A 72089-nucleotide genomic window follows, 5' to 3' on the forward strand; every position below is an offset into this window, starting at 1 on the left:
ATGTAACAATAAATGTATGTGTAAAGTATTTTCCCTGGGTTTATCCTATGTTTTCCCATACCATGTTTGGAATGTATGCAATTAAAAATAAATCTCGGGATTTTCTTTCAAATTACACTTTGGGCCTGTTTGGGCGGTGGGATTATAAAGGATTAGGTGGGATGGGATTCAAAAAAACATAATTATTACCCATGGCAGGGATTGTTCCTGTTGCCATGGAATAAGATTAATGCCATGCTTTGTTGATAATATGGTAGTACATTGAATGGATATACCCACCATCATTTGAAATTATTGAGAATAACACATATGTGTTATATCTAAACTGTTCATTTGTTTTGTAACCTCATTTTATGGCATGGACCTAAAAATGAGGTAGATCCAAAACTTATGTGGCCCCAAAGAAGTTTTCAACGGTAAGTATTCAATCCCCGTTGCTTTCTATGGTGGGGTCTCCTTGAGCTTTAGATTTACCTGATTTTTTGGCCCATGCTCTAAAATAATCTCGATAAATGGGTAGACGGTGTGGATATAACCCACACATCATGGTGGGACCTACACAACTTGCTAACATTGAGTGAAATTGGCACAAGACCCAATGCGATTCCATTTAATGTAATTCCAAGCTTTTCCATTTCTTCCCAAACATGGAGTGGAATTGGCACGGAGCCAGGTGAATCCCATCCCACCTAAAATCCCTTCTAATCCCACCGCCCCAAGATTTGAAAATCTCATCTCACACTTTCCAACACAAGGCTCATTTTCTAAAGTTTATAAAATTAATTTTAATCCCATCCCACACACCTTCCAAACATGCCATTCCCAATCCCGATGTGGGATTAGCAATGCAATCTCATTTAATACAACCTAATACCACTTGCTTAAGGGCCCGTTTGGCCGGGTGGATTGGAAGGGATTGAATGGTAGTAGGGTGGATGGTATGGATTTCTAAGTAATGATTGTGTTGTCAGTGGATTGTCTTGAGATCCCTGGGATTGCTATATCCAATTTGTTTGGCACGCCCGGCCAATCCCGGGATTAAACCTTCCCATCCCTTCCAATCCCTCCAACCAAACACAACCCAAAAAATTTGAAAGGGATTAGGGTGGATTGGATGGGATTTAAAGGTAATGATGGTGTTCTCAGTGTATTGTCTTAAGATCCATGGGATTGGGATCAGATCACCGACTCTGTTTGGCACGCCCGGCTAATCCCGGGATTTAACTTCCAATCCCTTCCAATACCATCCAGTCCCTTCCAATCCGACTGGCCAAACGGGCCCTAATGCACTAGCCTCAGTGCATGGAAATAAGGCACAGGTATCGGAGATCAGAGCCACTCATTAGACATTAAAAATATCCCAAGAATTAGGTGGATATGATCATTGTGTGGGCCACACATGTGCTTAGAACTTTGGCTGTTTTTCAATTTCACTCACTGGGGACGGGCTAACGTGCAGCTCCACTCTCCAATACGCCATTTTTAAATTGTGAAAAACCAACTTGATCCAATCCATCCTTCATTTGACCTTATTTTACATAGCCATCCATTTTATAAGCCACGGATAGGATGGTTATGATTGCCTGAAAGAAATGATTCTTTTGAATGGTTCTGATTGCCTGAAAGAAATGATTCTTTTGAATCATAACCAATCCATGATGGTCCCTAACAAGTAGATGGATCAATATATTGCTTATACCTCATTTTGTGTAAATGATCTTCACTGTCCATATATAAGGCCATTGATCAAATGGTCAATATTCATCAGATAGTGCAACTGGGACTGTCCATTTGATGGGATTTACCTTACATGGCCATGACTAATGGAAAAATGTCAACTATCCCTTCTTTCTGCTTGTCTCCTTAATCATTGTAACGGTCAAATTACCTTTATCCATTTGAAACCTAAAATGAATGTTTAAGAGCAACCATTTTAGTGGCATTTTTAGCCATGGGTCAGCCATAGTAGTTTATTATAACAGAATCATTCTCTCTTTACTATCATTCCAGGGGTGGCTACAGGCCAGGCTGACCCATTTTGAGCTGAGCTCCGTCCTAATACTGACGCCCGTGGAGCTTGGATTTGAAGCCCGATGGATAAACGGTTTGGGCCTGGCTTAGGTTACTCAGGCCCATCCAGACAGTGATCAGGGCCCGATAGATAAACCAAAGGTATGACCACTTAACGAGCAGGGCTAATCTGGATGGTACAGGGCTAACCGTAATTCGGGCCCAAATCGTTTTTTGCTACCAAAAAATCATTTCCCAAGGAGCCTAAGTTGTGTTTGGATGCATCATTCATTTAAGGCAAGCTTATTTATTTGGACATGATTCGTCCAAAAAATTGAATCTAATGCCATCCAAACAGGGATGGTGGGAAGACAAAGTTGTCCAATAAAAAGAAAAGCAAAAGTTCTCTACTCCACATCCTTCGTTGCAACCATACTCTGCCCCGTGGGTCCACCCATCGCGGCAAGATTCGATTTATAAAAAATAAAAATAATAAATAAATAAATAAACCATGTTTATATTTTATGACCAACTTAATAAAAAGATTGGATCTCACACACGTGGGCCATATTGGTCCAGGTTTCAATCTGGACCTATTCAATGTCATGCTTTGGGAAAGGATGTGTTTGATACTCCGGCAGCATATGACGCATCATACACATGCAATGGGAGATTACACATTGCATACATGAGCTCAAAATAAACATGCTAAATTGTAGAACCCGTTAATGCCCAAATTCCATTTGTTGAGCAATCCTAAGCTTTGTTTCGTGGGTGGATTTTTTTATTTTTTATTTTTGTTGAAATTGAACTTAGATAAAATCATTTTTGACCATCCAATAAATGTCCACTAATCATATAGTCATTTAATAAAAAAACGCGTAATTTTTGGTACATGACGCATTTACACCTTAAATTTGGACAGCTTAATTTGATTTATTTATTTGCCATATTTGCATTTTCTAAATAATTTTTAAGTGCCTCTCTACCATCTATCTTACTCTCGTAGAGTATTAAAGATTTTGAGATTATTAAATTTTTTATTTCATAAAACCACTTGTCGGTCATTGCCCCAGATAAACCTACTTTTAAAATATTTAAGGCATTTGAAAATATGGCGGCGCTTATTTTACATTGACCAACGAACGATGACGGTAAAGCATGTGGAAAAGTCGGACGAAGACCTCTCTTTTTCACAATTATATCCCATTTGAAGGGGTGGGCGTGCGGGAGATTTTTGAGAGGCCCACTTCTATGCATGCATGCGATCAATGTTGTCCATTCACTCTGCTAACTCATTTTAGCCATGACAAAAAAATAGGCAGATCTAAATCGCAGGTGTACCGCATCATAGGAGATAAACTCCCGAGAGTCTACCACCCGAGCAAAGGTAAGGATCCATCGTAGGAATAATGGTAATTAAACACGTACCATTGAAAATTTGTTAGGGACTGCATCACAGTGGGCCACAAGAAGTTTTCAATGGCTGGTGTCATCATCCCCCGTTGTTTCCTAGGGTGGCCCCCACCAGCGCTTCAGCCACCAAACGGTGGAGTGGTGCTGGCCCACCTAGGGTGGAGTAGCCCTGCTTTTCCGAAACGGATTGGCTACTCCCCCTGCCACCAGCCAATGGCTGGTGGTCGGTGCTCCGTGGGCCTCACCATGATGTATGTGTTTCATCCATGTTCTTCATTTATATTTACAGGATCATTGTATGGTATGAGACCAAAAATAAGGTACATCTCAATCTCAAGTGGCCTACGTTACAGGAAACAGTGTTGGATGAACGAACGTGGACCATTAAAAACCTTTTGGGGGCTTTAAAAGTTTTGGATCAACATATCTTTTTTTTCCCCTTCATCTGGGCCTGTATGACCTGGTAAATAGATTGGATGTCAAATAAACAGTACAATGGACCTTAGGAGTATTTTAATGGTAGATATCCAAACACTATTGTTTTCTTGCGGTGTGGTCCACATAAGATTTATATACATCTCATTATTTTGGTTAAAGCCTTAAAATGATATTTAAAAATGGATGAACGGAATGGATAAAACAAATATATCATGGTGCGGCCCACAGAGCACTGACATCAGCCACCAGGCTGGTTGCAGGGGGAGTAGCCAATCCGTTTCCGCTTCTCGGAACCCCTCAATTTTTCGGAAGCGGTTTGGCTGGTGTACCACACACCACCGACCTGGCTGGTGTGGGTACGTGTCCGCCAAGACGCGCCAAGACGAGCGCTGACGCTTCTCGAGTTCCATGTTGTGCGAACGTTCCAAAGGAGATTAAAGTTATATGAGTCGCACAATAATGTACTTATCGTATCCAAACCGTTCATTAATTTGGCGAGAGCATTATTGCGCATGAGAAAAAAAACTAGTCATATCAACAACTCAAGTTCATCACACCACAAATAGCAGTGGGACAATAATTCTCACCCCTAAAACATCCATAGGGCCCACTGTAACGGTTTTTTTCATCCAATCTGCTCATAAGGTTATACAGACCTGAATAAAAGAAAAAAACAAATATAATATCGATCCCAAACTTCTGTAATACAAAAGGATTTCAATGGTAAATGTTCAATCCCCCACAACTTTTTTCAGTGTAGTCCACCTTATTTTTCGGCTCAAGCCTTGCGATGATATCATCAAATAAACGTACGGTTGGATATAACACATACTCCGTGATGGATCCACATAACTAGGTGACGTCAAAACCACCATCCAGATCAGTGGTGTAGTACACCAGCCAATCCGCTTCCCAAGTGTTCATGAACGTACGGTTTGGATATAACACATACCTCGTGATGGATCCACATAACTCAGTGACATCAAAACACCATCCAAATCAGTAGTGTGGTACACCAGCCAATCCGCTTCCCAAGTGCTCATGCTTCGCCAGTAAGTGAAGTACACCAGCCAATCCGCTTCCCAAGTGCTCATGCCTCGCCAGTAAGTGAGCCTTTCCAGGAAGTGGATTGCGTACTGAGTAACTCAGTACCCTTAGCGTACTGAGTAAACTGTGTGGGGTCCACTGTTATTTATTTATTTTATCCACTCCGTTAATCTATATTAAAAGATAATTTTAAGACTAGATCCCAAAAATGAAGAAATTAAAATCTCAAGGGGACCACACTACTGGAACTAGTTTGATTGAACCTCTACCATTGAAAATTTTTTGGAGGCCAAATAAGTTTTGGATCAAGCTGATGTTTCTGGTTTCTCTTCATCCATGTATTTGTGATCTTATGAACAGGTTGGATGACAAATAAAAATTAATTTAGACCCTAGGAAGATTTCAGCGGTGGAAATCGTTATTCCACACTGTTTCGTGTGTAATGGTCCACTTGAGCTTTGGATTCACTTCAATTTTTGTATCAGCCCCTAAAAGTATCATTAAAAATGGATGGACAGTGTGGATAAACCACATACATTAACAGTGGGCCCAACTGAGTTTACCCAGTACAATAAAAGCGTACTGAGTAACTCAGTACGCAATCCGATTCCGCCTCTCCAAGGATGAGCTGTCCTCCCAGTGAGCTTTGCTTAGCCCACGTGTACCTCTGGGCCCAGATGCGAGTATCCCTTGTTCGCAATATGAGACACTCGCCGCACAAGTGAGCCACACGTGTTTTCTGATGTGACTGTTGGCTTTATCTTCAAGCCATCCATTGTTTTCATACACGTATCCAGCCTGATGAGCGGGTCCCCATGATTATCTGGGCGAGGATATCGACACGGTCGTGCTGATCCAGTGAGCGGCTTTGATCTTGCACACTGTCTGGTACACCTGGGTGTCGAGGTCCATGTGGTCCACCGCGTTTTTGTTTCTGCCTTTACAACCCATGTTTCAACGATCCAGACCATGGGTATGCTGGGTCCCACCGGGGATGGACGGTTCTCCGAACACACTCTTGATAGGACGATCATAACCTGTAGATATATGGCCTGCAACATAAAGAGTTGAGATGAGAAATTCATCCACGGTCCACATTCAACTGAGAAAAGGTTCATGACCAATTTCCACGATCTTCTCACATAGCGACTTTTGGACATGTTCAATCCATGGCATTCATCAACAGAACAATGGACTCATTACCTAACCATGGCCCTACTTCTCATAACTGAAAACTCAAGTATACCCTCGACCAAGGATGCGATGACTCCTCATTAAAAAAAATGGGATTTTAATCAAAATGACCTACTGATATGGCCAAATGTAGAAATGGCATACCTTCACAGAGATTTATTTATTTGGCCTTCTATCCAATTAGTGGACCAAAAGATTACTGCTTTGGAACCTAGTGCCTGTACAAACCTTTGAATACGGGAGAAATTATGCAGCTTCGATCCATTTATCTTCTTTAGGAAAGCAGTAATCTTATATTGATACGAGGTTTCTGCTGCCCCATAAGACCCGACAAATGATAACAGTGGTCGTTTATTATTAACATTTGTCATGTGGTGTGGTCTACATGGCGGTAGACATTGGTCATTTTTCATACAATGGCATTTCATCAAATTCCAATTTTAATGGACGGAATGGATTTGAGACGTACCCCACAGTGGGCCCTAAAGACGTGGTCCTAGGAGTCTTTAGGTAGGGTCCGAGGCCATTAGATGACCCATTGTTATTTAACTGGCACTCTTTTTCTTCCTTTTTGAATATGTCTTTTATGGACCCACCACATATTCCAACTACATTTGCCATCAACTTTTTTGGTGTATGGGTACTGCCAACAACTTCCACGACTTTAAAATTGAATTTTATTTTTGCTCCAATAACTATGTTTCTTAGAGATGGAAACTACTAATACATGAAGACATTTTGAATGAATTTTTTATTTTATTTTTTAGAGAATAATATTTTCTTATAGATGAAAGCAACTTTTGGTTATAGATAGAGATGGATGATCATGGTTGTTCTCATGGGGAGTTGTGATTGTCGGAAGGGATTTGATGTAGAGAATGATAATCATCATTGTCATGGGAAAGACAATGAAAGAGAGATAATGTAAATTTTTAATGTGTTGCCTTGGTTAAATATTTAATGTCAACCTCGATCCTTAACACATGTCAACCAAGGTCGAGGTTGTCATGGTTGTCCTATGTTAAGGGCTTAGGTCATGGTTGTCATATGTTAAGGTTTGAGGTTGTCATGTGTTAAGGGCCTAGCTCATGGTTGTCCTATGTTAAGGGTTTTGCTTGTCATGTGTTATGGGTTTAGGTCATGGTTGTCATATGTTAAGGGTTGTGGGGCCCACCATGTAATATGTATTGAATGTACTCCATCCATTGGTTATGGGCCCCAAAAGAAGGCAAACTAAAGGCTCAAGTGGACCACACCATAGGAAACCGTGGGCATTGAACTCCTACTGTCGAAAACTTCTTAATGCCCACCATAATATCTATTTGTCATTTAGCTTGTTCTTAAGGTCATGTAGACCTATATGAAGGTAAAACACAAATATTAGTTTGATCCAAAAATTATACCCCTAAGAAGTTTTTAATGGTAGGTTTTGAAATTCACCACTTTATGTAGTATGGTCCCCTTGATCCTTTGATATGCTTCATTTTTGGGCTCATGCCCTAAAACGATATTTTAAAATGGATGGACAACAAGGATAAAATGCATGCCTCGTAGTGGGCCCTAAAGAGCACCTGACAAGACCATTGTTTCTAGCTAGGTTGAGCTACCTAATCTGTGTCACGTTCAATCACATGAATGCGAATTTTGAGTGAAAGCCTTTTGTAAGAAGTTCCTATCACCAGAAGTTATAATAGGCCCACTGTAATGTTTGTGGGAAATCCACTCCTTCCATCTGTTTTGGAAGATCATTTAAGATATGAGACCAAAAATTAGATGGATCTAAAACTCAAGTGGGCCACACACTAGAAATAGTGGGAAGGGGTTCCCTACATTTAAACTTTTCTAGGTACCACCGTGATGTTTATATGCAATCCAAACCATTCATAAAGTGGTTCAAATGCTCATAAGGCCCTTACCACTGAGATGAACTAAAAGAATAAAAATACTAGTTCGATCTAAAGATTCTACGGCCCCACGAATGTTACAACCATGGGCCTGTGATCTCCACTATTCTCTATTGTATGACCCACTCGAGCTTTCGATCTACCTCATTTTTAGACACATGTCATAAAATGATTTGGTAAAACATGTGAACGATGTGAATTTCTCTCAAACACCATAGTAAGCCCTCCAAATTTTACCCAATATGCTTACGTAATATGCAATTTGAATGCCTCCCGCATCATGCCCGGATGGGCGCTAAGCTTAAGGCACCAAGGCATATTTTGTTCCTTAAATCTTTCAATTACCATCAGAGGACAAAAAGTAAAGTTTTGTAAAGGGAGGTAATTTGCTGGATTTAGCCATACCATAAGACCATTTTGATCAAAATTCCTTAAAAATCTGCATAGCACACAAGCTCCCATCTGAGCAGCTATATCATAACCCCTTATTGTTAGGGGCCTTACACAAACCTTAGGATCTAGCCTCCCAAAACAAACCAAAATTATGGGATAATAAAGCAATGAAATAAATCAAAGCATAAACCACACCACACAAGAGATTTTTACATGGAAAACCCTTAAAGAGGTAAAAACCACAAGACCTTGTCCAGATCAACAATCCACTATGAAGTAGAACGTTACAACCTTCTTCACTCACGCAGGAGCGGATAAACAGTAAGAGAATAAAAGAAAAATGAAGAGATCTCATCGATTACGAGGACGTGGAAGCGCTAAGATGTCGAATGCACAGTAGATCACCTCTACGAGCATAACCTCCCTTCCACAAGCTTCCTCTCTCTCTCTCTCTCTCTCATACCTTTGATAGCCTTAAAACCTTTAGCAAACCCTTGCAAAGTTTTAGGAAACCCTCTTGCATTACCTAAGAAAGCCCTAGGCACCGCTATTTATAGTTTAGAAAATTCTCTTCTGCACCCTGTGGCGAAAGGCCTCAGATATCCGCAGTCCGCACAAGATCCGGACTCAAATTTGCGTAAGCTCGACTGGTCAAATCGAGTCCTCGATTGATCGAGCAGCCTACTCGACCGGTCGAGCACCTCTCTTGACTGGTCGAGCACCCCGGAGAAAAATATTGGATGGTCGCTGGACTTTGAGTCGAGCCCCACTCGACCGGTCGAGCGCCACCCATGACAGGTCGAGCAGCCCACTCGACCGGTCGAGCGGCGTGGTGAATAACTCTGATTTTTCAACCCACTGCTCCATCTCTCCTTTGAACTGAGGAGGAAAAACTCCCATCAAATCTCTCCCTTTTCCGACTCAAGAGGGATTCACTTTCTTCAAGTCAGTCAGGTTTCTACAAACCTCAAACTTGCCCTTGAGCAAAGCCTTGGTTATCATGTTTAACCCATTATCGCCCATATGGACCTTCTCAAGCAATAACACCTTCTGTTCTAAAGTATCTCTGATCTAGTGATACCGAATCTCTATGTGCTTTGACTTAGAGTGCTAACTTGGATTCTTGCTTAAGTGTATACCACTTTGACTATCGCAATAGACCACGTGCTGCTTCTGCTTCAGGCTAAGTTCCTGTAAGAACCTCTTCATCCAAAGCATCTCTTTACATGCCTCTGTGACTGCAATGTACTCAACCTCTGTCGTCGACAATGTTACGACCTTCTGTAGCTTGCTCTGCCAAGAGATCTCTCCCCTTGCAAACGTGAACATGAACCCCGATGTAAACTTTTTGGAGTTTATGCCACCTGCCATATCTGCATCTGTGTAGCCCTCTAACACAGGTTTTCCATCACCATAGCATAGGCTCAACCTGGATGAGCCTCTCAGATACCGCAATATCCACTTCACCATATCATAGGTGTGGTTCTTATGCAAAGATCTCATCTCCTCTTGCACAGCTCTCAACCACTCCCTCTTATGCTCGTCGGCTAGCGCCTTAGAATAATCTTCTAGCTCTCCCCCATCAGTCAGCATAATGTACTAATGCGGCGAGTACCTCTTGGACGGCTGTCTGTCCCTAGATGACCTCTTCACCTGTGGCTCAACAGGCGGATCAAGTGGGGGCTACTCCCCTAGTCCATCTTCTAAAGAAACTCCATCGTCCTCTGCACCTTGCTGTACTCCCCTATATCAAACACCTGAACTAGGCTGATTCTTCTCTGGTTTACCACTGTCTTCTATACACTGAGCTTCTTCTCGATCGGATCCCACAATCTGTAACCGAACTTTTCATCACTGTACCTCAAGAACACACACTATCTGATCTTCATATCGAGCTTGGACCTCTCATCCTTTGGTATATGAACGGATGCCCTGCATCCAAACACACTAAGATGACTGTACGAAGGATCTTGTCAAGTCCACACCTTCTCATGTACTTCTCCATTCAACGGGGCTGATGGAGACCTGTTTATCAAATATACTGTTGTGTGCATTGCTTCTCCCCAGAACGTCTTGGGCAACTTCGCATGGGATAACATACATTTGATTCTCTCTACAATGGTGTGATTCATTCGCTCAGCTACACAATATGCTAGGAGGTCTTGAGAACCGTCTGTTCATGCCGTATACCCAAGGACTTACAATACTCATGAAAGTCGCCAATATATTCACCACCATTGTCAGTGCGAATGCACTTCAATGATCTACCTGTCTCTCTCTCTCGATCATAGCATGAAACAATTTAAATGCACTAAAGACCTTGTCCTTGGATTTCAAAGTATAAACCCAAACCCTCCTATATGCATCATCTATAAAAGTAACAAAATATAATTCCCCACCCAAGGTTTTTGTCCTTATAGGACCACAAACATCATAATAAACCAAATCTAATGCATGTGCTTTATTAACTTGAGAAGTAGATTTAATAAATGAAACTCTATATTGTTTCCCTGATAAACAATCAATACACGTTTTGAGAGGTATACCTGTCACATTTGGAAGGAGCCGCTTCCTCGCTAGTACTTGAAGCCCTTTTTCACTCATGTGGCCTAGACGTGTATGACACATGTTAATAGTTGAATCTTCCGCTGCGTTTAACCCACCCTTTCACACACTAACACTTGCCTTATAAAGGGTGCAACACTTCTTTCCTCTGGCTGCGATTAACAAACCCTTAATGAGCTTCCAGCGCCCACCAGCAAACCGGTTTTCATAACCATCATCATCCAACATTCCCATCAACATCAAGTTGAGGCGAAGGTCTGGGATATGCCTCACATCCCTGAGAACCAATGTGCAGCCCACATCGGTCTTCACACAAATATCACCGACCCCTACGATCTTCGATATACCAGAAATTTTCACATTCACGGTCTCATAATCACCCGACGTGTAGCTTGTGAAGAAGTCCTTGCGTGGAGTCGCATGAAAAGAGGCTCCTGAGTCAATCACCCAGTCGGTGTCCTGACTCGTAGCCGTGAGACATACATCGTGATCTACTGAAAGAATAACTACAACGTCGCTATCTGAAGCGACCGCAGTGGAATCTGATTCATCTTCCTTCTCCTTTCCTTTTCCTTTTTTGTCGTTCTTATTCTTACGACATTCATGCTTATAGTAGCCCTTCTTACCACAATTCTAGCATTCAATATCCTTCCTGGTAATTGACTTGCCTCTTGATTTATTTCGGGCCTTCCCACCCTTTCTGTTCTTTCCTCTCTCCCGTTCTTGTGTCACAAGAGCCTCTTATTGAGTAGACCCTTGAGACTTCCTCCTTGTCTCCTTATTGAAGAGACAGCTAGTAAACTATTCCATGGATATCTTTCTGTCTGGCGTGGAGTTACTCAGAGACACCACTAATGTCTCTTAACTGTCAGGCAACCAACTAAGCAATAGCAAAGCCTGCAATTCATCATCCAGGACCATCTTCATAGCGGAGAGCTGGTTGACTATATTGTTGACCTCATTCATGTGCTCAGCCACAGAACCACTATCTTTGAACTTGAGATTCACAAGTCGTCGTATCAAGAAAATCTTATTACCGGCTGTCTTCCTCTCATACAACCCTTCTAATTTCAGCCATAGGCTAGCGGCTGAGGTCTCCGTAGATACATGGTGGAACACGGAATCATTCAACCATTGTCTAATAAACCCCACCGTCTTCCAGTCCAACTTCTTTCAATCATTATCAGACATATCCTTGGATTTTGCTGATATGCTTAAAATTGGAGAATATAAGTCATTGCAATAAAGCAAGTCCTCCATCTTAACCTTCCAAATGGTCCAGTTAGAACCATTGAGGTTGATTATCCTTGATGAGCCACCTTCCATAATTCATAACCATTCCCACTCCGTTCAATGAACTTAGCTCTAATACCAAATTACTCCGATTTTTTAACCCGTTGCTCCATCTCTCCTCTGAACTGAGGAGGAAAAAATCCCATCACCTATATCATTCAAAAACCTCTCTATCTTGGTACCTTTAAAGTAAATATATCTCTTTCTTCTTTTTTTTTTAGTGTAGAACCAAATGCATCACTTGAGTTGATTTATGCAACCAAAAGGAGACCTTTCAATTTAAATATTGACATTTTCATTGTTTCAATGCTGGTTTCAGCCCCTTTGGATGTTAACGCTATGAGAATTGAATGTTAAGCATGTTATGATCCAAATGGTTTAAAGAGCCTAGCCTGACACATTCCATCAATCTGAGTTTTTGGTGTATTGATATCAAAGCAACATCGCATCTTATGAAACACCGAAGGAACGCTATGTGGAAAGGGCAACCTAGACCAAAGTGAAAGTCGTCATGGCTTAAAAAAGGCTACCTGAACAAAGTAAACTATCAAGTAGAAAGGGCTACCTAGATAATCAAAGTGTCGCCCCCATGCCCTGAAAAGGCCACCTAGAAACGAGGTCAAATTGAGTGTCGCCGCACAGTGGGCTACCACGAATATCAGTTGCAGAGCATTGGTGGAATATTACAATCCCAACAGTTTAAAGAGCCTGCTTTATGTGTTCTTGACCTGTTGGATGGGTTCTTAACAATGCAACTATTGAATAGCATTCTTGAGACCTCAATTTCGTCCGCTTAGAGCTCAATTAATGCGATGTTGCAATCGGGACTTCTGCTTTTATTAGAGTTTTTAACCATGGTAAAAACCTTAGTTGTTTTAACTAAAGGATAATTTCTCCTTTTATAAAATATTGAAACTGGTATACGGCTCACGTGCCATATTATTTAACGATGCAAAATTTATATGTCATTTGAATGCTTATAAAAATTTTAAGTTGTAAATACTGTATGCTTAAAAAAGAGTTTCGGATGTAAACTTTACATGCTATTTTGTTTGTCTTTTAAATGGTAATTTATTTACCGGTAAAAAAAAAGTATTTACCTAACTTATAAAATATTTATAATATATAAAGTAGGTATTCATACTACATAGATTTTGGTATGGTAAATCCCACTAAAATCGATAAATCTTATAAAAGGGACTTGATTTTTTTATTTTTTTTTTAATTTTTTTTAAGCCTTAGGAGAGCATCAAAGCATACATGCACTAGATGGATTGAATGTCCCATCTATCATGGTGGACCTCAAATGCAATACGAAACTTTTGAAGATGGCATTCAGCCTTCCCTCTCGTATGGTATATTTCATGATCAATCAAGTTGTTTTCTAAGTTGTATGTGAGTATAAAGGCAAGCCCATGATGGTTAGATTGGATGTAGCACATACATTATGGTGACCCCACACATCATGTGTATATCAACCATTGTGTTCTATTATGTATAATATCTTATTAGTGGTAAAGATTTTTTTTATATATAATTTAAATTATAGGTTTTTGTCAGGTTTTATATTATTGCTAAATTACAATTGTTAAGCCTTTTATAGGCAAATGCAAGTATCCAACAACACCTGCATTTTGATAACCAATAACCTTTACAACTTTAAAAATTTACAAGCATCTAAATAACCCTCGGGTGAGTTATTTAAAAAAATGTAAAAGCATGTATTTTTCAGAAAATGGTCTTAAAGACAAGTGGTTTTATGAAAAAAGATTTCAAAGATTTTCTTAGGGCCTGTTTGGATTTATGAAAAATACAAGGAAGGAAATAATGATTCTTGAGAAACCTTATTTCTAATAAACTGTGAGGAAAAAATAATATTTGTTTTCTAATAAGTTTTTCATAGAATTTTAAAATCTATTTTCAAGTTTGTTGTTTGGCAAAACAAAAACTTTTCTTGAAAAGATTTTAGATAGTCACTAGTATGTGCTAGATTGACGCATGTAGCACATGTGGTGCATGGGAGATGCTTAAAGATGAATAATGACACCAGACATGCATCGACACAGTGGACAAGTAGGCACTCAAGGTAGATGATGACACGTCGGACACATTAGCGCATGTGGTGTGCTTTGTACATGTGTAGCAATAGTAAGATAATTAGTGGTACATGTGGTACAATAGAACATGTGGGGTACAAGAGAAGATGCCGAAGATATGGCACATTAGTACATTAGGGGTTCTTTAGAAGTGTGGGACATAAGAGAAGATGGTTGGTGAAACATGTGGCAGTGGTACCAGTGGGGCATAATTGAAGATAAACAATATCTCTTTTGACACACTGGGGCATAATTGAAGATAAACAATATCTCTTTTGACACATGTGTCACATGTGAGGAGATTAAACATGGATAGCAACATCTTTAGGCTTTAACTCTTGAAAATCAATTTTTCTTCTATTGGAAAATACATTTTGTAGGGATGGAGGTAGGAAAATAAGTTCATTTATTTTCTTACAAAAATAGAAAGTGAAAAATAGTATTTTTCATATTTTTTTGGGAAAATGCATTTTATGAATGGAGTTTATTTTCCTACAAAAACAGGAAATGAGCAATGGTATTTTCCATCAATTTTCACGAAAAAGGATCATCAAACAATAGAAAGTAAGTTTCACAGGAAATACTATTTCATTTCTATTACTTTTCGTGAATCTAAACAGGTAGTCAGGATGTGTGTACGTAATGAAAAGGAGCGATGCACAACCCGGTTCGATCGTCCAAACACAATACATGGACGTCCATGAACAAATCCTGGACATGGCCATATTGTCTCAAGTGACTTGTCCGCGCATCCAAACGAATCCCAACAGGGGTATTTCGGGTATTCCACTCAACGAGTTTAAACCCAAAACCCTGGAGAATTCCCAGCTTCCTCTGCCTTTCTTCCATTACTCCAGAATCTCTTGTAAGCAAAAGCATGGAGATTATCAAGAGAACCCTTCGGGCCCATCATTTCTGCAAAATCCTCAAACTCCAAAACCCTTCGCGATCCCTTTCTCACTCTCATTCTTCTCTTTTCCTGCTCGGACATCTAGATTCTCAGGTTTTCTCCTCTCTTCCTTCCATCTCTCGAACTATCTCATCTTCGGCGGCTTTTTCTCAAGAAGCTGTCGACATCACCGAAGAACGAATCGAAGAAACTGATTTGATCTATTTGGAGAAGAACGGAAGAAAGTCGGATGCAGTTGAATCGGCATCAGAATCTCAAAATGCTGGCAAATCTATCAAGAAACAGAAAAGATCGGAGAAAAAAAAGAAGAATACGAATAGGAAGCCTCTGGATAGTTCAGCATCTCTGGAAATCAGAGAACTGAAGGAGAAGATACGGAATTTGGAGAGAGATGTGGAGATTCTGAAAGCCAATGGAAGTTCGCATCCCAAAACGGAGAAGAAAGATGGGTTCGGAACCGACCGACCTAAATCTAACGGCCTGTATTCTCTCTTTGCGAAACCTTCGATTTCTGAGAAGAAATATGCTCCGCCCAGGGAAAAGAAGTTGAGTGATACTGTAGAATCGAGATCTTTGGAAAAGGTACCAAAAGAACTTTCTCTTGAGATGCTTTCATTCGTGAACCGTTTGCATGAGGAAGGATACCTGAGGAATGCTAATTTCTTGAAAGAGGGGCAGTTGGATCTCGAATGCTTCTCCAGCAGTTATTCCCAAAGCTTCCTAAAGTCTGCCGCAGAAAGGTTTGGGTGTGACCATCAAGATATTGCAAAGTAAGCACTTTCACCTTAGGAAATTACATTGTGAAGCCTTTTATTTTCATTTTCTTTTTGGTGTTTAGGATACTTCTGCTAGAAGGATTGATGATCTAGAGAATTCAATTCCAAGCATTTTAGGTCTAGCTTTGTAAAGATGTTTTGGCTTGTTATAAAGATCAACTTGGAATATAATAATGTTGGACAAATTAAGGATAATCTCATGGACAGCTAGGATTGAAAGAAATCAGGCTAGAAAGTTCGATCCAAGGGACTAGCACACATTTATAGCTTCCAATGGCTATAACTTTGCAACCAGTTATCTGTTTCGTGCGTATGATATGTCATTGGAATGTTATCGACGAGCTCTACATGTTGGTTAATGCCAAAGGCCGTTGGCCCCTGAATTGTTTCCAAAAGACATGTCATTTTAGGGTTACTTTTTAGTTTTAGGTCATTTTTTACTATTTTCAGTGAGTTGGTTTTTTACAAATTTATGATTTCAAGAATCCTATAATAACTTAAGTCCTTAGTCATGAGAAAGAGATTGAGCCAATTTGGAAGTCATTTACCATTTTTAACATATTTTGTGAAAGTTTTGAATTCAGGGTTTAGGACTTATGTAAGTCATATGAGAGGCATTGTAAATAGATTTTCATCAATAATATTACTTTTATTTCTCATTTTTTAGAGATTCCTCTCTCTTAATAGATTCAAGGGCAATTTTTTAGAAGTAGACGACGATGTCTTCTCTTTTATCGATGCACTTGCTATGTTATTTGGTATCAAAGTGAGGTCTTTCTTCAAATTGATTGCTTTCAACAAATAGGGTGGGAACAATTCTTCGAATAGTGTTCCAAAGAATCAACTTGTGACTAAGGCAGAGTTCACGGCCGTGTGGAGAGCCATCTAGGAACCGCAACCAATGGTTGCTTAGTTGTTTGAGACCATGGGGCTCAACCAAAATAAGTGGTAATGAATGGCCCACGACTGGCGAAGGGGATTGCAATTGGCCAGTTCGTGATTCAACAGATCCAACACTTATGGCAAATTGTAGATTGCAAATTTTTGGTGCCAAGTCTAGCAATGAGGAGGTGGGTGATATTATCCTCCATCATAGAGGGTGAGAAGGCGTTGGACAGGATCAGGACTACTGACTTGAGGTAGATCTCCTTTCCTCCGATGGGCATCTTCACATCAAGGATTTCCTCGATTGGCTTACTTGGGCAGAGCTATTCTTTGATTACATGGAGATTCCTGAGGAGAAAAAAGTGAAGTTTATAATGTACAAGTTTAAGGTGTAGCGTCAACATGATAGGAACAACTCCAATTCTCGGGGATGCGATAATCGAAGGCACTAATACAAACCTGGCCGCAGATAAAGAAGTTGATGCAAGCACGATTCTGGCTAGCAAACTACCATCAAGTATTGTTCCAATAGTACCAAAATTGTTGCCAAGGAAGACGTACAGTGATGGATAATATGGAAAAATTCTACTGCTTATCTTCAAGTAACGACTTAATAGAGACTGAATTGCAACAAGTTGCAAGATTTACAAGCAGACTGCAGATGGCTATACAAGATTATGTCATATGATACGATCTGTTTGAACTTTTAATGAAGTTGTTAAGTTGGCGATTAGAGTAGAGACACAACTAAACAGACTTTTCGGGAGGGCCCAAGCAATAGGGAGGACCACTTCTAAGCCCGCACGGGCTACGATTCAGGTTCAAGATAAAGGGCCAGTCAGGGGATGGTCTCGACCTTTTGTTGCCATGAACCAAGATTTGAGGAGTGGACAAACTACAAGCCAGGCAACAAGGAGGAGCACCCAACACTAGGAATGCTTATTAATTTAAAACCCCTATGCTCCACCCTAACCGGCCAACTGTTACAGTTGTGGTCAACCTAGGCATTGATCCAATTAATGCCCTCAGAGACAGGTGGCTAACCTAACTACTAAGAGAAGGCGGATGAGGATCAGTCAAAACCTGACAATGAGGTAGAGGAAGATCTCTGGGATGAGGGTGAAGACGACGAGTGGACTTACAAAGATCAAGGGGCATCAATTGTCATGAGGAAACTACTGTATACTCCAAAGCAGGAACCAAAATCACAGCAACTGACATCTTCAGAATCAAGTGTACAGTCAATGAGAAAGTTTGACTTGATCATCGAATGTATTGGTGACAATAGTGAGAATATTTTGTCCAAGGCCATGGTGGACAAGTTGTAGCTGAAGACAGAAAAACACCCTTCTCCATACACAATTAGCAGCATTGAAATTTTTATTTTTTATTTTTTATTTTAAAAAAAAAAAAGACCAGTGAAACCAAGGTAATGAAGATGCCAAATTTTGTTATCAATTGGTAAATATTATAAAGATGAAGTGCCATGTGATATGGGAGTTTGTCACATATTACTTGGAGGACCATGACAATACGATGTGGACTCTATGCATAGAAGTGAGGACAGTATTTATATCTTCTTCAAAGTTGGGAGGAAAATACCCTTGCCCCGATAAGAGGAGGGAGCCAACCTAAAGCTTCCTTAGTAGAGCGGTAATCCTTCCTGCTTGTAAAAGATTTAGTAAAAGAGTCCAATAGTATAGATAAGATGTATGCCTTGGTAGTGAAGGGTGAAGACATGGAACCTACGAAGATTCTGGAAAAATTAACACCGTTGATAAGGGAATTTGAGGAGGTTACAACAAAAGATCTTCCAAATGGATTGTCTCCTATGGAGGGACATTCAACACCATGTTGACATCGTCCCAAGTGCTGGTTTGCCCAATCTTTCACGTTACAAAATGAGCTAAAGGAGAATGAAATATTATAGGGCAAGATGAAGGAGTGCCTCTTGAAAAAGAAGAAGAAGAAGAAGAGTGGGTACATGCAAATGGAGTTGCTCTCGAGGTAACCATTGTCGACTACTTAATAAATCCATGGATGGATCAATTGTTTCATATGTGCATCAACATATGTGATCACTCCAAGAAGGATCCACCGTTGGATCACTTGATAGATTTACAGACAGATTGACAATTAGTTAGAAAAGTTATGATTGAGTTAAAACCTCGGTTGGCGGATGGATTTATAAAAGGGATCGGTGGATTGATGGATACAAATGACTCAATGGTTAAGGAGATAAATACTTTTATGGTCATTCGGCCAAGCTCTAAGCAGATCATCACCCTTTTACCTTCTCCACAATAATCAAAGTGCATAACTTGAAAGCTAGTAGTGACAACAACAATGTGGCCAGTTGACATTAGTCAAGAGTGACCAATCACAAATCCATTGTTAGAAAAGAGGTGGGAATTGATGTACCCGACATGAACGATTGAAAGAAGTGGAAGGTAATGTTTCATTTTATAAAGTTCCACCATAAGTATAAAATTTCAATCCAGTGTGTAGGCTTTCACCATCACTAGTTGCTAAAGGCAGAAAAGATGGGCTACAAAAGCAGGTAATTGTGATGTGCTACAATCATTCTAAACTCGACGATGAGTCTAATTTTTCAAGGTGTAGGGGTCTGATGTTAGACAAGTCAAGGAAAATTTCATCATCAACAGCTAGGATTGAAAGAAATCAGGCTAGAAAGTTCAATCCAAGAGTCTAGGGCACATTATAGCTTCCGACCATAAATTTGTGACCTCTTATTTGTTTAGAACCTATAGTATGTCATTTGAACGGTATCGACGGGCTCTACATGATGACCAATGCCACAGGCTATTGGCCCCTAAATGATTTTCTAAAAATAGGTCATGTAAGGGGTTTGAGTAAAGTCATTTTTGCTATTTTTATTAACAATTTTTACTATTTTTAGGGTTTTAGGAGCCCTATAATAGCTTAAAGTCCTTGTTTGAGATGTCAAAGAATTTGAATCAGTTTAAAAGTTGTTTACTACTTTTAGACTTCTAGTAAATTTATTACTTTAGGAAACTTTACTATTTCAGGAAAGTTACGAATTTAAGGTTTAGGACTTATATAAGTCATGTAAGAGGGCTTTGTAAACAAACTTTCATCAATAATATCATTTCATTTCTCTCTTTTATTTTTAAAGATTTCTCTCCTTGTGGATTCAAGGGTTATTTTTTAAAAGAAGACAATAATCTCCTCTTTTATCTATGCGCCTGCCAAGCAAGGCCTAAAGAGTTGGATAGAATTGTCTTTGTTGTTGTTGATTTTTGGTCTCTAAGAATTGATTGGTTGAGTTTAGGCTTTCAACATTTCAACACTTTCATGCAGTAGTTTTTCAGTCAAAAGTCTACATCCGTTCTGTGTCTTGCCCCACAGGCACCCTTTGGACTTGCAACTTTACACGCAGCCAAAGTGCTAACATGACAAGTGTTTGGGAAATCTGAGTGCATAAGGTGGCCCTCAAGCAAAGGTTTACAAAAAAATCAGGCTGGTCAACTTTTGTGGTTGGCTAGCCATATATGAAAAGAATGGGAGGTTGGGAACAAACTTACTGATTGTCCACATTCGACAAATATATATGCCTACCTAATGAGTATATCAGCGTGTTTTTTTTTTTGTTTTTTTTGTATAATCATCTTCGCAACAGGGGTCACCTTATGCATTTCGTACACGTCCTAAAAACTTCCATGTTGGCACCTGTGCTTCATGTAAAGGGCTCTCTTGTGTGCGACCTGGGTTTATATAGAAATCGGTAAAGTTCACACACTATGGAGTTACCAAAATACCATGCATGGAATGTACTGACCATATCCAAAATCATCAGTCACTCCCTTGCTCATAAGTCATGATGGTTAATGGATAATAGCAATCATCCCACTATGGTTTAATGTCAGCCATTGATCATCATGATCTTAGCCTTACTGTAAAAATTTGGGTTGTGTTTTTAATACTGGATTTGCAAAAAAAATTAAAATCAGTACCTTTGGGATGCCGTAATAGAAAGATTTGAAAGAAAGTTATTAGTGTGGAAAAGCCGGTATTTATCTCTTGGCGGTCAAATAACCCTCATTAAAGCCACTTTGTCAAATTTGCCTTTATACTTCATGTCATTATTCAGATGCCTGAAGTTAGTGTTGGCTAGGTAGGAAAGACCGAGGCGCAAATTTTTGTGGTAGGGATTGGATGAGAAGAAAATGTTTCATTTGAGTAGTTGGAACGAAGGAATGTGTATTATGGAGGGTGTTATAGCTTATCCATTCTAAATATGGATGCGCTGAAGGAGGGTGGTGGACTAAAGATTCTTCCACATATAGAGCTTCAACAATTTAGATAGCATCTGTAAAGTTGAAATTCTATGAAGCGATTGGCTTTGTCTTTCAAAATGGGGAGAAGATTCGCTTTTGGGAGGCCATATGGATTGGGGAAGAGCCATTGCAATCTATGTTTACAATAATGGCTCAGATTGTTATGGTTTGCAATGTTTTTTTGAAGAGTTGTTTTTCCGTTTGTGGAGACGCCATTGTTTGGTCTCCTCCTTATCGTGATTTTATGAACGAGGATAAAGTGGAGGAGTTATTGAGGCTCCTAGATCACATCCATTTATGCATCTTGGTGATAAGAGAACAAGATAGGATGGTTTTGTGAATGGAAAAATGAGAGCTCTGCTCTGTTCAATCATTCTACCACGCGATTTGGAGCAACAGAGGGGAAGCCGGTTCGCTATAATGACAAAAAGTTGCATTTGAAAAGTTTGGAGTTTGTAGGCCTATAGAAGAGGGGGGAGCAAGCATAAAAAAATTTGGGTTTGATGAGTGGTGCTATGTTGGGTAAATGGTTGTGGCGGTTTGGAATGGAGGAAGGTGCATTATGGAAGGAGCATGTAGCAAGTAAATATGGATGTGCTGGAGGGTGGTGGACTAAAGATTCTTCCATGTATGGAGCTTCAGCAATTTGGAAAGTGATAGAATTCTGTAGTTGAAATTCTATGAAGGGATCAGCTTTGTCCTTCCGAATGGGGAGAAGATTCGCTTTTAGGAGGCCATATGGATTGGGGAAGAGCCATTGCAATCTATGTTTCCGAGAATGGCTCAGCTTGCTACAGTTTGCAATGTTTGTGTGAAGCATTGCTTTTCCATTTGTGGAGATAACATTGTTTGGTCTCCTCGCCGTGATTCCATGAACAAGGATAAAGAGGAGTTATTGAGGCTTCTAGATCACGTCAATTTATGCATCCCAGTGATAGGAGAACAAGATAGGATGCTTTGGCGAATAGAAAAATCAAGGCTCTTCTCTGTTCAATAATTCTATCATGCGACGGAGGGGGACTGATTTGCAATAACGATGCATGTGTGGTTCCTAACATTTGTCTCATGTGCATGGCAAATGCTGAATCAGTCACTCACCTTTTTGTACACTATTCGTTTGCTCATTGTATATGAGGTGGATTTAAGGTCTTTTCTCATTTCCTGGGCTATGCTGTACTCAGTTGATAGTCTTCTTTTGGCTTGGCACGGCGTAGGAATTAAGAAGTAGGATAGGGATATCTGGAGACTTAAAGTCTCCTGGTGGGTCTTTGGGCAATTTGGGAGGAAACGAATGGGAGGTGTTTCATAAATGCTAGTAGCAGTGTGGAGCGCGTCTAGCTAAGGGCAAGGGATTTTGTAATTGAATGGACTTCTTCAATTGAGAGGCTTAAAGATTGTTCTTTTCTATTTTAGTTTGTATTTAGTTCGTGCCAGCTCAGCGCTTTTTTTTAATGAATTCTTTTGCTACCTTTGAAAAAAAAAAAGTTTTAAAATCAGCTGTCCACCACACATTGACCTTCCTCTTTTACTCAGCCTCTTGGAACCAGCAATCATAGAGGCTCACATTGACACCACTCACATGCCAACATGGTCTGACCTAGTATTAATGCCAATGAAACTATTACGCACTCCCCAAAGAGTGAGCAAGCAAAGTAGGGGCATAGAGAGGCAGTTTCTAGTCACCCACACATGCAATGTCATGCTTGAGTAGTTGACTAGGGAAATAGCAATGTCAACATGGTTAGACCCCACACTACCCTTTAGCACTACTATTATAATTTGCACGCTACCCACAGAGGGGAAACAATTGATATATGGAGTTAGTATCAGACAAGTCCACTGAGCATGAATTGCACATAAATGTACCACCATAGGACCATAAATGGAAAAGTAGTACTTGGCTTCTCCACCTTTTATCAATCTCATTGTCTTTTAGTAGTACCATCTGGTTATCGCTTTTAATGCATCATTTTGATCTAGGTTCCTACCCTTCCTCTCTTTCATTTTTGAAAGTTTGAAGACATCTTTCTCACTTTTTGTTGTCCTCAATCTAGTATAAAGATCATCATAAGCCTTACGTTTAGCCTCACTACTTTCTTAGCAGTTTTTTTGGCATTTATATATTGTTCCAAATTTTCATCATTTCTATTCTCCTTTGCTCGGCTTTGAAGCATGAACGTTTCTTGTGAATAGCTTTTGTACATCGTCATTTTACCACCAAGTTTCCTTATGTGATTGGTTTTTTCCTTTAGATACTCCTAAAACATCTTTTGCCACTTCCCTAATACATTTAGCTATCTCATTCCACGTAACACACACACACACACACACACACACACACACACATGTATGAGACTATTCCCTGCGGATGCACACAACCACGTACATTGTTTTCTCTTCTTTTAAATTCCACTACCTAGTTTTTGGACACCTATTAATTTCACTCCCTTCATCTCTTAATGTAAAAATCCATAACCATTGACCTACGTTGCACAGTCAGACTCTCATGGTATAACCTTGCAATCCTTATATATTGATGTTCACACCCCAAGTATAGGGTTGTGATGTAGTAATAATCTCGGTAAGATCGAGGTCGAATCCACAGGGACTGAACCTTGTACGTATTCTGAAAATAACTCGAACTAGAACTAGGCGACGATGTAATCTAAATCAGAAAGAATTAAGAGAGTAATGGTGAATTATTAACTAAAACTTGAAAAATATAAAGGTGGGAAACTAGGGTGCCAAGGATCCACTTGTAGAAATCAGGGAAGCCACCTTGCAATGATTCAAGAACACAACTGGAGTCAGAGTCCCATCCTCATACAGTTGGAAGGTATATCATTAAAAATCCAAATATGAACTTCCTTTGATCCAGTTTTCAAGAGATGAGAGGTATGAGAATTAGAATTGATTCCATCACAAAACCATGCCCATGAGACAAAGCAAACAACAAAATTTAGCCAATCCACCACCAATCATAGAAAGTTATGAACGTTGGGAAGGGTTCCGTCATCCAGCCATGCCCAGGAGACGATGGTGAACAACAGGGTTCCCAAGTGCATTACCTCTATAATGGAAGGAACATACGCAAAGCTATCACAGATCTATTGTAATTTAAGTCACAACAAACCATTAAAAACTAAAAGTATTCCTTCATAATTAAACTAGAATCCACAAGAATTCGATAAAGCATGAATCAAAACAAAGCAACCATCCTAATCACGCTACAAGCTTCACCTCTTAGCCCTAGCTAAGAGGTTTAGCCAACCATGATTATGATTAACTAAAAACTCTTAACAAACATCACAGAAAAAAAGAAAACTAAAGAAGAAAGGGAAGAAGACTGCTACCCTTCTGATGGTGCCTCCACGGCTTAGCTGATGGATCACCTCTCACGTCCTTCTCTCTTTTATAGCAATAAGGTAGGTCGGTTGTGTCGGTGGGAGTCGGTCTCTAGATCTTTCTTACTTAAGGTAGTTTACGCTTACGAAAAAGGATCGGCGGACTTCTTTACGCATCCTGTTTCTGTGCAGGAGTTGGCATGAGCTGTGACTCCTTTTCTCTGATTTCAGCCAACGTGGGTAGGGTCTAAATCTCATTCCCAAGCTTTTGAACGGCTCAGATCGAGGCCTGGATCCAATGCCCGATCAAATTACGGCGAGGAAATCCAGATTGTTCCGGTTTCCTCGTTGATTCTGTTTGCTGCGAACGAGGGCGCATCTGCGTAGTTGGTGCTGCCCACGATCTCGAATGTCTTCGAAATCCACTCCTTCCATTAGATTTGCAAGGTCATGCCCAACAATGGCGTCAAATATGGGATAAAACTGAGTCTCAGGTGGGCCACAACACATTTGACAATCCAACCGTATCAACGATCTAACGTGCCTGTTGAGGCAACGTAACATTGGCACATATTGGTCGTAGTATCAAGTGGAGTCCATTGTGATGTTTGATAAGCAATCCAATCCGTTCACCGTCTTTGTCCCACTATGTTATGACACGGGGTAAAAGATGAGGAAGTTTCGTAAATCAGGTGGGCCGCACCATCTAAATAAGTGGAAATTGATACTCACTGTTAAATCTGGTATTGGTTAACCAATGCCATGCAATAGTGCTAGTTTTATTTACAAAATTGACATCGATTCCTCAATCACCTTTCGGCGTCAGTTATGTTATAGTACATCGTCCAAACGCCTTGAAATTTGACGGATATCCATAATTTTTAATATTCTTTCCATCGATTCAGTTTGGGTCTCGATCTCCCAAGGATGTCCAAGATACTTTCTTAATGGTTATTGTTTGATCTTGCTCATCGGGTCACTTATACACTGGTTCAAGGGCTGAATTTTGACATGTACGGTTAATTTATGGTCCTCAGGCCAGATATAGAGTTTCGAGCCGAACGGATGGTAGAAACCCTGTGATCTTGCATTCTGGACGTCTTTCAGGCCCGTTTAAACCCAATCACTCGATCTTCTCCAATCTTTGGCGTGTAAATTCCTCGATCTTGGTCCCCTGTGGTCCGTCCATTGCCTTGGTGATTTTAGAGCGTTAAATCCATGCTTTTAATACCCTTTTCAGTCCAAGCTCTTTAAATTCACCTTACAACAAAAATACGATTAAAATAGGACGTTAAGCATTATCATGTTCGTAAAATCAGGTAATAATTGGGGTCTAATATGCAATATTTGACCCTCAACACAATCCCTAACTAGTATTTTACTAGTCCCGAGCAAAGTATGCGAAAAATAAGTTGAGAAGTACAGGATAATTTCTATAAACTCGAGTGAATTTTGAAAAACAATCCAGATACTAGAGTTCTAAGATTCATGAATGTTGGGCATTACTTTCTCCTGGACTCAAACGCACGGTAAACTTCGTAGTCAAGCTCAAAGTATTAATCCATCAATTAGAACAATCTTAAACATCGAGTTCCATTGGTGTATAGTGAAACCTAAACTTATCACAATTAAAAACTCAATTCTTTATTTTCATGATAACATAGATAATCACCAGATCATTCAGGATAACCATAACCAAAACTTGCCTTACAGTTCAACTTTTCATTCTTCCAACTTTTGATTTTTCCATCGATGGCTTTCACGCTACGTCAATCTTTTAAAGGTGAAGCCAAGGAGGAGAATTGAACCCTTACTTATGGGGAGCAAACCCATGGTGAAGACCATTCGCCCAACCCTTTCCGAAGACAATTGTTTTTTAGCTGGGTATTCATTATTTTTTTTTCTTTCTTTTTTTTTTTTCAATAAACATGATGGACAAATTCCCCAGGTTGGCTCCTTCCATGCCTAATGACTACCAAGTTAATAATTCAATATCGAACTGAAGCTTTAACATGTAGGCCAGGTGTGACATGTGAAATCATGACTCAATCAATGTTTAAAACTTCTGATCATGAATTAACAATTCGAGCTTAACTGTGAAATCTAACAGATGACTGAATTCAAGAGTCATAAATTACCAATGTTACGTATCTTATAATTCTAAATCAAATATGGCCGTCAAAATCACTTCGACTTCACAAGAATTTCCAGAAAAATTTTAAAAATTTTCTACAATTTTTGCTCATCCACAATTTTTGCTCAAGACCAAGAAAATACTAATTAGGTGACCTAATCTCCCATCCCCAACCTGAAATTTACATTGTCCTCAATGTAAAGGAAATAAACATGCAATGCACATGGGACAACGAAAGTGAAAGAGAAGTAATGGAAAGATAGTACTTGACGAGGAAATTGAACGGCCTTTCCAAAGAGATCGGCATGAGAGCGAGACAACACAAGAGTGAAACCAACGAAAGCAATCTATCGTAAAACAATTTAGAAAGCAAACTAACCTAATGGCATAAAGTCAACTATCCTAGAACGACATAAAGCAAACTACCCTAATCCTATGAAAGCAGGTGAAAAGCTACTCGGTCATGCCACAAGGTTCCTCTTTCGGCCAATATCTGGATAAATTTCTCAGTAGGTTTCTCAACAGAATCATCCAAAAGCTCTTTTTGCAATAGGCTTGGATGCTCTGAAGCATGAATGTCCAGAGAAACTTATGTACCTTAGCAAAAATTTGCTGTTCATTCGCCTGTGGTATCCAAAGTATATATAATTCACTTGTGTCAGAAAAAGTTTCAAAGTTAGTATCCCATGGTGAATAAGAGACTACAGGTAAATAAAATTCAGAAAAATTTTCAGGAAGTGATGTAGTCTTAACACATTCCAAAGTTCTAGACTTCGGTTCCATTGTCAACTCCTTTAATGGTAAATATTTAAGATCTAGGGAAGGATGGGCTTCAGAATAAGGGTTTTCTTGGTCCATGACAACTACCGAGATATTGTCTTCCAAGGCATTCACTATTTCTTTTATCATGAAATCGTTTGAATATGCAAAGTGTGTCAAGTAATCATCTAACGAGTTGGGAAATTTGGCTGAGAGTGACTTGTTTTCCATATTAAAGCTCGTGATGATCTGCCCAAGGATTCCATCGTCTTTGAAAATGGATGGACGCATGCTCTCTTACTCTTGCACTGCACAGACAGATTGAAAATCAACAAGGGAAGCATTGATGTGAACACTCTGTTCATTGAAACTATTTAGTTAAGGCATTGAATCGTCAAACGTGTACAGCTCAGATGATGGCCTCAACTGGGTGGTTTCAAATTCCAGAGTCGTATCGAGCAACTCGTCCCTCTCCCGAATCATATCATTATTCAATTCAGGAAAGTGATCCAAACATGTCTCACAAGAGTTAGAAGGGTTGGTTGTAAGGGGCTCATCCTCCACATTTAAATCAGGCATGTCAGATGAGTGAAGTAGATCCTTATGACCGATCACTTCGTGTACTTATTGATCACTGACCTGGACCCTACTTGAGATTGATTCCAGGGGAATTTGGGCTGCACATTCATAGTGGTCATCTCAATACTCATCATCATCTAATTCCGTGCAGTGCACACTTGGGATGGGATCACATTCCTCACATTCTATTCCTAAATTGAGTTGAAGTTCGAATAAACTAACCTCTACCTCATAATTGTAATCATGTGTATCATGTGAGTGAAGTGTGTCACTATCATTATATTTAAAAGACACCCACGTCTCTTGATCATTCCTTTGGACAATCATTGAGATCGACTCATCGAAAAATTGAACCATATGCTCATTAATGGAATCCAACTCCTCATTCGTAATTTCAGTTTCTTCCACAAGCGAGTTATGATCACTTTCTTCATATTGTGCTTCTAGATTAGGTTGAGGTTGGGATAACCTAGCATCTTCCTCCTCCATAAGGTGTGACTGAATTCTTTGAGCAATTCACATGATTGTATGACAATTTGATTGAACTGCTCTTGTGCATTCATGAGTTTCTGAAGTGAATCCTCTTGGATTGTTTCTGATTGGTTTTCAAAAGTAGAGGACCCAAGAGAATTATCACTATGATATATTGCTGGTTCATTTTCCCAACATTGATGTTTCCACTGATTATAGTCATACGGATTATAGGTGGGAGCATCTGATGGTTGGTCATCCAGATTATCACTCATAATATAATCACGTATTGTTTTCTTTTTATCAGATAGGTGATAATAATTCTCGCTCCCATAGTTATGATAACCCTAACACTCAAGTACTGTCCGTGGGGTATTATTGTTCTCCCGTATATGATCGCGTAAGGACTTCTTAACCGATGGAGCGTTATACTCTGGTTGGTTCTCGATGATTGTTTCAGGAAAATTTTGAGACATAGGTTAATTTCTATCATAATCATCATATATCCCTTCCCAGTGTCTCTTAGCTATCTCAACATACTGATGTTCCCATTCTTGCATATACATGGTGAAACCCTAACTCTGAATCTAATCCTAAAAGAAAATAAAAGAAAAATTCTACAGCAATATGGAAAGTAGGTAGAGGAGAAGTTAGAAAGAAGTTACCAGATTATAGTTCTATGTTAAGGTCCTGCACAAGAAAACAAAACAAGTCAGTTTCTAAAAATAGTAGAAAGTCTAAAAAAAAAAATAGAAAGTTCCTAAAACTTAAAATAGAAAGTAAACTAGTTTCTCAAATAAGAAAAATTTCTAAAAAGGAAAATAGAAAGATTCTAAAAACAAATTAGGAAAGTTCTAAACTTGAATTAGGAAGTAAGTTAGTTTCTAAAAATAAAAGAGATCCTAGAATTAGAAAATTTCTAAAAATAAAAAAATCAAAGAAACTCCTAAAAATAGCAAAATAGAGAGATCAGAAAGAGATTACCAAATTAGGAAGTTATATCAAAATCCTACAAAACAGAAAAGTTAGGTTAGTTTCTAAAAATCAAATAGAAAAACCTAAACCTAGAAAAACCTTAATCTTAACCTAATTCTAAAACTAGCTAATCCCAGAAAAACGTAACCGTCAATCCCCGGCAACGGCGCCAAAAACTTGTTCACACCCCAAGTATAGGGTTGTGATGTAGTAATAATCTCGGTAAGATCGAGGTCGAATCCACAGGGACTGAACCTTGTACGTATTCTGAAAATAACTCGAACTAGAACTAGGCGAAGATGTAATCTAAATCAGAAAGAATTAAGAGAGTAATGGTGAATTATTAACTAAAACTTGGAAAATCTAAAGGTGGGAAACTAGGGTGCCAAGGATCCACTTGTAGAAATCAGGGAAGCCATCTTACAAAGATTCAAGAACACAATTGGAGTCAGAGTTCCATCCTCATCTAGTTGGAAGGTATATCATTAAAAATCCAACTATGAACTTCCTTCGATCCAGTTTTCAAGAGATGAGAGGTATGAGAATTAGAATTGATTCCATCACAAAACCATGCCCATGAGACAAAGCAAACAACAGAATTTAGCTAATCCACAACCAATCAGAGAGAGTTATGAACGTTAGGAAGGGTTCCGTCATCCCCGTCATCCAACCATGCCCAGGAGACAATGGTGAACAACAAGGTTCCCAAGTGCATAACCTCTATAATAGAAGGAACATACTCAAAGCTATTGCAGATCTATTGTAATTTAAGTCACAACAAACAATTAAAAACTAAAAGTATTCCTTCATAATTAAACTAGAATCCACAAGAGTTCGATAAAGCATGAATCGAAACAAAGCAACTATCCTAATCACGCTACAAGCTTCACCTCTTAGCCCTAGCTAAGAGGTTTAGCCAACCATGATTATGATTAACTAAAAACTCTTAACAAACATCATAGGGGAAAAAATAAAAAAACCCAAAGAAGAAAGGGAAGAAGACTGTTGCCCCTCTGATGGTGCCTCCATGGCTTAGCTGATGGATCACCTCTCACGACCTTCTCTCTTTTATAGCAATAAGGTAGGTCGGTTGTGTCGGTGGGAGTCGGTCTCTAGATCTTTCTTGCTTAAGGCAGTTTACGCTTATGAAAGAGGGTAGGCGGACTTCTTTACGCATCCTGTTTCTGCACAGAAGGGGTTGGCATGAGCTGCGACTCCTTATCTCTGATTTCAGCCAATGTGGGTAGGGTCTAAATCTCATTTCCAAGCTTTTGAATGGCTCGGATTGAGGCCTGGATCCAATGCTCGATCACGTTACGGCTAGGAAATCCCGGTTCTTCCGGTTTCCTCGTTGATTCCGTTTGCTATGAACGAGTGCCCATCTGTGTAGTTGGTGGGGCCCACAATCTCAAATGTCTTCGAAATCCACTCCTTCCATTAGATTTGTAAGGTCATGTCCAGCAATGGCGTCAAATATGGGACAAATTTGAGTCTCACGTGGGCCACAACACATTTGACAATCCGATCGTATCAACGCTCTAACGTGCCTGTTGAGGCAACGTAACATTGGCACATATTGGTCGTAGCATCAGGTGGAGTCCACTGTAATGTTTGGTAAGCAATCCACTTCGTTCACCGTCTTTGTCTCACTATGTTATGACATGGGGTAAAAGATGAGGAAGTTTCGTAAATCAGGTGGGCCGCACCATCTAAATAAGTGGAAATTGACACTCACCGTTAAATTTGGTATTGGTTGACCAGTGTCATGCATTGGTGCTAGTTTTATTTATAAAATTGCCATCAATTCCTCAATCACCTTCCGGCGTCAGTTATGTTATAGTACACCGTCTAAACGCCTTGAAATTTGGCGGATATCCATCGTTTTTCATATTTTTTTCATCGGTTCAGTTTGGGTCCTGATCTCCCAAGGATGTCCAAGATGCTTTCTTAATGGTTATTGTCTGATCTTGCCCATTGGGTCACTTATACATTGATCCAAGGGCTGAATTTTGACATGTACGGTTAATTTATGGTCCTCAGGCCAGATATAAAGTTTCGAGCCGAACGGATGGTGGGAACCCTGTGATCTTGCATTCTGGACGTCTTTCAGGCCCGTTTAAACCCAATCACTTGATCTTCTCGAATCTTTGGCGTGTAAATTCCTCGATCTTGGTCCCCTATAGTCCGTCCCTTGCCTTAGTGATTTTAGAGCGTTAAATTCATGCTTTTAATACCCTTTTTAGTCCAAGCTCTTTAAATTCACCTTGCAACAAGAAATACGATTAAAATATGACGTTAAGCATTATCATATTTGTAAAATCAGGTAATAATTGGGGTCTAATATGCAATATTTTCAACAATTGATTATCATGTTTTCTTAAGTTGAATGAAATCTGTCTTGTATGTGATCCACTTTTAAAAGTAATTAAATGTTTCAAACTTTTTAAAGTTTGTGTTTGCTAGAGCTATGTTGTGTGTCATAGCGAAATTAAGGACAATCTCCCACATCTCATTTCTTCTACCAAAATCATATCCTCCATGCATGCTCTCATATTCTTCACTTTCTTTTCTTCCATGACCATTTTAGTCTCCTACAAATACCCTCTCTCCCTTCGGAATTCCTTGCATCAGTCCATCCATATCCACCTTGATTCTATCCTCTAACCCTTCTTGTGGCGTATATGCACTAATAACATTGATTATCTTCTCTCCTAACACTAGTTTTATTAATAAAATCCTATCACTTACTCTCCTAACATCTAAAACCTTATCCATTATATTTTTAACTACCACTATTCCTACCTCATTTCTATTATTGTCCTTTCCTATGTGCCAAAGTTTATATCCATAAAAATGTTTTTTTTAAAAAAAAATAAAATTATATCCATCAATTTCTCTAGTTTTGGTCCCTTAATTTCACTTGGTTTCCTGAATGCAAGCTATGTTAACACTCCTTCATTTCAATGTATCTACTTATGAATAATCTGGTCATTTCCTTTTTATTGAACTGGTCATTGCAATTCAATTTAACAATGTATTCAAATGCAACCCTGGGCATCACCTTAAGATAGGATGATGTCAAGGGCATTACATTCAAGCTTAGAAATTTGTGAGTTTCTTGACATGGAAAGCTGTGGCTGTCCCCTTCAATCACTTCCTCTGGTTGGGGCTGGTAATCTTCACAGGCAGCTAGCTCACACTACATATTTTCCTGGATGGATGATGTACCTTGGGCTCAGGACATAGGAAGAGGCTCTTCAAGCTTTCAACCTGATTTGCTAGGAATTTCAATCATTTAACCTGCTTTACTTGGATCAACTGCAATGCTTCTCTTCCTTGGCCTGAAGGAGATCTCTGGTTGAATAGGTTTACTTCAGATACTTTATAGTTATTACTAATTTTGGATCATTTCTACTTTGAAGAACTTCTGTTTGAAAAAGAATCAATAAAATATTTGTAATTATTTTCATCATGTTGGGTGTTAATCAATTGCTAATCGATCTGTACAATCAATCTAATTTGAAATTATTGTAATTAATATAGGAAAGCATATAATTACAATTTGAGCTTCCTGTACAAATTAGCACAATTGACATTTTTCTTACAATCAATTTTACATTATCCAGCTTTCTTTTGTGGTGACTGCCTTAAATTCTTGCTTTTGCAGATGGCTATCTGGCGGTGACTTGAAAAAGGTTGCCCTTTTTGGCTGCCCTACTGTTGAAAGAAAAACCATTTTTGCAGCCAAGGGTCTACGAACTTTCTTCAGAATCGAGGAAGATATTGTAAGCAACTTTTTAACTTTAGGGAATTTTTTCATTATTCGTCTTGAACCTATTCTTCATAAAAGGTTCAAATCTTGTGTACTTGGGAAGCTATTCTCAGGAATCCAGTTTGTGAAAGATATGTTGTCTATGGTGTTTGGGTACTTGGGAAGCTATTCTCAGGAATCCAGTTTGTGTTTAGATACTGAGAATGGGGAGGAGACAAAGGAGAGGAGGGGCTTTTTATCCATCTAAAAAATACGATTGTTTGAGGATCCATTCCCCAAAATTTTGCAACCCATCTTCATAAAAGGTTCAAATCCTGGGAATTGGATTCCCATGGGAATTCATGTCCCTCCCTTTTCTCAGGACCTCAACACATTCATCTCCTCGCTATAGAATCCATTTCCTAGGGCTGGATGCCTGGTGATGTTCTTCATCATTCATCTTGAAGATTGTTTTCCCTCATTTTTCATGCACTTAGGTGTGCCGACCTTGTAAATTGAAGAGCTCATGCAAATTCGTGAACCATAGAGTAGTGAAAAGGGAGAACGTTAATTTAGTGGACGCATTGAGGCTCCTTACTGTGTACGCCTCAGACTTGCTGCCCCAGCAGCTGATAGTAACTGATGATTTAAAGCTTTCTATCAACAAATTGCTGAAGGAGGTGGTCAATCTCAGCAAATAATGGCTCGATCGAGGGTCCTGATCTTGATGTTTCTGGTATATTAGAAGGTAGGTAAGTGGAAATGAAAGCCCAAGGTAAGGTCTTCAATTTTTATTTTTTTAACAAGATCTTACTACGGAAATCTTGTTGTCAAAGGTGATTCTTGCAATGTAATCTCTTGGTAAGGCGATTCTTGTTGTTGTTGAGGCTATTGTTTATGTTTGAGTTATCTTATTTAGTTTACATGTTAAACATTTCAATTGATCACACTAGGGAGGGTGGCAAACGATAGTCAGACACTTATGCGAAGGTCGGTCTGTGCAGAGTTTATGGATTGGGAATGCTTTCCTGCTTGGTTAGGTATTCGGCTTCTTTAATAATATATTCTGGCTATTTAGAGAAGGCCTCAAGTCCAACAGGTTGGACCATAAGTTACCATCCACCCAACAAATAACTTCCAACCCTTCTAAAAGGTTGGCCCCACCATAAGGATCACTTTATGCAAAACTCAGCCCCATTTACTCATCTGATGGGCAACACCATAGAAGATGATGTCTAGCCACTGATAAATAACAAAATACAAGTGTGGCCCACCTAATGAGTGGATGTAGCTATTTTTCACACAAGGTGATGGTCATGACAGAGCTAACTTATTGGAGGGTTGGATGTCACAAATACATGACAGGCTGGATGTTATATGCTGGGTGGATGGTAAGTCTTGTCTAACCATATGGACTCAAGACCTCAAATTGCAGTAACTTATGACATTGACCTGACAGGCCTTGATATCTACCCTCTCAGAAGATCCTTGTCATCAAATGGAATGGACAACTACAAGCAGTGGTTCACCGTTAGCGAGGGTCAACTTGGATTGTTACAATCATGTGATGTGGGAAGATCTTGGGGATATCTCCAATCCACCTTGGGGCCTACCATGAATGATTCAGATCTCCAGGTGGGCTCTGCATTCAAACCCTAACACAAACTCAATTTAGCATTGTATGATACCTTCCAAGTGCTTGATGGTCTTCCATACTCATATCCAGTGTTTGGACTGGTCCATTTTATAGGTATATTCTTGTTTTCTTTTTCTTTTTTAGTAATGTATTATCATTAAGAGCATACCATCTGCAGATACATTGCATTTTTATTTCTGTTTTCGTTGATTTTTACACATCTTGAATTCTATTATTTATCTCTTGAGGCCAAGTTTAGTTTGTAGACATGGATCTCATGGTTGGTCGATGCAAGCCATTGATTTGACGGCCCCCATTATCGATGGACCATTCTCCCAGATATCCTCTGATCTCTTTTATTAATCTTCTAAGTTAACGAGAGATCATTTTGCCTCTTTTCTGACACAGGAACTGCGCGTCACCTGTATACCTACCACTGGCCCCATGCTGAGAGATGGTCCAATGATTTGAAACATCTAGATTTTCGTTTCTACCACAACTCAGTCCTATGTTTACGTTTTAGTGATGATCGTTAACTTTGATTTTTAGAGTTAAATGAGAGCCAAAAAAAAAATTGTTCAGATAGTGGCCAGAGGTTCTAAATTCATCTCCAGTGTGGAGAACCAAAATTTTATTTTCATTGTTCTATATTCATCTCTAGACTGCCAGAATCATTTGTTCAGAGTATCTCATGTTGGATTGTAGAGCATGAGTTCACAAGGTGGATGGTTCAGACCCTAGTGAGCGGGGACATGCGGATGGTCACAACAGAGGTAAAAACAAACTCATTTGCCGGAAGTGCTTTCTTAGTGTTTTTGGGGTGTGGAGCAAGGCTGCTCTTTTGTTTTTCTTTTAGGCGGACCTCATCCATTTTTGTTGTGGGGCCCGCCCGAAGTGGATTTGTATAGCCCTCTCTTGATATGCATAGACAATCTGGTCTTTTTTTAAAAAAAAAAAAAAAAACAAACTCATTTAGCCAAGAGGTTTTACAGGATTAATTCTACTGTACTAACCTCTTTTGACACATGTATTTTGACAGTGCATGCTACCTAGTAAGTTGCCCGGCTTGCTAAGGAATGTCCCATCAGGGACCTGGCCCTGCATTCAATCAATATCCTCCAAACAAATGTATCCTATCATTGGGACCAATTGTCAACCAAAAATGAAAAAGAAATGGGATTTTGGCCGCAAAATTCCTGAAGAATTTATATTTTACCAAATAATGCCTCCACGAGGAGGTACAATTTGAGGGAAATTATGAAAATATCCTCTCTTTTTTTTCTTTTTTTTTTTTTCTCTTTATAAAGCAGCGAAGGTATGCGTATGAAATCCAAACCATCAAACCCCACCATGATGGACATTCGTGGGAGATTTTTGTTCCCTGTTGAGGCCCATTATGTAAACGGCAGTTTTTCCTTCATCTAGTCTGAGTGACCTAATCTACAGGTTGAAGTGAAAATAAACATTACGGTGGGCCATAGGAATGCCTTAACGGTGGTCTTTCAATCACTACTGTTTCCTATGGTGTAGTCCACATGAGATTTGGATCTTATTAATTTTTGAGTAAATGCCCTAAATTGAGTGGAAAAACGGATGAATGGCGTGGGTATAAAACACATACATCACGGTGGGCCCCACAGACACGGATCCACCGAGTTCTAAGGTAGGATGGCTTAGGTTTTAGGAATAAAATCCACCATAAAATCGGACGGCTTACATTAGTTACTTACCCCACACGTGCCAAGGAGGAAATCTAGGACGTTCACCAGGTGGGATTGCTATGCAGCTTGCCCGAGCATCAGGATGGTCGTGTTGTTGAGTGACTGACAGTCAATTTTGAATGGACAGAATCTGCGTAAAATACCCAAGCACTGTTGGCCCACGAGTACGTAAATCTACCCTGTTCATCTGAGGGGGACCATTATTTTATATGTAAATACGAAATTTCAACGAACTAAAAAGCTTCAATAGGCCACACCAATGTGAACAATTTAGAATTGCTCCTCAAACCTAAAATTTCAGTCCCATTTTACAGATGGACCCGAATGTGTGCAGATGCACGTGAAAATACTAAGGGTTTGGTCGGATTTTTCTCATCTATAAGATGGATGGGCCATCACATTACGGAACGGACACTCGTCCGTTCGAACTGCCTCTGGCGGGAAGCACTGGAGAGAGAAAAGGGAGGCTTTTCCTCTCACGGCTAGGGTCAAATGCTGTTTGACCAAGCATTTGGTCCAGTGCACAACGAGTGTGCACACTCTCGGTGCACACACACTATTTGTGTGGCGTCCACAGTGATGTTTGGAGAGATCTACTCCGTCTATCTGGTTCTACGGCCACAAACACCCAAGTACGTTGGATACTGGGTGTTACAATCTACCCCTGTTAAAGATAATTTCATCCATGAAATCCAATACTTCTACCATTAATGGTAACAAGGTAAATCTAATCAATAACCTAATCTTCGGCCACAAACACTCAAGTATGGTCAATTTCCCTATTTCTAAATGTTTACTATTTTTTCCTAGAAATATATATATGCATGTACAAGTGTATAAGACTAACTACCGGAATCAGGGCTATTACAATGCAGATCCAAGACTCAACTGGGCCCCCTCCTTAGGAAATAATAGGGACGGGAACTTCGGGAGCTAAATATCAGCCTCATGAAAACTACGGCTATAATGTTTAAATAGTAGCCGTTGTACTGAGTTACTCAGTACGCTATTATCATACTGAGTAAACTCAGTTGGGTCCACCTTGAATGTCTGTGGTCTATCAACTCCGTCCATCCGTTTTTCCATCTAATTTAAGGGGTTGAGTCCAAAATTGAAATATATCCAAAGATCAAGTGGATCATACCAAAGGAAACAGTGGGGACAATGATTTCCGCTGTTGAAACATTGCAAGGCCCCACGGTGATGTTTATTTGTCATCTAACCTGTTCATAAGATCATAAAGACATGGATGAACATAAAAAAAACAAATATAAGATTGATCCAAAACTTCCGTGGCCCCCAAGAATTTTTCAACGGCAGATGTTCAATTCAACAGTTACGTGTAGTGTGGTACATTTGAGTATTTTGTATGTTTCATTTTTGGGCTGAAGTCATAGAATTATCTGGTAAAATGGATGGACGGAGTGGATTAAAAAACATAAATCATGGTGGACGGCATAGAGTTTACTAAGTTGGCTAAGCGTAGTTAGCACGCAATCCGCTTCCCGCGCGTTTGAAACCGATAAAACACGAGGAGGAATCAAGAAACATCGAGAAGACATTTTTCTCTGGAGATAATCGAGATGGTGAGTGAAAAGGGAGAGAAGGTTATTGAAAAGAGAGGATTGAAGAGGAGGTGTGGCTGCGTCGACATCGACGTCGCAGATGAGATAGGCAAGAAAAGGATCGAAGATGATTTAATAGCTGGTCGGGTGATTGGAAAAGGAACCTTTGGTGTTGTCCGGGTTTGTCATGATAGAATCAGGAAGCATTGCTTTGCCTGCAAATCAGTGGCGAAGATCGTAGCCTATCGCATCCATGAAGAAATAGAAATAATGCAGCACCTATCTGGTCATCCAGGTGTGGTGACACTACTAGCTGTCTACGAGGATGCCAATTCTTTTCATCTAATCATGGAGATGTGCGATGGGAGTTCCTTGTTGGATGACCTCCATAATAGAAGATTCAAGTCAGAGAGAGAGATTTCCGCAGTGATAAAGGAGATTGTATCCTCGTTGAAGTATTGCCATGAATCGGGAGTCATCCACGGTGACATCAAGCCGCATAACATACTTCGAAATAGGTCAGGAAGGTTAAAGATTGCAGACTTTGGTTTCGCTCTGAGGACGTTGAAAGGTAACTTTGAAATCACCAAATACAATATACCCTCACTATAACAAACTTGAATGAGGATTGCATATTTTTTTTAGTTTAAAGGCAACTCAAATTAATGGAATTTTATTATTTTTCAACTACAGGTCAAGAATTATCTGCAGCAGGTGGGACTCCTCTTTTTATGGCCCCAGAGGTATTACTAGGAAGGGTTACAGAGAAATCCGATATATGGGCTGTCGGTGTCATCTTGCACAAGTTTTTGGTTCACCATGAACCGTTCGACGGGAAGTCTTGCCGAGAGGTATTTGATGCGATCAGAACAGTAGAGATAGATTTCAATGATGAGAAGTGGGTGTGGGTCTCGGATTCTGCAAAAGATCTGGTGAAGAAAATGCTGAACAAGGATGTTTCTCAACGATTAACTGCAGAAGAAGTTCTAAGTAAGTTTTTTATTTAATAATTGACGATGATCTTTTATGATTGTCCAGCCTTGGGGCATAACTATTCTAATGATCTAAACTACTATGGGCACCCTTCCATGGATGAGTCGCCCTCTAAACTCACACTGAATACATGCATGATATTGACCATTTATTTGTTAATTGAATTTGGTCTACTGAAAAGAAAATTTGCAATGGTTTATGTCTTGAACTACACCAATCAATGGTCAGGATCTTTGGGAAATGCATAGCAGCCTCCAAAAGAGGGATGGTGCAAACCCATGTGACAAACATGCTTGTGAGCCTGAGTCATGCCTCATGCAAAGCTATTGATTCTTTTCTATTGAATTATAATTTTTTTTTTCTTCTTTTTATATATCTTCATAATCTCGAAATTATCTGTTTATAATGTTTTCAGGTCATCCATGGTTACAAGAAGAGGAAAGCGTAATTGACTCCTTAGCCCAGGAAATATTGGGCTTGTGTCTTTGAAGGCACATACATGTTGAGGTCTCTTTTGAGAACACTGGTAAATTTTAAATTTTAAATTTGAAGTTTTTAATTTTTGAATTAGAAGTTTTTAAACATTGATTGAGTCATGATTTCACATATCACACCTAGCTTACATTTCTAAAAGTTTTAGTATGATACTGAATTGTTAACTTGATGATTATTGAGAATGATAGGAACCAAACCTACGGAATTTGTCCATCATGTTCAATGAGAAGAAGAAGAAAAAAAGAAACCCAGCTATAAAAACAGTTGTCATCGTAAAAAACTACCTATTGAAGTTCCTTGAAAGGACTAAAATAGTGTGAAAGCCATCGATGAAAAAATCAAAAGCTATTGAAAAATAATTATCATCGAAAAGGGCTACCTATCGAAGTTTCTTGAAAGCACTGAAATAGTGTGAAAGTTATCGATGGAAAAATCAAAAGCTGGATGAATGTTCAATGAGAAGAAAAGAAAAAAAAAATACCCAGCTAAAAAACAGTTGTCATCGAAAAGGGCTGCCTATTGAAGTTCCTTAAAAGAACTAAAATAGTGTGAAAGCCATCGATGGAAAAATCAAAAGCTGGATGAATGTTCAATGAGAAGAAAAGAAAAAAAGAAAATACCCAGCTAAAAAACAGTTGTCATTGAAAAGGGCTACCTATCGAAGTTCCTTAAAAGGACTAAAATAGTGTGAAAGCCATCGATGGAAAAATCAAAAGCTGGATGAGTAAAAGGTTGAACTGTAAGGCAAGTTTTGGTTTAGGTTTTGGTTATCCTAAATGTTCTTTAGATTATCAATGTTAACATGAAAGTAGAAATCTAAAACTTTCGGTTAGTCTAAGCTTCACTATGCACCAATGGAACTCAATGTTTAAGATTGTTCTAATTAGAAATTAATGCTTTGAATTTGATTAGGATATTTACCAAGTGTTAAAGTTTATGTATAAATTATGCTTTATATTAATATACCTTGGATTTCTAAAATCTGTAATGTTTTGAGAATTGCTCGAGTTTATAAAAATATGTTCATTTAGTTTCAAAATATTTTTCACATGTTTCAAAATATCAAATAACACGATTCAAGTTTCAAAAATCATTAACATTGGTATTATTTTATGTGTGGACCATCTAAATTTCGGCCCTCAATTTGGATGGTTTAATTCATAGTTCAACGTATCACCCTGTATTAATAGTTATCACCCTGAATGATATAGCTGCAGAAAAGCTTTTATATCGCCTAAGTGACACTTAGGCAGTTTGATGTTTGGTACGAAGGAGCTAAAGTTATACAGGCGGGATATATTTACTCTAATTAAGCCAATCAAATTTCAGGACTTGTGTAAATAGGTCAATATTGGTTGAACAATCATAACCATTAATTTGCGGACACGCCGTTGGCCGTCCACTAAATGTCCACCAATAGCCCAACACCTACTACTCTGGCCCGAGTACAACGGAAGCAGGCCAGGCCTAGAAGCTTAGTACAAGGAAAGTGAAGACCAAAGACTAATGTATGGAATTCAATAGAAGAAAGTCTCGATTTATACATAACCTTTCCATGTGCAGTGTTTAAACGGTTCCACCATGGTTTGGTTACAGTGACTCTACATGTGCATGTACTGTAGTAGAAGCTCATGAAGCCGACACGTTAGAGATAATTGGTGGGTCCAAAATAAATCACCCACCATATCATATCCCTGTTTTTTTAAAACGAGTGACATTATTCGCTTCTGCAATGAAAAGCTTCGTCAATGCTGGTGAGACATCTCTTATCCATCAGTTGCACCAAATCATTTTTGAATGGGACTTTGAAACTTAGGTTAATAGAAAACTCTAAGTAATCCACAACAAATGAAACAGTGGGAATAAGAACACTCAACACTGAGATCTGTTGGAGTCCACTCTAAATCAAGCTGTAGGTAAAAACCAAATATCAGTCTGATCCAAAACATCATTGCGCTTAGGAAGGTTTCAATGGTGTGCATATCCATCCTCACCATTTCCTATTTTGTGCCCTGGCTTACTCGAGTTTTGGATCGACCTAATTTTTTAGCTCAAATTCTCGCATGATCTGCCAGAAATGATGGACGGATTGGATGTGACACGCGCATCACGGAAGGCCGTGGGCCTGACAGAGCTTTTTTTTCACACAATCCTAATGAGGGAGGGACACATTCTCATTTTGAGATGGCCCATTTTCCCAACAGTTTTTATTCAATAAGCAAATCAATTAGATACTTAGAAGTCCCATGATCGAAGGTTAGCCAATGAACGACTGAGGCCTAGTGGGATATTACATGGGTCAGGCCTGGAAATGCACAAGGAAAAGAGTAATCTGCAGGTTGGCATCATGTGATTGAGGTGGGCCACCTTTAATTGTTTGTTTGACTTGGAAAAGGGGGCCAGCGAGCGCTGCTATCATCACCATAAATTCATGATGATCATTGTCATCATCATGCATCCCACTTCAAATACAAAGATTGTTGTATCATTGATAAAATAATCACGATTTTATTTTTCTCAACTCTGCTACCCTCATGACTTTGAGAGTAAATTACTAAACCCCACCTTTGCCTCTGTTGAGACTCATGATGGAGCGTCTGTATCGTAGCCCACTGGGGCCCACTTGCTGAGTGGTCCAATCATAATTGGAGCTGACCATGTTTTGGACCCAAGCACACGGGCTACTGTAAGAAACTTACGCTCATGGATGATTGTGACCATCACTTTACGTAGATGAATTTAGAACAATGAAAAATGAAAAGTATATTTTCAATGGTTCGCAATCAACTACAGTTGAAGTCAGAGGTCAGGATCATCACTGAAGTGTCATTATGGAACAGCAGTTTACTTGTGAGAGTAAAGAGAATACCGATGGTTCTAAACATTGGACCATCTTGGCATGTGGGCCCCAATGGGTAGACATATGTTGGGTCCTGAATAGGGGGAGAGCCAACAACCACGCAGATGATCCATGGCCCAAAATAATAATAATAAATTCATGGTTGGACAATCATAGCTGTTAGGTCGTCGTGAATTTCACATATTGAGTAAGAGGAGCTACATGATACTTAGGCTGCGTATGATGCTTGATGCACAGGCGCTCCCAACTTGTACACGTGGCATATGTTAACTCAAGTTAAAGCAATCAAATTGTGGAATCCACCGTTGCTAACTCAGTGCAAAGATTATATTAGTTGAACAATCTTGGCCTCTGATTCATGGACACTTGATTGTGGAAACATGACCAACTGTGAGATATTTTTCATTTTTAACCGCCCATTAAATGTCCACCAATCTGATAGACTCGTAATTGGACGCGGATTGCCTACCGAAACTAGCAATAGTGACTCAGACTCTGCTCTGTGTGCCCATCATGATGTATGTGTTTTATCCACGCCATTTATCCATTTTTCCAGCTCATTTTAGGGCATGAGCCAAAAAATGAGGCAAATCAAAATCTTAGGTTGGCCACACCACAGGAACAAGTAGTGATTGAATTCTCACCATTAAAAACTTCTAGGGGGCCACAAAAATTACGATCAAATTTATATTTGTGTTTCCCTTCCTCCGGGTGTTTTTTTACCTAATCAATAGATTGGATGGTAAAAAAATAAAATATTACAGTAGGCCAAGGAAGTTTTTAATAGTTGGTGCTCAAAGACCGCGGTTCTATAGTGTGATCCAATTGAGATTTGGATCTGCCTCATTTTTTAAAGATTACATGATAAAATAATTATCCAAAATGGATAGACTGTGCATGTATAAAATATATGCATTGTTATGGGTAAATCTGAACCGAGCCCTATTGATGTTGACTTAGAGATATTAATAAGCAGAGCCTCGGATCGGTAGCGTCTGAGCTGAGCTTCGGATAGGTAGCGTCAGACCTGACCCAATTCCAAGTTCTTTGTTAGAAGTCATCACACATCCGACTCATAGATTCTGACCAAGAGCAGTTCACTCATGAGCTCAGGCAGCTGTGAGTAGAGCTCGGCTCGGATGAGAACATGGCCGAAGATTGCACTAAAGGATTAACTTCTTGTAACGCATATCTAGAGCGTCATCCGGGCACGATCTCCCGGTAACGGCCGACAACAGCACACGTGTAGCTCTCGCGTGATGGCGTTAACCGTACCGAGATTATTGGACACGTTTATTTCAACCCAAAGGTATATATAGAGGACATTCCAATAGAGAAAGGTACACAATATCTAGCACCCTAAACCTACTCTACGAAACTTCGACCCAGTTTCCTAGCCTGACTTTGGCATGGAAGGTCTCCTACTCTAGCCAGGGTCTCATTTGTCTTCCTTTTGTGCAGGACTCAGGATTCGCTCTGAGTACGCAGAGCTCGGTGGAGAGTGATCCAAATTTTAGCATCAACATACATCATCGTAGAGTCCACATAGTACCATCCAATAGCAATAGCAATGTTGCCGCTAGCTATGCCACTATGCAATTTGCATCCTCAACAATTAAGTGGGTTTAATTTTCAGTTAGTGATTGCCATGGAATTCAAGCAAGGTGGAAGAAGTGGAGATGTTCATCTAGAGACATTATCATCATCATTTGCCAATCAAACTAAAAGGAAAATCTTATAATATATTGATGAGATGATCTATGCTTTATGGTATTGGTTGTTGGACCGTTTATGGAACAACATATAGGAGTGACTGCAGCTGAAATGAGGCCATTGAAATAGATGAGTGGCAAGATTAGGACAACTAAAATTAGATTAGAAATGAATGAATTTGAGGAAATTTAGAGCAACAACGGTAAATATAAAGATAGGAAAATATAAATAGATGGCTTGGGTATGTGCAACAAAGATTAAAATTTGCATTAATTAGAAAAAGTTAGTACAACGCTCTCTCTAAATATAGTTTGAATGATTTTTAACAAGGGTATTTTCCCATGCTCAATACAATACACAAATCACATTTATATTCCTTTCCCCTTCATGTAGCAAAGAAACGCCATTAAAATTTTCTTCTTTAAAAGATTGGGGGTTTGTCATTGATAGAGTAAAATGGTATAAGCATGTGCAAAAAAAATAAATAAATAAATAAATAAATAAAATAAAATCGTGAAAAATGATTCATGTGACCAACCCTAATTAATTGAAATAAAGCTTAGATCATCATGATTCAAAATTCATCTAAGTTATGAATCACAACTTGGATAGTTTAATTTAAATTACTTCATTTTAATTATGCATTTTTTAAGAAATTACTTCAATATGTCATTTTTTTTATTGGCATTGTACTTATCATTATTGCATTTTTTTTTTTTTAAGGATGACTACCCTTTTGTTAGAGGGGGATTACTGTCTTTTTGAAGCATTCCTATCATTTGATAAATTCAAGTCCATGACCACTGTTGGAGGTGTGATGTATATGTAAATTTTTTAACACAACCACTACACCCTACATGCGCTCATGCCACGATGGGTATCCGAACCCATGACCTGTGTTGAAACTCCCTGAGTCTACCTCGACCCCATCAGTATAAAAGTATGTGGACCCAAGTTTATCAAACCATCCATTTGCACACAACTGATGCTACAGCTAATTTAGTGAGAAAGGACAACACTTTTGAGCCCTGGCTTCTGCTTATAATAGCCCAACAGATCAACGGTTTCCCTCACCTTAGCCAATGGCCGCGTTCACAGAGGATATGCCAGGAATGGGCGAACAATCATCTCAACACACCTCTGACATTGCTAGCAAACCTCTCGTAGAAAAAGAAAGACAAAAAAAAAAAAAAAAACTATATATACTGTACGATTTTAAAAGGAGTGTTATTACGGTGCCGCCAATCTTTTAATACAAAGGACAATGGTTGGATAATCCTAACTGCTTACTCAATGGAAGGCAGATGAGTGGTTAGATAAAATATATATAAATAAATAAAACCCCTCGTTCAACAGGCAAAAGGCCTCCAATCGACCGTGGGGCTCACAGTATGAACGGTTCAGATCATGGAACAGCTCATTTAATTGATTATTATTGGATGACTCGTAAGAGTATCATGTATAATGTAAAATTGGATAATCTTGAGGGGTTACTAAAATGGGATCATCGTAGCCATCCAATCACACGCATTTTTCAAATTCAAGGTAGGGTTAGTCATTAGGGGTGTCCCTGCGTGAGGAAGTGTTGAACTTCCACACGCGTGTGGATTTATCAAACCTTTGCAGATGCATCATATTTACACGGACGAAAACAAACCTGTTAAAAGGTTGCCAGGATTCAGATACAGCTTGCGCCAGACTGGCCTGAAGGGTGGACAGGTTGGGCTGGTGACCCCAACACCGGCCACCGGTTTGGCTGGTCCACTTGAGCTTTGGATCTACCTCATTTTGTTGTTCACGCCCTAAAATAAGCTGGAAAAATGAATGGATGGTGTGGATACGACACATGCATCATGGTGGGGCCCATCCGAAGCACGCTTTGGTGTCCCACAAATGTGCCTGGTTGGAACCTGTAGCCGCGTGTAGAGGTACCTGTGGAGAGATTAGCGTAGACTTAGATAAGGGTGGGCAGGGGCCGGGTAGCCTGCCTGAACCGATGAGTCCATCCCAGGCCGGGTTTGGATCCGATGGCGTGTTGGCACTGGGCTAGGCTTGACCTTGGCCCGATTAATTTTCTGCTCAAGCTTGGGCTTCAAGTCATTTTAGCCCCGCACAACCCAATTACTGTAGCACAAAGCACCGACCTCCCCACTATGTGCTACTGAAAAAGCACCTGTAAGGCCCACCATGATGTATGCATTTTATCCATATTATCCATCTATTTTGCCAGCTTATATTAAAGCATGAGGATAAAAATCAGGCAAATCTAAATCTCAAGTGAACCACACCAAAGGAAAAAAGTGATAATTGAATTCCCACCGTTAAAAGCTTCATAAGGATCACTGAAATGTTTATTTGCCATCCAACCTGTTAATTAGGCCACACCAACCTAGACGAAGGGAAAGCACAAAAATCAGTAAATAAAAAATAAAAAGGTAGCTCATAAGAAGTTTTTAATGGTGGTCATTCAATCACCGCTTTCTCCTATGGTATAGTTCACTTGAGATTTGGATCTGCCTTATTTATGGGATCATGCCCTGAATGAGCTGGAAAAATGGAGGTAGAGCCCAATAAGTTTTTTCCAAAAGCATACATACATTACTAGGTAGTGCAACGTTATGATGGGCTTGAGCTAGGCCCAGGCTTTGAGGCTTAAGTCTTGGGCTGAGCCGTGGCTTAGCCTGACTGCCAAACCCGGACTATTACCGCCCCAAGACTTAGCCAAAGCGATGTCTTCCAAGATCTAGAAAGAAAAGGTGATGTTGCTGAACGAAACATCAAACATTCGATCTCATTAAACTTGGCCTAGGTATATCAGATCCGGAGCGGTCATTTTTTGGACCCATGGATGGGTTACACTAGTTAGTCAAATCCTAACCATAGATTAGATTACTTTTAAGGAAATACAGTTACGTGGTTAGGAGAAAGTCTGACCAACAGCCGAGATTAAGCAGGAGTCCACTCGGCGGCTTGGATAAGGATCGGATTGCCTCCCTGGATATCCAATGTGGCAGAATTTGATTGGGGCACTTGTCAGAAAAAAAGAAAGGAACACACGCAAAGAACGTTTGAAAGTAATCAGTACTCACCCCGCTATCAACTGGCCCAACCAAATCTCACCACATCGGTCCTGGTTGTCAGCGGGCAATCCTCTTCCCTTGGGTATTCTCAGGCGTGTGATTGCCATGCATTGCCGATCCATCATGATAGAGAATAAATAAACAACCTGGATCAAGACCCCGCCTCACCCAAGACGGTAGGGCCCTTACCATGGGCCTACCTTGATGTGTGTATTCTGTATCCACCTTGTCGATCTGTTTTTCCAGATCATTTTAGGGCACGATCCAAAAAATGAAGAAGATCCAATTACTAATTGGACCATACTCTAGGAAACGATGTTGATTGACCATTAACACTATTTCCTAAACTATGGTCCACCTGATAATTGGATCTTCTTCAAAATTTCCCTGAAATGATATAGAAAAACAGATGGAAGAGGTGGATACAGAATACCCACATGAAGGTGGGCCCAACGGTAAGGGCTGCACCGTCTTGGGTGAGGCCTAGGTCTCATCTAATCTGCATCCCTGCATCACCAGCATACGTCACTTCCACTGTGGCCGCATGTGGAAATAAATGGTCTGATGACCAGAACTATCCATGTTCCGTGCACTGTCCCATGCTATTTTCATAAACTTATGCCAAATGGATAAATCTGGCCGTCAACTCTGATCCTTGTTCAACGGCTCATATTCAAGTTTACACGTCAATTTCTAGGGCCATTCAATCATAGTTATGATTAGGGGTCGTTTGGCAGCATGGATTTGGGGGGATTTTAGTTGTTTGGCACTATAAAACCACCGTGGGTTTCAAATCCCATCAAACAGGCAGTTGAAATCAGTGATGAAAGTTTGGATTATATCTAAAATCATTCCAAGAGTTGCATGTGTATCATGTGTGTCGGTAGATTATTAATTTATTGGACACATTGATAGGAAGTACAGAAGTGTGAGCCCTCAAGATCTCATGGTCTACACAATATGAAACCTTCACGAAGTCGAAGATTAACGCTTTAGATCCAGTGGCCCGCCTATTTATTACCGGAGCAGATGGGTCTATTCACCCTTCTGATTCAATGGTATAAATGGCCCCGAATTATACTTAATGAATTTTTCACGAGAGAGGCTCATCATATTTATAGGAAGGGATGGGAGTTTGGATGAGACCAAGAGTTATCCGATCTTATCCTTATCTCCTCATCTTATTCAAACTTGAATTTAAAACCTATCTCATGACAGAACTATGGGAACCACTCATGATTGATCACTAGTGGGCCCCACTGGCTTATGTCCAATACACATGGCCCACAAATGATATCCCAAAATAATTAGATTATCAATTGCATCACTATAATTACTTTAATACGATGATCATAGCCATCCAAACATCGTTCATGTAAATTAACGATTAAAAATCATTGGTTAGTCACTTGCACGCAAAATGCACTCTGCAGACTTTATAATAAATAAATAAATAAAACTAAAATTGTCTTACATGACAAATATACTATCTTTTGTCATAACACATGACATGTCACGCTTTTTCGGTCTTACCATGACTTGTATATTAAATACACACCGTCCATTGACTTTTCTATGTCATTCTAGAACATGATCTCAAAAAATAGGCACATCCAAAGCTAAAGTTGGCCACGTCACAGTGGGAATAAAACCATTACCATTAAAACCTTCTTATGGTCCACTGTAAAGCTTATTTGTCATTTAACCTCTTCATAAGGTCATACAAACCTATATAAAGGGAAAATGCAAAAATCAACTTCATCAAAGACTTTTGTGGTCCTGTGAAGTTTTCAATGGTATGCGCCGGATTCTCACAGTTTCATGTAGTGTGGCCCACTTCAACGTTATATCTTTTTTCTTTTTTTTCGTCTTATTTCGTAAATAATATGAAAAAAATGGATTTCGTAAATAATATGAAAAAAATGGATGAACTATCTGGATAAAACATATACATCGAGGTAGGCATGCCCTTTGACAGGATCATTCGTCTATGGCTAGACTGGTTTGGGATAATACGGAAGATAAACTCCATTTGGGAGGACGTGGATTTCCTGCTAAACCCTTCCGCACGAGGTTCCTGTTTTGTTAGCTCATTTGAGGACGTAAGGAAAAAAATGAACCGACCCAATACACTAAGTGGGCCGAAAACATTAGGATTGAACGTACACAGTTGAAATATTCGTGGGGCCACATCAGTTTTGAATTAGCCTAATATTTGTGTTTTCAGTTCATCTCAGTAGGAATGACGTTATGAATGGTTTAGATGGCATATAAACATCACTGTAGGCTCTAGGGAGGTTTCAACTGTAGGAATTTCCCTGCCCACATTTTCCTTTGGTGCGGCCCACTTGGATCTTGGATCCTGCTAACTTTTGATCTCTGGCCTTAAAATGAGCTCACAAAACCGATGTCCGATTTGGGAAGCGGATGAGGTGAGACCCCGAACCACCAAGATGGATGGGACCCTTGACTGTGGGGCGCACTGTGATATATGTGACTACATCCACACCGTCCATCCATATTGAAAGCTCATTTTAAGGCATAACCCAAAAAATGAAGTACCTTCAAATTCCAGATGGACCATTGTACAGAAAGTGGTGATTGACCATCAAAAACTTCCCGTGGGGTCACAAAAGCTTTGGATCAAGATGATATTTGTGTGGTCTCTTCATCTAGGTGTTTGTGACCTTATCAATATGTTGGATGGCAAATAAACATCCCAGTGGAATCCATGAAGTTTTTAATGGTGATAATTAAATCGTGACTGTTTCCTATGATGTGGTCCACCTAAAATTTGTGTCAAATTTATTTTTTGGATAATGCTCTAAAATGAACTTTCAAAATGGTTGGATGGTGTGGATTTAAGGTGCACACATCACTGTGAGCCCTACAGTCAGGGTCCACCTAGGTCAGTGGATCCAGGGTCTCTCTTGGGGGACGCAGATTTTATGCCACACCCTTTTGCATGAACTTTCTGCGTTAAATGTTAGGTAAAGCCCATCGTGAGATGTTGGTGAGAAATTCATCCCATTCATACATTTTTTATACAAAGAATGGAGCGGATCCAAAACTCAACTGGCCACACGGGAGGAAGGTTTTTTGTCCACAAGTTTTGTCAAGTGGATCCAAAATAGTGACCATCCTTGAAACAGTAATATGGCCACCAAATTTTTGTTTCTGCCCAAGTTTTTTCAAGAATAACTTCATTCAGGTGGTAATGACGTTAAAAACAGTTTGGATGACATATAAACATAAGGTGGAGCCCACAAAGGTTTCAATGGTAAACATTTCTTTATCTAATTTTCCCTCTTGTGTGGCCACTTGAGTTTTGGATCTGCCTCATTTTTTATGGTGTATCCTAAAACTAGCTCACAAAATGGATAGACGGGTGGATTTTTAAATAACATCACAATGGGCCCCACCTAGCATCATAGCACGAGAACTTCCTAGAAACCTTTTAGCTAGAAATCTGCATCCCACCCTTTTGTATGTGAATACATCCATGTTGTTCATTCTTATTGAAAGCTCATTCTTGGACATGATCCAAAGCAGATCCAAATATCAAATTACCATAGTATAAGAAACAGTGACAAATGACCATTAAAAAAATTTGTAGGCTACAAAAGCTTTGGATTAAGATGATATTTGTGTCGTCTTTTTATCTTGGTCTTTTTGACCTTATTAACAGTTTGGATGCCAAATAAACATTCCGGTGGAATCCATTAAGTTTTAAATGGTGGGGATTCAATCACAATTAGTTACAGGTTATTTCTAATAATTCAAATGTTTCTTAACAAGCAGATTGTTCTAGATTCACAACTAATTTTCTAGCTTCAAATTCTGACTTTAGATTCGGATTTCATATTCAAACTCAAAATTAGCAAGCATGCCCTAAGAATATATAAGTGAGAAACTCTAATGTGAGAAATTGGTAACGTCTGTGTACCAATTACAAATGAAACGTAATAAGGGGTTGTTTGGAAGCGTGAATCGACAGTAATTGGTGCGTTTGGGAGGAGTCTATTTTGCTGTGAATTAAAATTCGTTCTTTCCACAGCAAAAGTGTGTGATTTCACTTAATTCTAATTACCGCAAATTCGCAAGTAACGGTTCTCTCTCTCTCTCTCTCTCTCTCTCTCTCTCTCTCTCTCTCTGTTGACAAACAGAATTTAGTGATTCCCATTGTAAAACAACAACTTTCTCTAAAAGCTCGAGCCATTAGAGAATTGTGTATCAATGTATGAGAATGTACTAGGTAAAGGTGAAGGGATACACAACTCACACCATAAACAGCCCCCCATGGAAAAATATATTTTGGTATCATATTTGCTACTTCCGGAATTCGAACACAAGACCTTTCGCTCTAATATCATATTAAACAATCGTTTTATCTAAAAGCTCGAGCTCTTAGAGAAAGTGACTTTTACGGCCATTATCATTACCTGATTCCGCTAGATTCCAATTACAAGTTTGCAAATACAACTAGTGAATTCATTTCACATGAATTCTATGTTAATCAAATGTAAGCTACCAAAAGAACTCTAACCTCTCATCTTAATTATGAAGCTTGCTTAACAGAAGTTTCATGCATCTCTCTCCTGACTTGACATGAGGCAAACATGTGCGGTCATCAAAACATAATCTGGTTCTCCATCATTGTAGATGAGTTGTCAGCTAAGATTATTAGTGATCGGAAGAATCCGATCATCCAATACAATGAGTTTTTAGCTAAACGAGGAAAGTTTTCCTAACCATTCCTTTTGCAGGCCACCACCGATCGAATGGCTACCAATGTCCAATTACCTGGCCTTTTGATCATCGCTTATACATATGTCATTCACGAGCAATACACATGTTTGTCATGTGGACTGCGAGCAGAGAGATCCCTAGAACTATACGAGAATTGATGCATGTTTTCACGCGGCGCGTAAAACTCTTAAGACATGGGGGGCCACCATGATATATTTGTGAAAATCCACTCTGTCTATTAGGTGAGAACCTCATATTTACAAAAGTGCACAGATGATAACAATGTGAGATTGTGCTCAATGTGGCCCACCTGAAGTTTGGATTAAGCTACTTTTATATATTCAGTGCATTGTACCATATTCCTGATCTTTCTTCAGATAGCCAATTAGAAAAAAGACACATGTCATTGCACGGGAAATATATAACTTATGAAAGATCTTTAGAGATATTTAAAGCACTTTTCATGAAAAGTTAGAGGGACGTGTATCAAGAAGAAAAAGAGAAGAAAAAAAAAGGATCAATAAAACTGTTGTGGCAACGCTTCAGTTGCGATAACCATCAAATAAATGAAGAAACACCTAAAAAAAAGCCACAACAAATATTTATAAATAATGGAATAATTCAATAAAGCAAGTTGTCTCACATTAAACCAACCAAATTATTTTTCATATCTTAGTTATATCCTAAGAGTAGCAGTAATCTGTAATAATAATCTTTAGTTGTAATCTAAGTTTATATTTTTGCAATGGATTATTTTCAATATTAATGTAATCAATTCATCTTTCATATAGTTATTTTAAAGTTATTTTTTGTGATCTACCATAAGTATTTTCCTTTAATTTGACTGTTTTTACTTACAGAAGTCATTTCTTATAGAAGACCAAGTGCAATCCATCTTTGAAGGAAGAGCATCACTCTTCAACAATTGTTTAATTATCCTAGAATTATCTTGTAATTGGTTGAACAGATGACCAATCTTCTCAAGCCCGGTCATATACAATCACATTCAAAGCATTAGTGTCCATCTATATTAATGCATGGGGTCAAGCCGTTCGATTTGAATTAAGCCCCACAATTGATTATGGCACACCCACCAACATACCACACATGACTAAAACCAAAACCAAAACCAAAAATAGAGCCAACACATCCCCGTAGGTCACACTTGGTGAACGGGTTTGAAGAAAGACACATGGTGGCCACACACAAACGTAACGGCTGTTGTTCCATCTCATTGCTACCTGTGGTGGGGCCTACATGAGGCCCCACGAGTTATGTCTCAGTATGATTTGTCGACAGGGCGTCAGATCAACGATCGTGAGGGACGGAGTAGAATTCACTTGCACAGTGGACCGGGATCTTGATTGCTGTACGCGGCGGGTAAAACAGGTGTTGCAGGGGAATCCGTTCCGAACTTCTGCCTAGCGCGCAGCACGTAGCACCTTTGTTCGGTATTCGAAATATTAAAAGAATTTTCGTCAAAAGAGACTAATGCTCAGAGATTCGTTGTTCTCCGAAGCTTCTCGCCTGTTTCGCATAAACAGAAGGGCATTTCCGTAATATTGTATACCCCTTTGCTCTTTTCCGCTTTTTCTCCACTGCTCTGCCTCGTGGATGGCAAGCATATCGGTCAGCATGTGGCCCACCTCCACCGCTGACAGATGGCGTGGTCCCCACCCTACCGCAATCCATGCCGTTATCGCGCAAGGCCCGAGCTGGAAAGCGGCCGCAGACCAAAACTCGCCCGTCCGGTGGAGTTTTCCGCTGACCGGCCTCGCTTATCCTCGTGCACGTGGGGCCATGTACCGGAAATCGCACGGTGGGGTCCGCGGTCACGTGATGCTCGCACGTCCCGGACGCGGATTGCCTAGTGGCGATGCCAATAGCGAGGTGGCTACTGAACAGTGCTCCGTGGACCCACCATGTTTTATCCCTCCGTTCATCTATTTTTAAAAAATATTTTACGTCCTGATGCCAAACATGAGACAGATCCAAATATCCAGTCGACCACATTAGATGAAACTGGTGATTGAACACCCACCATTAAAAACTTCTTGGAGGCCACAAAAGTTGCTGATGGAGCTGATATATGTGAGCTACTTAACAGGCTGGATGCAAAATAAACATTACGGTGGGCCCTGGGCATTCACTCACCGTTGTTTTCTCGTGGTGTGGTTCAGTTTAGATTTGGATCCACAACATTTTTTGGATCATGTCCTAAAATGGTCTAAAAATTTTGGATGGACGGCGGCGATAAAACACATACATCATGGTGGGCCCACATAGCACCAACGACTCGCCACCTCGCTAGTGGCAGCGTCGTTAGCCAAACCGCGTCCTGTGCCACAAGGCTGACAGCGCCGCGCCTGCCTTCTCACGCTCGATTACGAGCGGGCCCACACGGTACTCGTGCGCCGAAATTCAACTCATGGGAGGCGGGGCCCAGCGCTGGCAGGGGCGGTTTTCGTAGTTTTGGTAATCGGTTCTGACGCGTTCCACGTGGCCAGGAGCTTTCGCAGCAGGGAAGGGCGTTCTTTTGCATGCTCTTCTTGGCTCTGGCCAATCGTGGCCTATATTAGCTAGCTGGTTGCTTGAGCCGCTTATTTCTGTACTGACTGAAATACCGTTATGATACGCTGGTAGAGTGTGGGTATCCGTACGCACTCTCATAGCTATGGTACACGTGCATCCATGTACCACATCCAAATCGTTCAAGTCGTTGGCCCACTATGTGGATGCTCACAAAGCAAATCGATTGGAAGATCCTGGTCTCGTGCCAGTGAAAATGTTTCTTTTTTTCTGTTTCTTTTTTTTTTTTACCCAAACCTAATTTTCACTCAACCGTCTGTTTGTTGGCAACCCGAAGGCGGATTGCACCGATCCTCTGATCTAGCATAGTGGGCCTGAATATTTGGACATTTGGATTATCGTACATTACAGTCAGCAGTAATGTACCTTGGTTTGAGGTGGTCATGCTCTGGTCGAGTGATGTGGATGTTCATACTCCGCCAGCGTAATGTATGGCTTTCTACCTTAAAGACCATAGTGCCCTTCCTGGATTTGTTGTTTTTCCAGGGCTGGTGCATTTATCCTCAAGGTCATTACCACCACGTGCCTGAGAAGACTCTGCACCGCCCATCACGATGTATATGCTTTATCCTAGCCATTCATCTTCTTTTATTTGGATTTTAATAAATTAGTAGCTTATTAATATTGCATTTACATCTAGATATGTTTTTAAATTATGTGTTCGTTAAGATACCTCATTAATTAAGTTACTAAGTTGTTGTTAAAGGGGTACCTTTATTAGTTTGCTTTTATTTCTGTTATATATTTTTTTTAATGACAAAAGTGCCCACCAATTAATGAGGATGCATACAAAATTAATAACGGAACTAAATGTAATTAGGGATTTTTTTTTGGCAGATTACGTTAGGAGGCAGCTACCAGTTGGTGTTACGTAGACCCACCCCTGGCGTATGTGTTGTATCATCTTGTCCATCCATTCTTCCAGATGATTTTAGGGCATGAGCCCAAAAAAATGAGATAGATCCAAATCTAAGGTGGACCATACCATAGGAAATATTGGTGATTGAATGCCCACCATTAAAATCTTCTTAAGGCCCACCATAATGTTTATTTTTCATCCAAGTAAAATGGATTAGCCGTGTGAATAAAACACATACATCATGTGGAGCCCACACTGCATGAAACATTGGTGATTGAATGTCCACCATTAAAAACTTCTAGTGAGCTACCAAAGTTTTGGATCAAGTTGATATTTGTTTTCACCATTCGTCCATGTCTGCGTCCTCATCAAGAGGTTGGATGGCAAACAAACATTATGGTAGGCATTATAGTGGGCCTTGTGAAGTTTTTAATGGCAAGGTTTAATTAGCAATATTTCCTATGTTATATGTTATGGTCCTTAGATCTGATTAATTTTTTAGTTCATGCTCTGAAAGAACTCTTGGAAAACAGATGAATGACATAGATATGTAATACATGCATCAAGTTGGGTCCTATGACAAGGGTCACATAGTGTTGGGTGATGCTAGGGTGTACTTAGTATGGAAATCCTTTAACCTGCGCCCGAACAGAGCCTTCAAGGGCATGTTTGGCCGGACCGATCCCACGGTATTAGGTGGGATGGGATTCATAAAACATCATTATTACCCATATCAGGGATTGTTCCCTGTTATCGTGGGATAAGCTTAATTCCCTTTTTTGTTTGTAATACGGTGGTACATTGAAAGGATATACCCATCATCATTGGAAACTATTGACAATAACACATGTGTTATATCTAAACCGTTCATTTGTTTTGTAACCTCATTTTATGACATGGGCCTAAAAAAGAGGTAGATCCAAAACTTATGTAGCCCCAAAGAAGTTTTCAACGGTAAGTATTCAATCCCCATTGCTTTCTATGGTGGGGTCCACTTGAGCTTTAGATCTACCTAGATTTTTGGCCCATGCTCTAAAATGATCTCAAAAAATGGGTGGACGGTGTGGATATAGCCCACACATCATAGTGGGACCTACAAAACTTGCTAACATTGAGTGATATTAGCACGGGACCGATACGATTCCATCTAGCCTACTCCCAAGCTTTTCTACTCTTCCAACACCTAGAGTGGAATTGGCACAGGACAGATGCAATTCCATCCCACCTAAGCCCATCTAATCCAGCCGGCCAAACAGGCCATAACTTGAATACGGTGGTTTGCATTATGCATGCGGTGCCCTGTGTGCCCCACTTTGATGTATTTGTTTTATCCACACTGTTCATCTATTTTGCTAGATCATCTTATGGCATGAGACAAAACTGACACATACATTCAAATCTCATATTAACCATACCATAAAAAATAGTGGCAATTCAATGCTAACCATAAAAAATAATAATAATAATAAATAAATAAATTGGGGCCAAAAAAGTTCTGGATGAAGTTGTACCTGTGTTTTCCCTTCACCTAAATTTGTATGACCTAATCAACATGTTGGATGAAAAATAAATATCATAGTGCGCCCTGAAGTCTTTAATGGTGCGTATTCAGTCACCATTCTTTCCTATGGTGCGGTACACCTTAAATTGGATTTGGCTCATTTTTGGAGGCGAGCCTTAAAATGTTCTCAAAAAATGGACGGAAGGCATGGATAAAACACATACATCATGAGTGGCCCACATAGCACCAACGGGTACCAATTCCTATGCAACCTACCTTAGAGAAAAACTTTAAGATATTTTTTCATATTTTAAGTTATTCTTATATAATTACACCTTATATTATTATACCTCGTCAATGATCATTACATTTAGCTGAAAGAGGTTGAGTATTGCTGGCTCTATAGGGCCCACAATGCCGTATGAGTTTTATCCACACTATCCATCCATTTTTCCAATCAGTTTAGGATACATGCTGAAAATGCCGAAAAATGACTAAGTTAAAAGGCTTAAGTGGACCATACATTGGGGATTAAACAGCTAAGGTTGAAAATTTTTAGAAGACAATAGTAGTATTGGATAAAGTTGAAATTTGTTTTTACCCTTCATCCATCACCATATGACTTCGTGAACAAGTTGATGGAAAATTAACATCATAGTGGCTCCTATGAAGTTTTAACAGTCATTATTACCACTCTTCCCTCGGTGTGGTCCACTTGAGCCTTTGATCTACCTCATTTTATACCCTAAAATAATTTGTAAAAATGGATGGATGGCATGGCTAAACCATATATATATATATATATATATATATATATATATATATATATATATATATATCATGGTGGTCCTACACAGCTCCTCCTTGGATGCTAAAATGACTTGTAAAGTGTGGATAAAACCCATATATCACGGTGGCCCCACACATCCCCTCTCTGGTCGTCTGCATGGGGCAGGATGCATATAATATGTTTTCCATCCAACTATGTTTTTAATTTTCTTACTTAGGTAGGCTTTTTGTCATTTTATGAAAATTTTAATGAAAATTGTTGATGCAGAAATCTGGCTGACCCCCTCTGAGCTCCAAACACTTGCGCTGAGCCCTACATGCCTGCACAGGAAGAAGACAAAGAAGACCCTGGATAGAGCTGAGGACCCTCCAATGCCAAAGTTAGGCTAGGAATCTGGGTCTAGGTAATGTAGGTGGGGGTTTGGGTGAGAGATTTTGCGTACCTGTTTCTATAGATATGTCTCATATTTATACCTTTCTCTTGAGATGAACGTGTCCATCATTCTCGGCACGATTCTTGCCGTTGAGCGAGAATGGCGCACGCGCTGATGTTGGTCATTACCCTAAGATCGTGCGCCGGATGTTGCTCCAGACATGTATTACTGGAGTTGATTCTTAAGCGTAATTATAGGACACTCCTTCGCCCGAACCGATCCTTACAATCCGAGCCCGCAGTCAAGTCGATCCTGGTCGCTTGTTAACAAGGATCCGATTGAAGTGATCGGGTGAGGTGTGTAATGGCTTCTTCTGGATTTCAAGTTGATGTCAAAGCTTTATAGAAGAACTTGGAAGCTCAACCTTGCAATTTGCTCGGCATTCTGCTCATCTTGATAGGTTCACACTCGAGCAGTGGGAAGTCCTATTTCGACGGGGATGACGGCCTCCGCACCGTATGAAAGGGAGAATGGGGTCTCTCATGTAGCTGATCGAGTTGTAGTCCTGTACGCCCACAGAACGAACGAGAGTTCCTCGACCCAATTACCCTTAGCCTTCTCCAACTTAGTCTTGAGGTAATTCTTGATGATTTTATTCACAGCCTCCACTTGGCCATTAGACTGAGGGTGACGAGGTAATGAGTAGGCGTTGATGATGTCAAGCCTTTGGCACATACCCCTGAATCTGTCATTATCGAACTGCTTTCCTTTGTCAGACACAATGGTATGCGGGATATTGAACCGACAAATAACGTTCTTCCAGACGAAATTCGTTATTTTCTGTTCGGTGATCTCTACAACAGGCTTGGCCTCTACCCATTTGGTGAAATAATCCACCGCTACGATCGCATATTTAGTCTGTCCTTTACCCTAGGGCAGGGGCCCAATGATGTTGATCCCCCATTGAGCAAACGACCACGCTCTACTCATGGAGGTTAGTTCTTCCACCGGTTGCCTCGGGACAATAGTAAATCTCTGGCATTTATCACATTTTCGAATAAAATCTTTGAAGTCTTCTTAAATCATCGGCCAAAAGTATCCTTGACGGATAATCTTCTGCGTCAGGGCTCGACGGCCAGAGTAATTCCTGCAAATCCCTTAGTGTATCTCCCGGATCACGTATTTTGCCTCATCGGATCGTAAACATCTTAGATATAACTGAGAGTACCCTTTTTTGTACAAAGTATCTCCTACAACTGTGTATCGCGCTGCTTTGAACCTCAGACACCGAGCCTCCAATTTATCTTCAGGAACCTTCTCATCCATAAGGTACCTGACTATAGGATCCATCCAGCTCGTAGTTGTCTGTACCGGGTGGACGGTTCCTTAGTCGGTACGATCGATGCTCGGCTTATCTAGGATTTCCACCAGGAATATCCTCGGGATATTTCCTTCAGTTGCCAAGGCTAGCTTTGTGAGGACGTCAGCCCATGAATTTTCAGCTCTCGATATTTGACTTATGATACACTCTTTGAATTTCTCTATGATCTTTCGTACCTAGCCCAGGTAGGTTATCATCCTAGCTTCCTTGGCATCGTACTCTAATGACACCTGGTTTACAACAAGTTGAGAATCACACCGAACATCGATGAACTAGACTCCTAGGTTAACTGCTAACCTGAGCCCAGCCAGCAAGGCTTCATACTCAGCTTTATTGTTCGACGCTCGGAAGCCGAGCCTTATAGCGCACTGAATGGTTGTCGTATCTAGTGCGACCAGAACAATTCTCGTTCCTCCTCGTTTCAAGTTGGACGACCCATCTACAAATAAGGTCCATTTATCAATCTTTCTCATCTCCACTCCGACATCCTCAGAGGGCGAAGGAACTTGGAGAATGGCAGGGCTCGTCACTGAGCTTGTAGGTGTATTTGGATCGGATCCTCCGAGTTCACCATCTTGAGTAGTGAACTCTGCTATAAAGTCGGCCACTGCCTGGCCCTTAATAGCAGTCTTTGGCCAGTACTGTATATCGAATTCTTCGAGTTCAACAGCCCACTTTATCAAGCGTCCGGATACCTTAAGCTTCTGGAGCACTTGTCAAAGTCGTGAATCAGTGATGACGATGATGGAATATGCCTGGAAGTATGTGCGTAGTCGTCACGCGGATATGACCAGAGCTAAGGCAAGCTTTTCCATGCTCGAATACCTCATTTCCGCTTGGACCAATGCTCTGATAAGAGTCGAGTTGACAGCTGATGCTGAAATCGCCAAGTAAAGGAACAGAGGTTCCCCTTCCTCTGGTTTGGACAATAATGGGGGCGACCCTAGATATTGCTTTGGCTGCTTGAAAGCCTGCTCACAGTCCGAAGTCCACTCCACCGTTTTGTGACCCTTCAGCTATTGAAAGAAAGGGAGACACTTATCTATGGCTTTGGAGATGAATCGACTGAGCGCAGCGACTCTTCCAGTGAGGCACTAAATCTCTTTCATTATCTAAGGCGAGCTCATGTCAAGAAGGGCCTTGATCTTGTATGGATTTGCCTCGATCCTCTCTGGCTAACTTGAAAACTGAGGAACTTACTAGATCCTACACCAAACGCGCAGTTGGTCGGGTTTAACCTTATACGATACTTCCACAGGTAGAGAAGGTTTCCTCGAGGTCTGATATATGGTCGGCTACCCTGATACTTTTCACTAGCATGTCATCGACGTAGACCTCCATAGTTCGACCGATCTGCTAGGTAAACATCTTGTTTACCAGTCTCTGATATGTTACGCCCACATTCTTCAGGCCAAAGGGCATAACTCGATAACTGTAAAGTCCCTTGTTTGTGACGAACATTGTCTTTTGTTTGTCTGGAAAATGCATCGTTATCTCATTATAACCAGAGTATGCGTCCATGAAAGCGAGAACATCGTGCCTAGCTATACTATTAACTAGCCGGTCGATCCTAGGGAGGGGAAAACTATCCTTGGGACAAGCTTTGTTCAGGTCCGAGTAGTCCATGCAGATCCAGCATTTCCCATTGGCCTTTTTTACAAGTACGACATTTGCAATCTAGTATGGGTAATGAACTTCTTCAATGAAACCAACATCGAGGAGCTTAGCAACATCATCAGCGATTGTGGCATACCTCTTAGGCTCAAAGGCTCTTCTCTTCTGTTTGACTAACTTATGCTCTGGGTCTATATTCAGCTTGTGGACCATTACTTCGAGAGCAATGCCTGACATGTCATGATGAGACCAAGTGAAAATGTCCTTATGATGCTTTAGAAAGTCCAGCATTTGTGTCCGCTAATCGTCGGATAGCGATGATCCGATCTGAACTGTCTTAGTTTAAATTGTATCATCAAGCGGGAAGGCTATGAGGTCCTCCATGGAAGAACTTTCTTCTGAGATATCTTCTCTAGGGTCGAGCATGTTAACTGTAAGGGCTTGTTTCACCGCGCCCTTCCTAACTGACACAAAGTAGCAGCATTGTGCCTCCCGCTGATCTCCTCGGAGATAGCTAATTCCTCCCACTGCAGAGAATTTCATCGTCAAGTGATACGTGGACACTACTACCCTCATGGAATTGAGGGAAGGTTGTCCGAGGATGACGTTATATGACGAGGGCATGTTGACTACCAGGAAGTTGACTAACAAGGTGACCTTGTTTTGCCCTTCTCCTACTGTGACTGGGAGAGAGATCGCTCCCTCTGATATCACTTTATCACCAGCAAAGCCGTAAAGTGGGGTTCGAATAGGTCGAAGGCACGATCTGTCGATTCCCATCTTATCGAATGCTTCGAAATACAAGATGTCGGCCAAGCTTCTTGTATCAACCAGAATGCTATACACCTTTTGATTAGCTATGGTAATCACGACCACTAACGCATCATCATGGGGGTGTTGAATCCCCCGCGCTTCATCCTCTGTGAATGTCAGGCTGCACGAACTCATCTGAGGTTCCTTGCTCGGCCTGTCAGCAAGGTGGATGTAATGCTTAGGGTCAGTACTACGAGCATGGGCTTTTCGAGCTTGGTTCGAATCCTCGCCTCCTGACGGCCCCCCATATATTGTCCAAATCTCTACGGGGTTATCCGCTGCTCGACTCGAAGGTTCATCCTTCCGAGGTTGTTTCTCTTCTTTCACATATTGTTATAAATGCCCTTTGCGGATAAGAGTTTCAATTTCTTCTTTCAAGTCAACACAATCGCTGGTGTTGTGCCCATGGACGCAATGAAAGCGACAGTATCTGCGCTTATCTCACTGACCCGCTTCTGTCTTCATGCAACTCGGCCAATGCAACAGTTTCTTGTCCCAAATGCTAACAGGATCCGCTCTAGAAAGGTATTGAGGGAAGTACACGAGTTGAATTTTCTATCTGGCCTCCTACTCAGCCTTCGATCAGTGGAGGTGCTTTCGTCGGACCTTCTTTTGTTTACTTGTGACGACACTTCATCTTTCCGCTTCTTATCTTTGGATGAATATTCTAAGCCTTGGTTATTCTTTCGCGAGTTGAAGAACTCTTTAGTGTTTGAATACTTCTAAGCCCAACTTATGAGTTCTCCAATCGTAGTTGGTGGATTCTTCCCTATTGAGAAAAGGAATCTTTCATCCCAGAGCTCGGATATCATCGTGATTAGCGTAGTTTATCAAAGTAATCATCTACTTGTAGTGTCTCCTCGTTGAATCGTTGGATGTAATCCTTCAATGATTCCCCATTCTTCTGTTTGACAATGAGTAGATGAGTAGATGACTTGCGACACTTCTTACCGACGATGAATTGTGTTAGAAAGGCTCTGCTGAGCTCGGCAAACGAGCCGATCAAATTCAGCTTCAGTTGTCGATACTAATTTCTTGTGGCTCCTGTGAGGGTTATGGAAAAGGCACTGCACATCATCGGCTCCGAGGCGGATTGAATTTGCATCCGAGAGTAGTAAGACTCCATGTGTTCGATCGGATCTCCAGAACCAAAATAGTGGATGATTGGGGGCATCCGAAACCTAGGGGGCATGACTGCGCCCATAATGTCGCTTGTGAAAGGAGACTCTCCTCCATCATTGGTTCAACCGCCGCGGGGGCCTGTGCCTGGTAATCTCGGCGCATGGTCCTGATCTAACCTCAAAGTTCCTCGAGTTGAGTTTCCCAGGGGTCTCTATTCTCGGCTACTGCTTCCCAAGCGTGATCAAGCTCAGGATTCCCCCTGAGCCTTCTCTGTTCTAACTCATGGCGAAGATCAGTCGGAGCCAGTGCCGAGGTCTCAGAGACGTGTGTTGGGGCTCGGTTCGATGGCTTCCGCGTTCATGTCGAGAACTGAGCATATACACCTTGGGGCATTGAAGGTGCTAAACATTCTGTGATCACCAGAGCATTCACCTCTTGATCAATATGTGGATGTTGTCTGTTCATCTGCTGCCTCATTTAGCTGACCTCATTGACCAACATCTCCACTTGTTCTGCAACGCTTGATATTTGCCTCCTCGATTGCTAGATCGTTGAGTAGGCTCTGTAGGTACAGACTTGATATGTAACCCAGAAGTCGAATTTTGAGCTCTAGATGGCTCGAGGTCAGCTGTAACGGTCGATGCATGTACTTTCTTCTTTCCTTTCATCATTTCTCCTTGGTAAAGTAAGAGTGGTTTTTTATTTCTTTCCCTCAAACGATGTCAAAATGTTGATGTAGAAATCTGGTTCACCCCCTCTGAGCTCCAAACACTTACGTCGAGCCCTTTATGCCTGCACGGGAAGAAGACAAAGGAGACCCTGACTAGAGTAAGGGACCCTCCGATGACAAAGTCAGGCTAGGAATCTGGGTCTAGGTAATGTAGGTGAGGGTTTGGGTGAGAGATTTTGCGTATATGTTCCTATAGATATGTCTCCTATTTATACATTTCTCTTGAGATGAACATGTCCGTCATTCTCGGCACGATTCTTACCGTTGAGTGAAAATGGTGCGCGCGCTAATATTGGTCATTATTCTGAGATCATGCGTCGGACGTTGCTCTAGACATGTATTACTGGAGTTGATTCCTGAGCGTAATTACAGGACACTCCTTCGTCCGAACCGATCCTTACAATCCGAGCCCGCAGTGGGGTCGGTCCTGGTCACTTGTTGATAAGGGTCCGATCAAAGTAATTGGGTGAGGTGTGTAAAAGCTTCTTCTGGATTACAGGTTGATGTCAAAGCTCTCCAAAAGAACTTGGAAGTTCAACCTTGTTATGACCAAGTTTGTATATGCAAGCCATTACCGATCTGAGGCTTGGATTGGCTCATCGACCTTCGTCATCCGTCCGTCATCCGTCCTGTTATGACGATATCCTTCACTGATAGGCTTTCCTCAATTAAGGTCAGAATATGTTTGTCTTGATGCAATTGCCCAATCAGTCAATCCAAGTCTACCTCTATTAAGTTCGGCGCAAATTTTCCTATAACAAAAGTTAAGAAAAAATAACCGATGGTACCTCTATTCCCTGTGTGACAATAACTTGATTAATGAAGTATCTTACGAAAAAATAATTTAAAAAGATAACAAGAACCAAATACTAGATTAATGGGACACTGATTTATAATAAAAAATTTATTTTTAGAGTTCATTTTAAGGTAAAGCTCGAAATTGTAGCATACCAAAAAGTCAAGTGGACAGCTCATTGGAAAATGGTGGGATAATGACATCAACCGTTGAAACCTTTCTAACTTTTGTAAATCCGATGAAGTTTTCAACGGTGGGCGTTCAATTTCCACTGTTTCTTGTGATGTTGTCCACTTCTAGCATGAGGTGGTCTATCTTCAGCATCTCTGTTATACACGTGGTACTTGTCCTAGATTATCCGAGCCAACGGGCTATCGTGGCATGACCTTTGCGTGGTTGGGACCCGGGAGCTGGCATATCCTATCCACTGATTTTGGACAATGCTTGTTTGGATGCAGCGAGATACTTGGGTTTGGGATTCCCACCATTTGGACGCATGAGATCAAAATTCACCGACACATGCATTCACAGAGTTGGGCGGTTATACCAACTAGGGCAGACATGCAAATGACTCGGGTCCTAAGGTCAATGGCAATTTTGTCAATTCGACAAGGCTTCAAACAAAGCCGAGCCGAGCCGAGCCGAGATCGTCTCCGCTCCACTATCCATTATTTTATTTCGGATAAGACCACTCACCAAAAAAGACTAGCGAGGGTTACTTGATACTCTGGCTGCTTCAGGCGTTTGATAGCCAGGCACTTGAAAATGGTACACGTGGCATGTATTCACTCAAGTTAATCCGACTAAAATGTGTAACCTATAAGGGATAAGTTACAGCCCATAAATTACATTGGTTTAGTAGTCTAGCTTGTGATTCGTAGACACTGTTGAAATAATGCCATCTTTCATTTTTAGCCGTCCATTAAGTGTCCACTAAGCGGTCGGTTGGATGAGAGTAATTGAGAGAAATTGAGAGTAATGGAATAATAATTTGCATTTGGATGGCAATAAATTGGGTAAATGGGATTGGGAGTAAATCGAGCTAAGTAAAGGTGTCCTTACACACATGTCATGTCGGAGGCAAGCTGAAGATGCTTCCAACTATCTAAATATCAGCAGCATCACTAAAATCATAACAATAAAATAATTTAAACCATATAAATATTGGTCATCTAAACAAATGGTTAAAAGATAATGATATATTGTTGGTTGGTCATCCTCATATCTGTGGCCCAACCAGTACTTGAAATTCTTCATTTTTTTCTAAAGTTTATGTTTTACTGGGCTTATGCAATCATTTAGTCAAGTATTTTATATATATATGTGTGTGTGTGTGTGTGTGTTAATTTTAAATATTAAAGATGATTTAGAATATTACTTACATTTTGGTCGATATATTGAAAAATTCCAATGCATCCGTATTTTTTTTATTTGTTTCCATCAAACAAATTTTAATACATTTCATTGACTCTCATGTGCATGCAACCGAGAAATCTTTAACACATGAAATGTAAGTGTAAAGTAGATTCTAGTTATGACCTATTTAGTTTTTTAATAACAATGGGGAAATGATTGTTTACTCTTATAATTACGGGGTGGCATTGTTATCTAGTTATGACCTATTTAATTTTTTAATAACAATGGTGAATAGTTGTGAATTGGAAATGATTGTTTACTCTTATAATTACGGGGTGGCATTGTTATTTAATGTCTTAAATTTGTCTATAACAGGGTTTGTCGATGTTATCAAGAGACCACTCAATCCCATTGAGCAAATATGAATGTTGTCGATGTCATTGACAAATGTTCAATCTTATCGAGAAAATTCGAAAAAATCCTACTTGGTTACTAGACCGTTTTGGAAGTTGCTAGTCGATGGCATTGAAGGATCTTCGATGTTATCGAGTAGTCTTCGATGAGTATAAATGCCATCGAAGGCGCGCGTAGTTCTGTGTAAGTATACGATTTGTTTCTAATTTCGATTGCGGTAGTATATATACTAGGTGTAATCGGGATTAGAGTAAAGTAAAGGGTTCTCTAAGATATTCCTAAGGATTCATGAGCATTTCTAAGGTTTCAAGCAGGGTGTTTTGGGTTGTTCTTATCGGTAAGTCCATTCATCTCTTATAATATTATTTGATAGTGGATTGTTGTCGCTTTGTGTCGTGGTTTTTTCCTGTAAGGGTATTTCTACATAAAATTTGTGTGGTTTCTGCGTGTTTAATTTGTGTTTAATTTCGTCCTGTTTGATTGGATTCAGGTTTGCTTTCACGTGACCCAACAGACATAACTTACATTTGACTGCAATGATAATTATGATGTGTTGTTTATTTCATTTAAAAGTGACTGTGAAAATGAAAGTGTTGTAATGTAAAAATGTAATTATTATAGTTGAGTTTACTTATTTATTTTATAAGTGCATTGGACTCTTAGTTTATAGGCAATAATTTTTCTTTAGACCTAAAAATGATAATATTGATTCATTTAACTTGCATTTCATGAAAATTTGAAACCAAACAAGCCCTTAGCTCCATTTACAAGCTCTTAAACAACCTTTTAATTTGATATCATCATATTATCAAATATGCACAATTTTTTATCCATAATACGTCGATGGTTACAAATAATCTAAACCGTTTAAGTTAAATTATGATATGTCAGGTGTGTAATCTTTAAGTAATTTTTAATGGATTGTTTGGCTTGGATATTTTATATGTAATTTCTCTTAAATTAGCATTAAATGCATACATCAAACAACACCATATGCTTTTGAAACTGAAGAGGGGTTAGCTCTCATAAGATTTCATGATAAATTGAAGCCAAAGTTTAGAAGGACCCACCATGATATATGTGTTATATCCACTTCATCCATTCATTAGTATAGATCATTTTAGGGGATGGGCTACAAAATAAATTAGATTCAAAGATTAAAGGAACCACACTACATAAAATATTGGAGATTGAACACTAATCATGTAAATGTTCTTCCCATAATGTAGTCCACTTGAGCTCTGGATCTATCTCATTTTTGGAGGCGCATCTTAAAATGATCTTGCCAAATGAATGGACCACTTGGATAAAACATATACATCTTGGTGAAACCTATAGAATTCATCTAGTTTCTCCGTGCCTAAAAGTTGTTGCTACCAGGTACTAATGTGGCAGCATTCCTTCCATCACAAATTCTTAAAGCATATAATTTGTTGATGTAAAAATCTGGTCCATCCTGTTTAGACCTTTGAGTACTCACACAGGAAGAAGACCAAGGAGACCCTGGCTACAGCAGGGGAGCTTCCGATGCTAAAGTCAGGCTAGGAATCTAGGTCTTATAGTATTGAGGGGTTCTGGGAGAGAGTTTTTGCGTACCTTTCACCCTTGGAGTCTCTTATATTTATAGGAAGGGGAGAATTCCATCGTGCCAGGATTCTTTTCCTGATATCTTGGAGATTCAATACCAATCTAATTTTGGACTTTAGCCGATCCCGAAATCCTCAGGATTGGGGATCTTCTTCCTAGATTTTTAGGAAAGTGTTTCACCTTGCACCGTTTCTTCCTTTCTCAGTAGATTTTACCGATTGGATCAGGCCTGGCCGACTTTGTTGATAAACGAGTCTCGGTTGGCTATAGAAGGTTAAGCTGCTAGCCCTCTGTCGTATGAGACGAGACTGATCCATAATCAGTGCGCCTTCTTAATCTGATAGCCGACTCTGTAACCGACCTAATGATAGGTCGGTCTTATGGCCGGTCGTGTGGCTTCTGAGCATTGGGCCTTTAATTGGCCTATTTGGATGATGTTGCCTCGTTTGTCGAGCCAACTTCGTGCATCTCAAGGATTCTTTACCTTATGGTTCAGGACTTTGTAAGCCTCGGTCTGGATTGGTTCCTTTTAATCCGAGCTAAGTCTCTCCTTTAGACTTTGGGTATACGTGCCTCGGTCAGGCTTGTTGCCTCGGGGTCCTGGGCGGTGTCAGTAAAGTTGGTCCATTCCATAGCCGAGTCTCTATACTTGTACTATTTTTCCCCAATAGTAAGCCCCCCACTCCTTGCATCAACTTGTTGACGCTAAGGAGTAAAGAATTGTTGAGTTGGCTTGAGCTGGGACTGACTTTATGATGGAGCATTTATTGCTTGTAGGCGTTCTATATCATCCAGAACATGCGTCGATTCATTAATCGAGACCGCACGAGCGAGAAGCCGCCAAGATGTCTTTTTGCCTTATGAGAATCTAGACACATGGCGAAAAGGCGCTCGCGTCGCCCGAAATATGTCACGTGTCGAACGGGGGAATCGAAGCAGGCATCGACTCAACTCCTCCTTAAATGCACTTGCCACATGGCAAGGCTATAAAAGGGGGAGTGGGACGCCGGGCTCCCATTTTCGCGTGTAACGCCCTGAAATTCGGAGGTCGAGCATAACTCAGCTCCCGAGTTCCAAAACATCACTTATGCAACATAATTAATGAATGATGTATGTTGACTGTATTAGCACATAAACATGGGATAGATTAAGCCAAAACGCAGATATGATTCAGGGATAAGTGAATAAAGCAAGCGGGAGACTTATAGTAAAATATGTGTACAAGTGTAAGTCCCTGAATTACATATACAACCAGATCGTGTAAAAGTGTTATTTATCAAAATTATAAGTACAAGTTACATCATTTTAGATCCCAAAATAGTAATCCCATAGGTCCCGCGCAACTGACCGAGGCTCGCTAGAACCCGTCAGAAAACTGCATATAGGAGAAGGCAGCCTCGTCGTCATCCAGCTCCCGCTCTGCCTCAGACGTCGCATCCACATCTGCAACATCAGGGCCTAAGACAGAGTCTGGTGGGTGTGAAACACCGCCTTAAACGTGGGAGTGAGTGATCAACTCGGTGGAACAATAAGGCACGGGTTAACATGCTATCAGTCAATCAAACAAGAATGATAAAGCAGACAATTAAATAAATCCTAAGTACTCTTGTTAATGCGGTATGAATGCAATATGATGCGTGCCCTCACGCGTACACCCTCCGCGTCTTCATCTTACGTTACGCATGACATCGCCTCAAAGTGCGCCACATCTACAAAGCACATGCAAATGCGGTGCATGGATATGATTACCAAGTTGTTATTAGTCCAATTCATACAGCAGGATTGGGAAGCTAAGATACCTTCCTCATATCACCATCCAAAAAGTGATCCATACTAGGGTCGTCAATCCTAGACATCTCATACGATCATATAGTTGAGGTCGTAGCAAAGGGCTCGTCACCAATCAATGCACGCCTTTCATGCCCTTACTACCACAGATCGGCTCGTCACCTCCTTGCGGTATCCGGTATGCTCGAGGTCACTACAAAGGGCTCGTCACCAATCAATGTAGGCCGACAAAGACGAATATAGTGTCCCATACCACCATAATCGGCTCACGAGTTTAGTTGCTCACTTTGGTCACTACGGGAGGCTCGTCACCCCCGTAGGCCGACGGCTCGACCACGGTGTCCCATACCACCATGTCCGGCTCATGAGTCTTAGCGGATCGTACCATGGTTATTAGGATTTCACTGGTAAGTTCGGTACCCTAGATTCAAGCAGTGGCGTCCATACATGGTTAACATACACTGGACAATCGGGTTAGTTGACGAACTCGACTAGCACGAGCGCACGTTGAATTGAGCGACATAGAGTGCGCAAACACTCCGCGTGGCCAAACCTCTGCCGCCAACTCTAATACGACTCGGGTTCGTCTAATGCGTCTCACGTGGCGAAAGCAATCTCAACCACGACCAAAGGGTCAATTACCGATTTCTGGACTAAGGCATAGTCCCAAACATCCTACACTACGACAAATATTCATATGGAATGTAAAACAGTAATGGAACAACCACTCAAATCATGGTGCATACACATCTGAAGAATATCAATTTAACATAAATGTAAGCATAGGAATGCTTGAATTTAAATAACTTGGAATGTAAATGCATAAGGGAAATCATGCGCATCCATGGGAGTATTGAGAATCACTTCTCAACGCCCACACTTAGTGTAATCAGTTACACTTAGGTCATTCATGCATTTCTACAAACACTTAGCATACAAGGAATAACATACATGACGTATGTTGGAATACATGCACTTAGACAATTCCCTTTACCAAGGAGTTGTCATACATGCATCTAGCATACATACATGACCAATAATCATGGCAAGCACAAGTGCGTATTTTATACGTATACGGTACTTTATAAATACACTTAGAATACACAAATCTCAATATAGCACATGCATATCAGGAAAGCAATGTAAACATAACATTTGACATGTGAAATCTCATCCATAACAAGAATAAATCACTAACTCGGAAAGAAAGCCATGAGAACCAAAAACTAAACACTAAAAGTCCGCACCATAAGCGAAGAAAGAATATCCGAACTGATTTAGACGAGTTGTCTTCGTCAACGTCGCAAGAATACCCTAAAATAAGGATAGAAATGAGATACAACAACACCAATTCTAATCTAAGCTCTAACACAGTTTAGGGTTAGGTTAACTTACCCCAACAGAACTCAGAAGCGTCAGAGGAACGATTCAAAGTAAAGGTTCAAAGGTGAAGAAGAACAAGGAAGAATCAAGATGATTCACCAACCAATCTCTCTCACTAACTCTCTCTTTTCCACTCTCTTTCCAAGCTAGGGTTAGAGAAAATTCGTATGGAAATGAGAACTAGGGTTTAAGGACTATATATAGGCCTTAAAATGATGGAAATAACCCAAGTGGTCAAGGTATACTTAGGTTATAACCAAAGTACGCCTTTCTCGATCCAACGAAGCACTTCGGTGGGCCTATAACCACGAAAGGTCGAACTTAAGCTCACCGACCATGGATCTAGGTCAGCCTGAGTTTTCGTACCGTCGGCTCTTCAGATCAGTAGTGGCGGACCACACTCAATTCAACGGTCACTTAAACTCGATCCGGTCCACAAGCACTAGGATATGCCTGGGCCAACCATCCCGATCGGAGGGTGAAATTGGGTCAAGAATCCAACGGTCGGATAGCTTAAAATCGTCGCAAAAGCTACGACTCAGATTTCATAAAAAGCTTATTAAATTCCAACCGTTCTCACACTCTTCACTCCGAACTCAACCAAATCGACCCAGAACATCAGATCGACTTGATTTTTGAGGTGAAGACCAAGCCCAACTCAGTGACCGCAACAGCCTAAGATCATCGCCATCGGACTTTCGACGCGCGCAGTCCGATCCAGATCTTCCAAAAATTCCCGAACAACCGGATTTAGCGATGGATCCCAGATTTCAGAGTAACGTAGCGCTCACTAATCTGCACGTTTAGAGCCATGCAGATACAATTTAAAGTGATTGATGCGAATTTCACAAGCAATCAAGTAAAGCACTAATTACCCCAAAACAACTACTTAAGGAAAGATTAGCACAAAAATTCCAAGGTC

At 40.2% G+C, this 72089-nt stretch overlaps 2 protein-coding genes and 1 long non-coding RNA gene across 9 annotated transcripts; all 3 read left to right on the forward strand.

Annotated features, from left to right (window-relative positions):
• The first annotated feature begins 14981 nt into the window (after nt 1-14981).
• On the forward strand, nt 14982-35884 carry LOC131245436 (uncharacterized). Of its 7 annotated transcripts, none has more exons than XM_058244908.1 (6): nt 14983-16036; nt 33176-33293; nt 33757-34011; nt 34213-34299; nt 34719-34894; nt 35601-35884. In XM_058244908.1, the coding sequence occupies exons 1-3, from the start codon at nt 15234-15236 to the stop codon at nt 33958-33960; spliced, it is 1125 nt and encodes a 374-aa protein (XP_058100891.1). In that variant the 5' UTR covers nt 14983-15233; the 3' UTR covers nt 33961-34011; nt 34213-34299; nt 34719-34894; nt 35601-35884. The 7 variants fall into 7 exon arrangements, with proteins under 7 accessions (XP_058100895.1, XP_058100891.1, XP_058100892.1 ...); XM_058244909.1 differs by having other exon boundaries at nt 34741-34894; XM_058244910.1 differs by having other exon boundaries at nt 14983-15848; nt 15945-16036; nt 33757-34299.
• A 2315-nt stretch (nt 35885-38199) lies between these two features.
• On the forward strand, nt 38200-38793 carry LOC131246934 (serine/threonine-protein kinase PEPKR2-like). Its single transcript, XM_058247397.1, has one exon. It carries the CDS (start codon nt 38200-38202, stop codon nt 38791-38793), a length of 594 nt encoding a protein of 197 aa, XP_058103380.1.
• A 251-nt stretch (nt 38794-39044) lies between these two features.
• Nucleotides 39045-39867, forward strand: LOC131247214 (uncharacterized). The gene is made up of 2 exons (XR_009171569.1): nt 39045-39171; nt 39590-39867. It is a non-coding gene; the product is annotated as an uncharacterized LOC131247214 (long non-coding RNA).
• Nucleotides 39868-72089: the final 32222 nt, after the last annotated feature.

This window comes from Magnolia sinica, chromosome 5, assembly GCF_029962835.1.
Source record: "Magnolia sinica isolate HGM2019 chromosome 5, MsV1, whole genome shotgun sequence".
NCBI lineage: Eukaryota > Viridiplantae > Streptophyta > Magnoliopsida > Magnoliales > Magnoliaceae > Magnolia > Magnolia sinica.

What these genes read in the sequence shown, in the direction of transcription:
- LOC131245436 (XM_058244906.1), top strand. Translation starts at nt 15,234, where the DNA reads ATGGAGATTATCAAGAGAACCCTTCGGGCCCATCATTTCTGCAAAATC. An exon ending in GACCATCAAGATATTGCAAA is followed by an intron (nt 16,037 to 33,175) that starts GTAAGCACTTTC and finishes TTGCTTTTGCAG; the next exon opens with ATGGCTATCTGGCGGTGACT. An exon ending in TCAGAATCGAGGAAGATATT is followed by an intron (nt 33,294 to 33,756) that starts GTAAGCAACTTT and finishes TCATGCACTTAG; the next exon opens with GTGTGCCGACCTTGTAAATT.
- LOC131246934 (XM_058247397.1), top strand. Translation starts at nt 38,200, where the DNA reads ATGGTGAGTGAAAAGGGAGAGAAGGTTATTGAAAAGAGAGGATTGAAG.